General features: G+C 34.5%; 3 protein-coding genes across 3 annotated transcripts; 2 read left to right on the forward strand and 1 right to left on the reverse strand.

The window, feature by feature from the left end:
- Positions 1–5,398: 5,398 nt before the first annotated feature.
- Positions 5,399–5,719, forward strand: LOC110870372. Its single transcript, XM_022119558.1, has one exon. It carries the CDS (start codon positions 5,399–5,401, stop codon positions 5,717–5,719), a length of 321 nt encoding a protein of 106 aa, XP_021975250.1.
- Positions 5,720–21,991: 16,272 nt separating this feature from the next.
- Positions 21,992–23,110, forward strand: LOC110870374. The gene is made up of 5 exons (XM_035976086.1): positions 21,992–22,037; positions 22,141–22,237; positions 22,540–22,667; positions 22,765–22,849; positions 22,951–23,110. Exons 1-5 carry the CDS (start codon positions 21,992–21,994, stop codon positions 23,108–23,110), a joined length of 516 nt encoding a protein of 171 aa, XP_035831979.1.
- Positions 23,111–53,062: 29,952 nt separating this feature from the next.
- Positions 53,063–55,086, reverse strand: LOC110873475 (serine/threonine-protein kinase OXI1). The gene is made up of 2 exons (XM_022122415.2): positions 54,483–55,086; positions 53,063–54,008 (listed from the first exon to the last, which is right to left on the reverse strand). Exons 1-2 carry the CDS (start codon positions 54,827–54,829, stop codon positions 53,216–53,218), a joined length of 1,140 nt encoding a protein of 379 aa, XP_021978107.1. The 5' UTR covers positions 54,830–55,086; the 3' UTR covers positions 53,063–53,215.
- Between the last annotated feature and the right edge of the window lie 17,003 nt (positions 55,087–72,089).

The raw sequence follows: 72,089 nt of genomic DNA on the forward strand, positions 1-72,089 counted from the left end.
AATGGGATATTCCATTATCTGGACCGAATCTGGGTCCCTAAGCGGACCGATTTACGACAGATTCTGATGGACGAAGCCCATAAGTCCCGGTATTCTATTTATCCCGGTGCCGATAAAATGTACCAGGACCTTCGCTACAAGTACTGGTGGTCGGGCATGAAGAGGGATATCGCTCTCTATATTTCGAAATGCCTGACTTGCTCGAAAGTCAAGGCCGAGCATCAAAGACCCTCTGGCTTACTTGAACAACCCATGATCCCTATGTGGAAGTAGGAAAGTATAGCTATGGGCTTCATAACGAAACTTCTGCGCACGCCATCAGGTCACGACAGCATCTGGGTTGTCATTGACTGTTTGACCAAATCTGCTCATTTCCTACCAATACGAGAAGACTACAAGGTAGAAAAATTAGCCCGAATCTACACAAACGAAGTTATCTGTCGACACGGTACGCCTCGCGACATCATCTCTGACCGCGATGGTCGGTTTACCTCGCGTCTTTGGGAAACGTTTCAATCTGCTCTCGGTACTTCGCTTAATCTAAGTACCGCTTTTCATCCCCAAACCGACGGTCAGACAGAAAGAACGATTCGTACTTTGGAAGACATGCTTCGCTCGTGTGTCATAGATTTCGGTGGTAATTAGGACGCTTACCTACCTTTAGTCGAATTCTCTAACAATAACAGTTATCATTCCAGCATTCAAATGGCACCGTTTGAGGCATTATACGGAAGAAGATGTCGGTCGCCTATTGTGTGGCACGAGATCGGGCATTCGCAATTAACCGGTCCCGAGCTATTGCAAGAAACAACTGACAAAATCCTCCAAATTCGAGATAATCTGCTGAAAGCTCGGAGTCGTCAGAAAAGTTACGCCGATAGATGACGCAAGCCACTTGAATTTGACGTTGGCGACCACGTACTCCTTAAGGTGTCACCTTGGAAGGGTGTGGTCAGATTCGGCAAGAGAGGGAAACTCGTGCCTTGATATGTTGGACACTTTAAGATTCTGGAAAGGATCGGGAAAGTGGCCTACAGACTCGAACTACCGGAGGAACTTAGCAACGTTCACCCGACTTTCCATGTGTCTAACCTCAGAAAGTGCCTGCCTGAGCATGATTTGTTCGTACCTCTAGAAGACCTTCAAATAAACGAAACACTACACTTCGTGGAGAAGCCTGTCGAGATCATGGACCGACAAACCAAGCAGCTCAGACGCTCACGCATTCCCATTGTGAAAGTTCGCTCGGAAGGCAAACGAGGCGCAGAGTTCACTTGGGAACTCGAAAGCGACATGAAGGCGAAGTACCCGCAGTTGTTTGTTACGACTGAAGCCTAATTTCAGGACGAAATTCCCTTAACAGAGGGAGGCTGTAACACCCCGTGTTTCGAAAGTCAATGTCAAAGTCAAGATTGAAGTCAAAGGAAGAAAAGATTGCAAATTGCGATCTGTCACTCCCAGCTCAATTCCTGTTTTGACATCTTTGACTTGTAGATAGTCTATTTTATTTATCGCATTAGTTGTATTATGTGGAGTACTTGTTAATAATCGAGGTTTATTCGTTGTTTATCGCATGCTTTATCGCTTTATCGTTTATCGCAATCGCATTCGCAATCCGAATTATGTGTTCTGGATATTGTTTTACGAGTGTGTGTTACTTATGTGTTACTTGTGCATGTTTATTTATGTTTATGTTGTGGTGATTAATCGAAACTCAATCGAAACTCTATCGCGATCGTATCGCAAATGCTAAACGCAAGTTAATTAGGATGATTGTATGTTAGATATAGTAGGTGGGATTAATGAGAAACTCCATCGCATCACAACGCTCAACATGCGAATCGAAACATCAAAACTCGTCGCGCCGAACACTCAAATCGAGTGGCCAACCGACGGAGTTGCCACCCGATCGAGTTGCCACTCGATCGAGTTACCACCCGATCGGGCTGCCACCCTATCGACCAGCCACTTTCCCCACTTTCCATTTTGGGAAACCCTATAAATACCCTACATATGTCACATCACTTGATGTGACAGCTCTCACTCGACTCAACTCGCTCCAGCCCACTTTTCTTTCGATTTCTCGCGATTCTTGTAAGTTTTCAACCTAAATCTTGTACTTTCTTAATCTACATGCACTCCTACACCTTTTTATCTTTTGAATCTTAACTTTTAACCGTGAAATCACTAGGTTTAAGGTGTTCTAGGATGATGTCATCATGGGGTTCTTATGAGCTTCATGTTTTGGCCTCAACCCACCAAGAACAACTTAGATCTGAACGATTTACACATGAATAAACAAAGATCTTGCATAGATCTGAACATATTCAAGGTGAAAAGGATTGAGAGATGGTTTTCTAACTTTCTTTCAACTCTTTTACACTCAATGCACTCAAAATCGATAGAATCGGAGCTTGTTCTGATCTTCTACTCCTTCTTAGTGATGTGTTGGTTCAAGATCTGGATTCTATCCAAGAGATTACTGATTTCGGGTTAAACATGAAACACCGTCTCGAACAGTTAAACTGGTCGGACTAGGGTGATTCCTATCCGATCGGGTCACTAAGTCTTGACGAGGTTTCTGTTGTTTGGCACGTTATCAAACCGTCTCGAGAAAACCGCAAAACTATCAAAACAACCAAGTAACAAGACGATCAGGCCGCCGAGAGGGATTGCCGTCCGATCGGATTGCCACCCGATCGGACTGCCATCCGATCGGACAACCACCCGATCGGCTTGCACCTTGGTCCCACGCTTAACTTTTATTTTCAACTTTGGAGGTTTTGAACATCGAACGGATTGTCGTCCGATCAGATTGACATCCGATCGGATTACCATCCGACCATGTGATGTTTAGACTTCAACACTTAAACAATTTTCAACATGTTCAATGCATAGACAGTTCCAAACGGATTGCCACCCAATCGGACAGCAATCCGATCGAGTGACAAACTGCTGTGAACTTATCCTCACTAAGTGTCCAACCAATCGGATCGTTACCTGATCGAATGACCGTTTGATCGACCAACCTGAAAGGTAGAGATACTTCTCTGTTTTCAAAATGCTACAACGAAAACTTCAAAATGCAAACCATCATACACAAACACATCCATCCCAAACGAGGTAACAATCCAATCGAATGGTCACTCGATCGGATGACCATCCGAACGGATTGTCACCTGATCGACTGGCCATCCGATCAGATTACCATCCGATCCTTTGACACTTGCACCGATTTACGCACCGCTTATCGTTTATACTATCGTTTTGATCAGGCTAAACTCGCTCTAGCGCTACCTTCAATCCATTATCGCTGTGAGTATACTCGAACCCTTTTTGCTTTACGCACTTTTGGGTGTTACATACATTACTTATTCTAAATCACATCAAACACACTACGCAATACTTTAACGTTAATTGTTACTGCATGTTATATGTGACTCAATGAATGCTTGTTTGTTATGTTTACACATGGATTGCTGTCTACCTGCCTTAGGAACGATAGTACTATAGTTTGGCGTCAGTACCTGTTCACTCAGGGGTTATTAAGGACAATTAAACACATGGTTCACAGTGGTGAATATGTATTACGAACTGCCTTGCGCAGTCAACCCGCAGTCATTGGTATTAATAGGATCATGTCGATAACTTATGTGCTTCATTTCACGCATTGTACGTGCTGGTTATGCGTAAATGATTTTGAACTCTATTATATCTATTAAACTTGTATGCTCACCTTTACACTATGTGTATTGACTTTTACTTTAACGTGTGTGGCAGGTGCTTAAGATGCTAGGATGCCTTGTTTGCTGTGTGATGAAATCGAGGCTAGGAAAGAGTCTAGAAACAAAGACAATTTATTTTTATTTGAATTCTGAGTTGTCGGAATAGAACTATTTGTCTTGATTTTTTTCTGTAATAACTATGCTACTTGTTATGTCATGGTATGGGACGTGATGCATAAATAATTGGTAATCGTAGTTTTTATGGAAATTTCTGGACAATTTGTTTCACTCAGTGCCGCGCCCTGATGATTCCGCCATCGGTTGGGGTGTGACAAGTCCCCGTCGATAGAATCCAAGAATGTGAAGCCATACAAAACCCTACCCCCGTCTTCGAAGACAGGGTCTAGATCTTATATACAGATGGAGCTTCCAACGATGACGGCTCAGGGGTTGGTCTTCACCTAGTCAGCCCCGACAACCATGAACTTACTTACGCCATCCGGTTAGATTTTAAAAGCACCAACAACGAAGCAGAGTATGAAGCATTTCTCATAGGTCTACGCCTAGCAATTAAAATGGGGGCAAAAAATGTAGAAGCGCATGTTGACTCTCTGTTGGTTGCTGAACAAATTAATGGTCGCTACGACGCAAAAGGCGAAGCAATGGCCTTATATCTTGAGCATGCGAGAACATTAATCAATCTGTTTCAGACTTTCAAAATCATCCACATTAACAGAAGCGAAAACAAACACGCGGACACACTAAGCAAGTTAGTTGCTACAAGTTTCAAACACCTCGCAAAAGAGGTCCGCATTGAAGTTCTTTCAAACCCATCTGTTCCTCTAAGACATGTAAACATGATAGAAATTGGGAATCCATCTTGGATGTCCCCGATTATTATGTTCTTACAACATGGAACTCTTTCAGAAGGGAAAACGGAAGCAAGAAAAAATCAGCACAAAGCGCTCAATTATGAAATGGCAGACGGAGTCCTGTATCGCAAGTCTTATATGGGTCCTCTTCTAAGATGATTTGACAAGCATGACGCGCAATATCTGGTCCGAGAAATCCATGAAGGATTATGCGGAATCCATGCGGGTCCTCGTATGGTAGTGGCAAAAATCATGAGCGCAGGCTATTACTGGCCCAATATGCATCTAGACACCGTCGAGATTTCGCGCAAGTGTACCTCGTGCCAACGCCATGCTCCAAAGACCCTACGACCAAAGAACCCTTTGGTCCCGGTAACCGCAGCATGGCATTTTCAACAATGGAGAATTGATCTAGTAGGTCCTTTTCCCGATGTGCCTGGCGTACTAAAATTCATCATAGTTGATGTGGACTACTTCACTAAGTGGGTAGAAACCAAAGCTCTAGCATCAACCACCGCAATGGTGATCAGAAAGTTCATCCGGGAATACATTATATGTCGGTTCGGGTTACCGCTGCGCATTATAACAGACAACGGTACCAATTTTGCGTCCGACGATCTACAAAAATAGATGAAAGAAATGCACATCGAACATAGTTTCGCCTCTGTGGCGCACCCACAGGAAAACGGTCAAGTTGAAAGCGACAACAAACAGTTTGTAGATGGCATTAAAGCAAGATTGGGAACCACAAGAAGAGGCTCGGTCAATGAACTCCCAAGTATTCTATGAGCTCACCGCACCATGCCGAAGACTAGCATGGGAGAAACTCCGTTTAGCCTCGTCTATGGTACGGAAGCCGTGATCCCGGCAGAGTTTGGCCATCCGTCACCCCGCATGCTAGCCATGGAAAAACAAAACAATGAGCAAGAGCGCAGACTCGACTTGGATCTTCCCGAAGAGAGACGAGAAAATGCAGCCATTAACGAGGCCAAGTACAAGTCAAAATTGGAAAAATATTACAACGCTAGAATGTGCATATGCACTTTCTTATCGGGAGACTTTGTCCAAAGAGATAACGAGGCATCGAACGCAGAACGACCAGGAAAGCTCGCGCCTAAATGAGAGGCGCCTTGTGTGATCAACGAGGTCCTGGGAAAAGGAGCGTACACCTTGCGCCGACTTGACGGAACAGACGTTCCGCACACGTGGAATGCGCAGTAGCTGCGCAGGTGCTACATGAAATCCTAGCACCCTTCGTACCTGGACAGCACATTACGCTGACCAGCGTACAACACAAGAGTCGCTACTTACATACGCATCGTAATTATCTTATTTAAAAAAATAAAAAAAACTTTGTATCTGCTGGCCTCTGCGCCTTATCTGTATCAATGCAAAGTTTGTTACATTACACCTTTATGTTTTATTACAAATTCATGCAAATTCTTTTGGTAAACACAAAAATACTATGGTAATCTAGTACAAGTCTCATGAATGGTCCGCGGTCACAAGTAATGCGCAAGGTCCAGCCCTACGTTCACACATGAGCTTTATACCATCTTTATTTGTCTTACCGAAACAAAGTAATTGTACTCATACAAACAATGTAACTAAAACATACCATACAATTATAACGTTACTTGCGCGGCAGCGCATTAACAAAGTTACTTGTGCGGCAGCAAATGTGCTTGCGCAACAGCGCATTAGCTAAACAGTACAAAAACGGATTCAATATCCTAAACAAATTCAAAATAAATGGCAAACCTTTACAAAGTCGTATATTTATACGCTAAGTTGTCATCATCCGAGGTCTCTGCCACATCGCGAGGCGGACGTTATTATTCGTCCTTAACAACAGTCAAGGCAACACTGATAATAACCCTTGCCAAGGTCAGAACAACTGGTATCTCAGCTAACCTTTGGCACATTACAGCATACGGGAAACGGCTACATACCCTCGCACATAGCCATTGTGGCGCGCAGCCAGTCAACTTCAAAAGTTAGGATCTTTCATACCTAGCGACCGAACAACCTTTCTACTTCTCAAATAGTTAAAGCGCACATTTCATCTTTATAGTCCAGTGCTCCACCTACTTGCCATTGGCGCATAGGAGTAACACTAGACTGGGGGGGACTTGAAGGGGTATGGTCCCAAAAACCCTGCGCAAGCGCATAGGACCATACCCTAACTTCATTCCAAAAGCATCTTAAATAAAACCCTGTGCAGCCGCGCAACGGTTCTAAACAAGAGTTGGAAAAGAACAGTCTTCGATGTCCATGCGCCGGAGAAAGGAAGGTCAAATATTCAACTAACACCCTTGTGCGGGCTCGCGCAAGGGTACTGTTAGGCCTGAAGATAAACTCCTAAACATCTATGTGCGCCTTAAATCAAGACTTGAACAAAGGAATCTTTTTTGTTATAACAGAATGGACACGTGGCAAAGGCACAATGGTTTACAGCTGTAGATCTTCTTGAAAGCTTTAAATGCTCATCGTGCATAATCATTCGGTTACAACCGAATGCGACGTGGCACAATCCTAGACGCTCATCTAAGTCACAATGATGGCAACAACTAAAAGAGAGATCTACACAAAATCACTTTCCACATGGCATCTCCCCATCCGTTGATCAAACCCACGATCCGTGTGCAGGGATTAACGGAAGGAGAGGTAACTGCCAACGGAAAAGTATCTTCCGTCGCTATCTCTGTTGCACCATTTTCCCGCCAAAATTCGGTTATAAATAAGGTACACCAGGTATGATCTCACAAGTTACTTTCACTTACTCTCACACTTACTGCTTCATCTTTTTCCTTGAGATCACTGTACTTATTCTCACGCCAGAGGCTGGTCACGGAGAGAACCCCCATTCTCCCCGTGGCGAGTCTAACGGCTTTATGTTTTGCAGTGATCATTGGAGAAGTAGACCGACCAACCACCGAATCGACGAGGAGATTAACCCTTTTTATGCAGAGACAAAACCCCCTATCTAATTTATTCCGGTCAATTTAGATCGTTGTTTCTTCAAGTTTTTTGTTTGATTGTATTCAGTATGGATGTTAAACGGGCCGTGTTCGTGGGTTGGCGGGTCCAACTTGAACCGAACCAAAAAAATTTAGACGAACCTGGGCACTACCCAACCCGAAAATCATGGCATACATAACCCGAACACGACCCGTTTAACCCGAATTTTTTTAATTTTTTTTTCGTAAATTATTGTATTAAGATTAAAAGTTTTCTAAAAAACACAAATGTATATAATAATTTTCATTTTAATTATAAAATCTTATGTTAATTTATCTTTTTAAGCTATAATTATGGCACAAAACTTACTGAAAAAAAATAAGCTGACCTGTTTAGCTAAACGGGTTTCTTGGATTCAACCTGAAACTGACCCAAACATGTTTAGACTAAACCCAAACCCGTAAATTTCGTATTAGGTTTGTGTCGGGTTTTCGGGTCGTGCCAGAAATTCACACACCTAGTATTCAGTTTGTTAGGTGAGTCATCTCATTGTTGTTTCTTTGATCGATAATTTGTATTATTGTTTCTAATTGTTTGTATTAGAAGGTTTTGGGGTTAGTAAACTCAACTTGGATAGAGTTGCTCACAGTTTCTTTCGTAGGTTGAGTAACTTGTTTCTTGTGATCACAACCAGGATTTGGTTTCTTATGGTTAAACTTGATGCAAGATACTTGTGTTCACCACTTGAACTTTTGTTAAACTATGACATATGGGTTCGTATTTATTCATGGGACTGTTGTTTGGTTGTGCTAATTGACAAACAGGTTATAGTACATTATGCAACTGTTAATTCCAACATAGTTAGCGTAACGAGGTAAAAGACAAGTTGTAGGAATCTATAGAATGTGTGCCCTGGGTTAGTTAATCAATCAATTTAAGTTATGTCTATATAACCAATTGAATACTTATACAAAACTTCTTGTTAACAAGTTGCAGTCGTACTTAACTAGTATTTATGTTGTATTTAACCGGGTGTATTCATATGCATGTGATTTATATTCCTTCTAGTGTGATTGATTCTTCTGTTGATTTGGCAGATAGTTTATAATACGCCATATGATTGTGCCAATACATCCTAGTTAGTTTAGTTAAAGATCTAAAGGTTAGTGTGTAAGTACATGGATCGTGCTCCACGTTGCAGGGAGAATAAAGATAGATAAGTCTTGTCTATGTAGTTGATTAAACATTGTTATCACCGATTAAGTCTTGCATATAAGAAGCCAAGCTAGTGATTGTTTGTTCTCATCTTCATAACCTTTTCAACTACTTTTGTGTTTCTTGATTCTTCATTTCATTTCATTTCATTGCAGTTAAGTTTAGCTTAGTTTAAGTCGATCATCAACCAACTTCTTAAATTTTACTTTACTAAGAAAACAAGACGTGTACTACTAACCATAAGTTTCTCATAGATATGATCACCTGCTTACTCTAGCTCTCTAATCTCTATATATTATATTAAGATTTTTCATTACTTAACCATTCCTAACGTGGTCTGCGGAAATTCATTGGAATTGACATTTGAATTCAAATTATAACATGTTTGATTAGGATTTGAAACTAAAATGGGATCCCTGAAATCCTTTCAAGTAAAGGAATACAATGTGTCAACATTTTTTTCCAAATTGTAAAGGAATTAACCTTTCAAGTAAAGGAATACAACATGTCAACCTACCACCGTCATAGTGTCGCTACAGTCACCACTGCTACCATAGCCGACCTACTAGTGTTGTTATCACCACGACCCACCATTGGCAGCGCCACTACTCTGCACAAGGTCTAACAAATTCCAATTCCTTTAGCAAGATTTGTAATTCAAGTCTACATTTCAATTTTCCAAATAACAACAACAACAACAACAATAATGGGAATCAAATTTTCCTTAAGATCATTTTATATATACAACTAGTTGATGCCCGCCGCCCGCGTTGCGGGGCGATGACCGAATAATTCTTAACCAATTAAAAAAACAGTACTATATTTTATTTTGAACCAGGGGCAAAATCATAATTTTGAACCGATGGTAAAATCGTAATTTTGAACCAGGGGAAAACCATATTTTTATTTTGAACTGGGGGCGAAAACGTATTTTTGAAATGAGGATAAAATCGTATTTTTTAGCGGGGGCAAAAGCATATGTTTATTTTCGGGGGGGGGGGGGGGGGGGCAAAACGTAATTTTAAACTGGAGGCGAAAAACGTAATTTTAAAGTGGGTGTAAAATAACAAACTGGTGTAAAATCGTAATTTTTAGCTAGGGAAAAACATATTTTTATTTTGAACTGGGGCAAAACCGTAATTTTGGCTGAGTGTCAAATCGTATTTTTTTCAATCGAGGGCAAAATCGTAATTTTGAGCTGAAGAACGTAATTTTGAACGGACGGCAAAATAATAATTTTAAAGCGGGGATAAAATCATAAATTAATTGGCCCAATAGAGAAGTGCCAGGCAGGTGCCTGGCACTATTCCCCTTGTCGCCCCTTTCCTCCAATCAATTGGAGGCACTATTCCCGCTAACCTTTGTATTTGTTGTGTTTAGGTAATAGGTAATAGGTAATGGGGGCGAGGGGTAAAATCGTAATTTTTAACTAAGGCAAAATCGTATTTTTATCTGGGGGCAAAAACAAAATTATATTTTGAGCTGAGGGCGAAATCGTAATTTTAAACTGGAGATAATATCGTAATTTGGCAGGACTATAGCTGGGGGCAAAAACATTATTTTATGTTGAACTGGGAGTAAAATCCTAATTTTTAGTTGAGGGCAAAATCGAAATTTTATGTTGGGAATAAAATTATAATTTGAGAGAACAAATGAAGAAGTGGCAAACCGCTGCTTAACACTTTTCTCCATCTCCCTTTTTTAGTTATAGATAACTATCATATGCTAAATTAAAAAAAAAAACACAAACCATGGCCGCTATTTTTGGCCAATAACCAAACAATACTATTGCCCTCCACTTAAATGTATATGTAGTAAGTTGATGCCCTGCCCGCGTTGCGTGGCGATAGACGAATAATTCTCAATCAATTAAAAAAAACACTATTATAGTTTTGTTAGGAAAAAAAAAACTAAAACGATGACAAGACCGTAGTTCTGAGCTCAGGGCAAAACTGTAGTTTGTCAGGATTAATGAGCGAGTGTTAGGCAGCTCATTAACATAGAAAAAAAGTTAAATCCAGTCAACCAATTAGAAAAAACATTTTTATAGTTTTGCTAAAAAAACTAAAACGATAGCAATACTATAATTTGAACTGAGGGCAAAGTTGTATTTGTTAACTTGGGTAAAATCGTTTGCCAATAGTTAAAGTGATGGCAATACCATAAATTTAAACCAGAGACAAAATCGTAATATAATTTTGCACTAAGGACAAAATCGTAATTTTAAGTTGGGGACAAAACTATATTTTTAATTTGAACTGAGGGCAAAATCGTAATTTTAAATTGGGGGGGCAAAAGCATACTTTTTTTAACCGGGCAATAACATAATTTTAAACTGAGAGCGAAATCATAATTTTTGAAACGGGGCGAAAATGCAAAATCGTCAGTTTGGGAGAAAAGCAAAAATTTATTTTGAACTGGGGCCAAAAATATAATTGTAATCTAGGGATAAAATCATAATTTTGAACCGAGGGCAAAAACGTAATTTTGAGCGAGGGACAAAAACATATTTTTATTTTGAAGTAGGGGCAAAACCGAAAAGATATTTTAAATTAAGAACGAAACCGTAATTTTAAAACGAATATAAAACAATAAAATGGTTGGTCCAATGGGGAAGTGCCAGGCAGCTGCCTGGCACTATTCCCCCATTTGGTTTTTGTATTTTTGAACTGGGGCCAAAAATATAATTGTAATCTAGGGATAAAATCATAATTTTGAACTGAGGGCAAAATCGTAATTTTGAGCGAGTGACAAAAACATATTTTTATTTTGAAGTGGGGGCAAAACCGAAAAAAAAAATTTAATTAAGAACGAAACCGTAATTTTAAAACGTATATAAAACAATAAAATGGTTGGTCCAATAGGGTAGTACCAGGCAGCTGCCTGACACTATATTCCCCATTTAGTTTTTGTATGTATAGGAAAAGCTGCTTTTTGTATGTGTAGGAAAAGCTGCCTGTCACTATTCTTTCATTTGGTTTTTGTATGTATAGGAAATAACATTTCAAACTGAACTCTTAATAGGAAAGTTGCATATACGACAACCATGATAGCTTTTCATTTTTTTACAATAACGTCTGTAATCTGTTTTAATGAAAATCTGAATTTGTTTAAAAAAAATATTAATCTAACAAAACAATCAATCGAAAAAAAATTGAAGTATAAAAAACACCATAACCATTCTACTGGAAGTCAATGTATAGAAGATTTAACGAAAGAGATAAAGAGAGTAGCGGGAGATGTTACGTAAAAGCTTTATGTATAACAATTAACTAGAGGTGGTAATTTCTGACACGATAGGGTTGTCATATCTAACGCGTTTAATAAAAAGGTTGTGGCTGGCCTAACACTTTTATCGTGTTTAATTAAAAATGGCAATCCCTCAACCTGTTTAATTAAACATGTCAACCTACTACCATGTCTATAATCCATTTTACCCCATTTATTACAACACACCAATCCAGTGAACACATTACAATACCTATATATCAACATGTTTAACAAATTTTGATAATTGCGTTAATAAGGTCGTATCCATGTTATACGATTTTAAGTGTGTGCACCGTGCGGGTTAGGGTTGATGTTTTTGACACGGATAAAAGTACTGTTAAAATTTCAACACGCCCGCCCGAAATCAACCCAAATCAATTTACACCTTACAATTAACACAAAAGGTAGAAATAATACAATATTACGATCCTTAGAATTGGCTATTATTAATTTAGCAGTTCGGAACTGAAGAGCCATATGAATAAGATAAAACACATCAACAACAGTCCTTAACGTTGTAGCTGTTATGGCTAATTTCCGGTCAATACCAAGACACGTTTTCGTTTGATCAAAAACCGGAAGATAGAAGAAGAGTGGATCGATAGAGACAGCAAGAATACACGAGACAACAAAGTATTTGTTCCATGTGAGTAGAAATTTATCTTGTGGGTCTAAGATTTTGTTTTCTGAACCGTAAACTTTTTTCATACATGAATACACACGTACATACATATATACCACTGGCTAAACAATAAAATTTCAATTAGTTTATGCACACACACGTAGGGATGTAAACGAACCGAACGTTCAGCAAACAGTTCGTGAACCGTTCGGCGAGAAGTTCGTTTATGTTCGTTCGTTTAATAAAGGAACGAACATGAACAAGAAATTTCGTTCGATTAGTTAAATGAACGAACACGAACAGAAGTCTCGTTCGTTCGATTGTGTCCGTGAACGTTCGGTAAGGTGTTCGTGAACGTGTTCGTGAACATTCGTTGATTTGCATTCGTTTATATTCATATGTTTGTGTTTTAATTGAAAATCTGTGTACTTTCTTATATTTTATTTGTACTTTTTATATTATTAAACTTTTATTTATTTTATTACCTTAACAATTAAACTAGGAAACCCACTTTCATCTTGTTTATGCATCATTTTTTTTTTTTTTTTGGGTAAAGGGTTACCCCAGTGATTCTATTATAGACAACCGCCAAATAAGTACAAGTAGTGAGGATGAGTTCCCCACTAGTTCATATACAGAACAGGCCCCATATATGTAAGCAAATAAACAAAACAAACCAAACTACCACCTCGACCTAGCCTACTACAATCATGATAATGACTAACTAGTAGACAAACGAAAATAAATCATACAACGACGTCAACCGCCATCATCAAAAATGAAATGGCCACCAACCGGCAGCCCCCTAGCATGAAACAAAAACCACCTATCCACTGGATAACTTTGTGGAAGAGGTGCTTGCCCCTGTACAGGCAGACGTAAGATGTGTACCCGATGTCATAAACTCATTCATTTCATCATATACAACTTCTACCTCATCATCGTCAGACTCCTCATTTACCTCACGTCCCTCTTTATACTTCCCCTGGAGGGAACCCCATTCCCCCCAACACAACCAAGAGCACTAAACGAATTGTGTGTTTGAACCTTGGACGAACTAGTACCCCATGCATTCACATAGGAAGAACTTATTGCCTTTTTCTTTTTATCCACAGGTCTCTATTCAAACTTGGGCTTCTGATTGTTAACTTGAAAACCGCTCTTCTTTGCATTCTTCTTTGTCTTAACTTCCGTATAACCATCCTCATCTACTTTCGGACTGTTAGTAGGAGGCCTCACTGTCGATCGAATGCATTTTGGACACTCCTCAGAGTCATGCCCAAATACACAACAGTGGGCACATCTCGGGGGTTTCCATTCATATTCCACACGAATAGTCTCATTGACATACTTGTTCTCATCCAACTCAGGAATAGCCATGGTTAGGACCTCTTTAAAGTCATGTTCAGCGGATATATCAATGAGGGCCCTAGCATAGCTGCTTCGTCCCCAAGCCTCATTGCACATATCAATAGTATACGAATCCAACCGCAAAGGAGAACCAATTTTAGATGCCAACATGCTTAACCCATCGTCAGTATACGCCACTAGAGGAACCTCATGCAATTTCACCCAAACCGCAACCTTTTTAATATCTTCTTTTTTAAGAGTGATTGTAGGGGACCAAGTGTTGAGAAAAAGAGGTTTGTTCTGAATCAGCCAAGGACCCCCTTCAAGGACATTATTCATACCCTGTCTGTCTTCAAACTTGAAGAAGCAAAACCCATTCGAATTCATCATAATTTTCTGAAAACCATGTTTTTTCCAATTTGTTTTCACAAAATATTCAACAACCGGATAAGCAATTCTATCCCCCAGGAAGTAACCATAAAGAGTATTTGCTAACCTGCTGTTAACCTGACGAACAGAATCAATTGGTAAAACAACATCCACTCCTTCCAAGGAGACATCCGACTTTAGTGACCTAAAATTAATATTATTTACATCGGCGAATACGATCGACTCATGTTCAACAATAAGGGATTCAAGTTCAAGTGCTACTCTCTGGGCCATCTATCTTTATCCTTCGTCGCGTTCGCCAAATTTATTTGTTTTCGTTTGTGTTCGTGAACCGTTCGTGAACATGCTCATTTCCTTAATGAACGAACACGAACATAAAATCTCGTTCGGTAAGTGTTCATGAACACATTTATTTCCTTAATAAACGAACACGAACAAGGCCTTGTTCGTGTTCGTTCGGTTCGTTTACAACCCTACACACGTACATACATATATACCACTGGCTAATCAATATTTTCTATTAGTTTTATGTTCAATTGTTGGGTACTTGGGTTGGGTGTTTTTTCTGGCTATTTATTTTTGGGCTATGGAGTATGGACCGCACCACATAACTTAAATTTTCTATTAGTTAAATGGGTTTGTAAATGATGGGCCTGACAAAATGGATATTTCACAAATCTTATATCATTGTTTTCGATATGATGGCCCATTTATTCAACATCAATTTCTATATACGCCTAAGTATTCTTATATTAATAAATGAAAAACATTTCAACACCCGTTACTTTCTGATACTTTCTCAGCTTATTTTCCTATTTATCTCTTATATTAAATAATAATAATAATAATAATAATAATAATAGTAATTAAAAAAATAGATAAGAATAAATATTTGTTTTACTACAAATAATTTTAAACAAAAATTTAAATAAGGAGAAACGTTTGTTTTTTTATATAATCATAAAATTATATCCCGAGTATTATGAGTTCGGTGATTGAACTTATGGTACATTAAGACTCAAAGGTTCCCGTTTGATACATACTTAATAATTATCAAATTATAAGTGTTTTTAGACGCATCACTATAGTGGTTTGGACTCACCATTATAGTTGCATAATTCTTTCAAATGTCAAATCTAAACAAGTTAGTTTCATCTTTGTAATGTTAGACGTACTGTTATAATTGGTTTAAACACATTATTTATCACACATTGCATCAACATTTAGAAAGAACACCATTTTTAAATTATAACAAATCTATACTCCATTCAAACCGTGGGACTCGATTTCCACCTTTTTGTACCGTAAACTCTCTTGAATATAAATTTTGGATGAGTGTTTTATAAATGAAATAAGCATGAATGTGCATAAAACTAACTAAAATAAACAAATAAGCATGAATGTGCATAAAACTAACTAAAATCAGTGTATCTCAAAATTTGAATGTATCATAAAAACGGGATTAAACCCCATGTAATACATGTGTTTTAACCTAATAATAAATAAAAAAACAAAGTAAAATGTTATAATAAGTAAATAGTGCATTAAAGTTCATTTAAATAAAAATTGATTGTTGTATGCGTTAATATATGACATTATATTTTATTTAAAGATATATATTTTTTATTATCTACTATATAAAAGTAAATTTATGCAACTCGTGTAATACACGGGGTTCTACCCTAGTTTAATATGCAAGCAAAATGTTTTATAAATAATTTAGTTATGAAATTCTTCCTCCCCTGGTTAAATTCTGAAGTATCACATATTTACAAAATTAAACATTTCAAGTTTTACAAGCAACCTATACAGATGAAACTAAGATGGTTTTAAATTTATATTCGTGTAATTTTGTATGGTGTAATCTAATATTTCCCAAAAGTTATTTCTAATTAAATAATTTAAACTACATTTTTTTTTGTGAAAATGCTCTTGCTAATATGTTTTCATATTCAAAGTGACGAATTAAAAAATATGTTACCGGGGAGAAAATTACAACCTTGATACAACTTAATTGTAGTAAAATATAACACTTCAATAAGATACGTAGGCTTAACGTATTATCAGTGAGATACGTAGGGCTTAAAAGTTTTATAAGTCGGTTAAAATTATGGGTTAAAACCTACTTTAGTCATACTTTAGATATCTTAAAAAGTAGTTTAAAGTTTTTAGTCTTTAAAAGTGTAGGAGGAGCTTTACTCGCGAGGAGTAGTGACCTCTGAACCTCAGCCAATAATACTGTGTCATATCAACTCCTTTCTTATTTCTTCATTTTGCCTCAAACATAAGGGGTGCTCCTCTTGAAGAGAGTAGTCTATTTTTTTTTTCTAAAAATTATGTATTAATAATTAAAACATATTTAAACAAAATAAAATTACATTATCTTAAAAATAAAAATAACACTAAATCGAACTAAATAAAGTTACATTGAATTAAAAAAAGTAAGTTGTGAAGCTTGGGAGTAAAAAGGTTGAAAGTGTGGTGAATACCCGAGTGAGGGTTGAAATGGTGCACTCGGACCACTTGAACCGCCAAATCGTTTGCGAGACGCGTCCCCTATTTTTGGAACCTGATCCTCGACTAGTCGAACCTTTTTTCTTCGCATCATCTTTGTTTTGTTTATCCATGGTGTATGTGGTTTGTAGTTTGGTTATGAATGATTTCGAGTCGTGAGAAATTAAATTGTGAAAGGTCGTATTTAAATTGAGAAAATTATAATTTTTTTAAATCTCAAACGGCTCTGTAGCCGTTGAAAGGCTCCAACAGTCGAAAATTTCAACATTCCCACGCGATGACCACTCTCCGGGTTTGCCAATTTACCGCACGCCAAATGGCGATGGCGGCGGTGTTGCCGGGCAATAACAGGTTCACCGCTTGCCATCCCCGCAAGCGCTCCGTTCACCCTAACAGAAGCGTGTATGTTGCACGCTAGATGTGCACAAATCGGTTAATTTTCCTAACCGGTTTAGTTAATCAGTTTAGAGAGTTATTTTCAAATTGTTACTTTAACTGGTTCGGTTAATAAAAGGTTATTTTCATTTTTTCGGTTTTTTTTCCATACATTGGTTAAAAATTGGTTACTATCCTAAACAGTGGTGAAGCTTAAAAAAAAGTTCGGGGGGTCGGAAAGTAACGGACCTAAAAAAAATTTCTATTGTGTAGTTTCGAGGTGTATGTTCCGGTCGGACGTCGGTGATTCTATTCGGGTCAGGTCGGGTCAAACATTAATATCAAATAAAAACGTTCTCAAACATTAAAAAAGAAGTTATTATTTTATTCTTCCACATAGCATAATCTAATAACAAAACAAGTTAACAAATCACCCTAAATTTCAAACTCTAATTTCTATCTAAATCAAATCACAATAAGATTAAACAAATAAAATTAGACATAGTTACAGAAAGATTCAACAAGTTTAGAGCAAAAATTCGAACCAATTTCACCCCTAATTTCAACGTAACTCGCATAAATTTCAGCCCTAAATTAAACCTAAAGATAAAAAACACATAGTCGAACAAGAGTACAAGACCACAACAACGAGCAGTGTTTTGGCTTCTGTTCTCGAACAAGAAGCTGAAGTCGAACAGTTCTGGAACCTTCGTTCCCCCCCCCCCTCTGCAGTTCTGGCTTGTGGCTTCTGTTCTTCTAGTCGATGTCCCAAAGTAAACGAATTTAGGTTTTTTTTTATAGGGTGGGCTTTTAAGTTTGGCTATATAATGATTTGATTTGGGTTATATTAGTATTCTACCAAATATAATGATTTTAATGTTTGGACTAATTAAATATTTTATTTGGGCTTTATAAATAAAAAATTAAAACCGGGGGGTCGAAAACGTATATACCTACAAAATCCCATACGAAACGTACATATAAACACTACTGACCGAAACGTTCGGGGGGGCGGGCGCCCCTCCCCGCCCCTTAAATCCTTCGCCCCTGATCCTAAATGTCTAGAACCAGTTACTATCCTAAAAGTCTATAACCAATTACAAACCGCCCGTTTTTTAACTCCTAACCGATTATTAATGTACCGGTTATGGTTCCAGTTAATACCGGTTTTGGTTAACAAAACGGTTTTTTTACCCATCTATACTGCACACTTATAACGTAAGTGGGTATATATAAGACGATACAACACTCTAGACTCTAGAGTTAGAGGTGCACAAAAAAACGGACCCAGTAAAAAAACCCGGAACCTGTTTTTTAATCTCGGGTATTCTATATCTGAAACCGGAACCGACCCTACCCATAGGGTATGGATAGAGTATTCATTTTGATCTCAATACCTGGAACCGAAACCAGAACCGATCATACCCGATTAATACCTGAAATCGAACAAGAAATGGAACCGACTATACCCGATTATAATCGATACATGATTTTAATATGTTTCTTTTTTAAAACGTTATTAAAAAGTATGAAAATATAGAACTAAAATACTCGAAAATAGGGTATAAAAGACCCGAAAATAGGGTATTTTAATACCCGGTTTATTAAGAAACAGAACCGAACCCTACCCGGAACTGGGCATATAGGGTACGGTTTTTTTGTCAAACAATCAGAACCGAACCGGTTATAACAATAACCTATTCCAACCCTTAAAATGAGAAATCGAAACCGGTTATTAAAATTAACCGGTTTGTACACCTCTGTCTAGAGTATAACCTTAATGGGCTTAACATGAATGGGCCTAACCCTAAACTACAATATCTAATTATCTATTACGGGTTTGGATTACCATGTCTACCCATATAACACTTATTTAACAAAGTTACAAGCAAATTATATCAAACAAAATTGCAATAATTCTTTCTTTAGGTTGTATTTTACGAATGCTTGTAAAAATTACTGAACTTTAGAGTATTTTACAGATGCTTATAAAAATTACTGAACTTTCGTAAACATTTTTTAAAGCAAGAACCCTTAAAACGTGTTATTTTGGGTAAATGTAATAAAAAAACTTTATTTGTTAAATTATTATAATAAGTAGAAGAAATCATTCCTTGTTTCTTCTATTGAGTTTTTGAGTTTGTTTGTCTGAGCTACATATATGGTTATTGCATCTTAATATAACATATAATTCAATCAAAGTATTTGAATGTAACTTGATAGGCTATGAGCCTATGATTTATTGGAGGGAGAGTTGCTTATCTAAACTAATTATCCTATTCTCATTTATAATTATTACTAGCTTACAGACCCGTGTATTACACGGGTTAAATGACGAAAAAAATGTAAATTATAAACTTATATATAATCCTTACTAATGAAATGACTTATTAGATAAAATAGATACTACAATCTATCTTATTATATGACTTAAAAGAAGTAACACTAAAAAATAAAAAATAATGATCATAAAATTGCAAGTATTTTTAAAAATAATTATAAATTATGAGGTTATGGTAAATGAATTGTAATTAAATTCGACTATGTATATTAATGATATAATGAATACTTTGATATAAATACTAATTTTGGATATATGGATCATGAGACGAGATATAAATATCATCATAGTATAGAAAGTATTACATATTAAAATAAAATCATACTCCAATAAAGTATACGTTTAAAAAATAGGACTAAGGTTTTTTAAACAATAATTTTGAGCATCTACAACAACCTCTTTAATTAGTGGTCGACATTTAAATATTCAAATTAAAACTCGCATGAAAAGTCGGAGTTCTTCAAGTTCTCACAACTCAATGAGGTAATAAAGTATACATTTAAAAATAGAACTAAAGTTTCTTAAACTATAATTTTGAGTGTCTACAACAACCTCTTTAATTAGTAGTCGACATTTAAATATCAAACTAAAACTCGCATGAAAAGTCAGAGTTTACTAAGTTCTCACAACTCAAGAGGGTTTTCTCTTAATCCAAATATATATGTCCAAGCATTGTTTAAATATGGACTATATTCAAATTTGTGCATATAAAACATGTCGTTATCAAATTTTACAACTATATCATACATAAGTAACATAACGATATCCGATTGATGTAATATATATAAAAAAAAACCTATGTAAAATGCATTTAACCATATCCGGAATATGAAAAGTTATTTGATATATTTATATTAGTTATATATAATTATTAATTAAATTTGAAATTATATGTTCAATCTCTAACTATATTATATTATATTACATTATATTATATTACATTACATTACATTACACTACATTATACATTGGCAAATGATTTCAGCCCAGCTGGTTGATGCATTGGAAATGATAGGGTAGGACTCAGGTTCGACCATTGATCCCATCCGAGTTTTCTACCACAGTGCATTTACTCCAGAGGGTGCTCTTGTGGAGGGTGCAACTCCTGTTATGTGGCCGGAGGCTGGAAATTTTCTTGGGGACAGCGTAACGCCCCTCTCGACCAGGTGTGGGCCCGGTTAAGACAACATAGTCCTGGTAATGAATGGTGGCGGGCCTGCGTCTTACGGGTGTGAATTAGCCGTCTGTTGTGAAGTTCACCTGTCAAAAAAAAAAACATTACATTATACGTTATATTAGTTATAGATAATTATTAAATAAATTTGAATTTACATGTTTATCTCTAACTATATTAATTAATTATACTATATTATATTATAATATATTTCATGTATAAAAAATCTATACTTTCTATAAAAGGAAAAATCCAAGTGACATAAGAAAAACTGATGTGTCAGCAGGAGAGGGTGTCTAACAAGGCTTTTCTTATCTCATTATTACGTCATAAAGCCTAATATTAAAAGAGTTTAAAATTCAAAGTTGGCCCACATCAAACCACTGCCTTGTGTATTTTCAAATTTTAAAGGTCTGGCCCACATTCTAAAAGGCAAACCACTGCCCATCTACGAGAAAGTAGCAGCTGGTTCCTTTGGCAAATGTATACTTAGCAGCAGCAGATGTTGGTATCTTCCGTAATACTTGTAGATCAGCAGATGTTTAACGTTAATTACTGGGAAAATCAAATTTAAATATGCATGGGAATAAGTAATTAGCAATTAATGCATGTCACTCGGATTCAAACTCCTGTCAATCATCCATCTTATATAAGGCTTTTCTTCTCATTTCCCTCTTCATATTTCATCACGCTTTCATCTTCTCTGATTTTGAAATTTGAAATTTAATCACAACCCGAATTCCGAATTAGAAGCATGTCAATATCAGTTGATAGTAATAATCTGAGTTTTGTTAACGATTTGAATCCTGCTAAGGATATGTGGAACATGAAGGCGAGAATTATACGAAAATGGAATCAGGGTTACAAAATGGAGATCATCTTCATTGATGAGAAGGTAATTTATATCTCTGCTTTTCCGTTTTATTTTAGAAAATGTAGTGTTGTATGCTAAGAACATAATTTCTTTAAATGTTCTTCAGGGTGCTAAGATTCAAGGAGGTATTAAGAGTCATCCGATACCTGTTTTTGATGGACAACTGCAAGAAGATGCTGTTGTGATTCTTTCGAAGTTTGGTGTTGGTGAGAATAAAGATTTATATAAAGTAGTAGTGCAGCCTTATAAAATCAACTTTTATATATGCACAACTGTTACTCGTGTGAGAGAGTGGCAAGGTGTTGAGTATGGTTTCAATTTCAGAGCTTATGAACATATTCTTCAAGGAGAGGCGTTAAACGCTTTGAGTGTTGGTAATGTATATTTTTGTAATCATGTCTTGCTTGTATAATATTAGAGAGTTTTACTTATATTCTTGTATAATGTGATCATGTAGATGTTGTTGGATCTGTGATTTCTTGTGGAGATCTTGAAATCTTTGATCGACTTCCAAAGGAGACTAAGAAGATGAATTTCGATATTGAAGATTTGGAGTAAGTTGTTGTTTATATGTTCAGTCATGTAGTGATCATAAAATGTATTTAATGATGTTAATAAAAAAGATGAAGAATGTTTGTATTTAATGTGGGATCATGTAATGGTAATAAATGAGGTTTATATTGTTTGTATGTAATGCTGAATCATGGTAATAAATGAGGTCTACAGTTTATTCTTAATGAATATAGTACTGAAATTGAAACCATTTGCTACTTTAATAAATGTTATAGTTTTCTTGATTTATTTTCTGTTTTTATTCATTCAATGTTGTTTTGATATGAATATTCTTTTCATGTAGTGGTAAGGTTTTGCGGTGTACTGTGTGGAATGATTATGCTCTGCAGATTAAGGACTTCATTTCTAAAGTCCCACCTCATGAGCATGTGATGGCTGTTATACAACATGGAAAGTGTAAGGAATGGAAAGGTATTTTTGTTACTTTCTACAAATCATAACTATATTGTTTATTTCTGGCAATATAAAGACACGTATACATTAAATATCTATATACTTTTCCATGTAGGTGAATATACTGTTCAAAGTGACAAGTTTGCAACACGAATTTTTCTGAATCAAGAAATTGATGAAGTTGATGAGCTAAGGAGGAGGTAATTCTCAATGTAATTTCTATTATATATAGATGGAAAAGTCAAATACTTGGTTTCATGTCATTTGTATACTAATTCTAATCATTTGTGGTATTCAAAAGGCATATATTGAAGTTTGGACAAGGGAGTAGTTCCACTTCTCAGACGATACTATCGTCTCAGAGTATTTTTCCATTACATAAAGAATTGGTAACTGAAGGTGTGAAGAAACATGTTGATGAGATTAGCGAGATAGAAGAGGTTTCACTTCTTTGTATATAGTTTGGTTATTTGTTTGGTTTGTCACATGCGTGTTTTTACAGGAAGTGTGTTGTGTTTTTACAGGAAATGTCTTGTGTTGTGGTTGCGACAATTAAGATTGTGCAAGAAGAGTATTGTTGGTTGTATGCTGCCTGTCGTAAGTGTTTCAAGAAGGTGATGGGTAAAAGTAGGGGTGCAAACGAGCCGAGCGGCTCGTGAGCTACTCGAGATCGGCTCGAGAAAAAGCTCGAAACGAGCCGAGCCTTATCGAGCCCGAGCCGAGCTTGAGCCTAAAATAAAGCTCGTTTGTTTATCGAGCCCGAGCTCAAGCCTCGCATGTGAAGCTCGTTAGGCTCGTCGAGCCTTATCGAGCCTTAGTGTAAATGAGCCGAGTCGAGCCGAGCTTATTCAAACTTGTTTACAAGCCGACATCGAACCTAAAAATAAGCATATGTAGTAAACGAGCCCGAGCCCGAGCTTCAGTTATCGAGCTCGCGAGCCTAAAAAGTCTAATATTTATTTAATATATTACTTAATAGATAATAAACGAGCCGAGCTCGAGCTTGAGAAAATACAAACGAGCCGAGCTTGAGCCTTGAAAACAAAGCTCGAATCGAGCCGAGCTCTTATAAGTTAATCGAGCTCGAGCCTGGTCAAGCTCGGGCTCAGCTCGGCTCGTTTGCACCCCTAGGTAAAAGTGAATACTTGCAGAATGTTGAGAATGTTTCAGATGATATTGTAGGATCGTATTCGACCCTGTTTGAGTCGATCAGAAGAATTCCTATCCAAAACAAGAGGCGGAAACTAATGTTCTGGTGCGATTACGGCTGGATTCACTTTAAATTGTTGTTGTATTGATCTTGATAACGTTTACAGACTCTGACAGCACTTCGGCAGCACTTCGTGGCTCACCGGAAGAAAACACCTACCACACACACACCTAGTTTCGCTTGAATGACCTCCCATATATATTCCACAAGGTTTCGCTTATACGGACATGTACGTATAAGCGGAACTACATCACTGACATATGAGCAGAACTACAACCTTGACACATGAGCGAAACTAGGACAATGACACAAAAGCGAAACCTTTTCTAACATATTTTTCTAGGATTTCGTGCCATATCTAACCTATACAACATTAGACTCGATATAAGACGTAGTCGACAGACGTAGTGCACAAACAAACTCCCCCTCGGATGTTGACAGAGTCTTCAGTGTCGAGTCTTCGATTGTCAGCCTACAGTCTTTATCAGTCTTCAATCTTTCTCTGAAGAATTTGTCATTGCAAGAATCCGCAAACTCTATCTTCATCATCAACAAACTCCTCTCTCTCGGATGTTGACACGGTGTCTTCAGACTCCCCCTCTCAATCTGCTGGGATCGTAGTCTGGAATTCACAGCTTCGAGATTCATAACAAGATCGTTACTTGGCTCTATTTCAGTACAGAATCATCACCTGGTACTCATTAACCTGCACAATCTCTACCCACACATAAATTTCTTTAAAGATTAAGCCTTTCAAACTTTAGAAACTTTGTTATAATGATTTTGCATTCAGGATCTTTTCCTAGCTCTTATCATTTTCACATGCACTCTCCCAAATTTGTTCTTCATGTTTAGCACTTTGAATTACGAAAATCAGCTTCTCAACACCAGTTGTCGAAAATCTTTTTGAATTTTCTGAAAGAAAGTAACTAACACCACTTGTAAACAAAAAAAAACAGAAATAGAATATTTACAGACAATATTTTTTGTGAGTTCGTGCAAGAGAATCATATCAGTTTTGAGACATATCACCAACACCGTTAAGCTAGATTTCATATTAAGCTCTAAACAATTTACTTAGATTGTCAGTATGTTTGTCCACTTAAATTTTCACACAAGTTTTCAACTGTTTTGAGATACGCAATTAGTGTCTTAGATACTTAAACTTATCCGTGTGTCCCACTACTTGAATATACTCCCGTATCCAGATCCCAATATTCAGTCTTACAGGTGAGTATACCACAGATTATATCTGTAAAGGGGTTATGTGCGAGGGTCGTGAGAGCTCAGGTCGATACTTCCGTATACGCAGAGAGATGACGGCTTCGACTTTTGGTGTGTCCCCTTTAGAGGATCTTTTGATTACAACAGCAGCGACTATCAATTTTATTGTTTTATCAGCTTGCTGAGGGCGATGCTATATTTCAAGCATTTGCGGAAAGCATTATCCGGGGACTAGGTCAGTACTTCCATACAGCAGAAGTCCCGGGATAATACCCCAGATATCACTGAGCATAAAGACCTCATATCTCAGAATACGGGACCTTTCAAACAAGATTTCAGGGGTTACCTATATATCCAAGCAGTTTTGTTAACCCACAGAATAAACAAGTTTGATTTTAGGTTTATATCTCGTTACAGTTTACTAAATGTGCGAAAACCTACTGACACATCCACAGTAAGATTGTTTATCACATTTTGACTTTACATTTCTTTAGCATGTCGTGATAGTCTACTGATGTACTATCATTTCCTCTTTTATGCAACAAAAACTCATTTTTCAGTTTTATCATGTTTTTGACTTTTTCAAATTTCCTGATGTTTTTGGATTTTCTAAAATTTCTTACTCCCCCTAAAATTCAAATACATCTAACGAAAAATTGAAAATAAACTATACAGAACATGACAACCGATATTGAATCGCTTCAATTCTCCATCCGCTTGGCATAAACAGTCAGAACTCCCCCTCACAACAAACTATTTTCCCATAATGATTTCAAAACACTCAAGTTTGTTTTAATCAGAATGGTTTTTCCGGAAAATAAGTTTTGTTGATTTTACCACTTGTAAGTTTGTCAATTAACAAATTCGGGGATGTGGTTCATCATATTGTTTTTCAACCACTTGTAGGAAAAATTCAAGTACAAATTAATGTCCTTGATTTACCATATGCAGATATGCACAAACAACTCTTCAAACCTGTTTTTCAACCAATTGCCATCTGTTGGTTGAATTCTCAAGATGCCGATTCCTACTCCTCGCTTACAAACCTGGGAGTTCCGGCAAATCATGCAAAACTTCTTAAACACATTATACAAACATGATAAAGAATGATGCCGATTCCTGATCCACAATTACCAACTTGGGATCTCCGGCAAGTCAGATTTTTACTCTTTGAAAAATATATCCACCCAAGCCTGACCTTCCTTGGGTGTAACTGTTTCTTCATCTTTACTTTTAACAGACTTGTAAACCCCTCTTTTGGCAGCATAAAATTCTTTAACACCTTTAGCCTTACCATTGACCATGTTGCCAAAAATGTGTTTCACATTTCCATTAAAAGTTTTTTCAACATCAATTAATCAAATTTCTTCTTGTCAGAATAAAATTGATTTGAAATTTCAACTTTTCCAACTTTCTTCATAAAATTTTCAGCACGCAACGGTGGAAAATTTTCATCGTTCATAGTTGGAACTGATCTTTCAACCTTTTTCTCAACACGTGGCTCCTCTGATTTTGTGGAATCAGATTCATCACCAGAAATGTTACCTGAACCTTTCAAAACCCATTTTTGATTTGTTACATTTTCTTTTCTTTTCAAAACACTCTTTGAACATTCTCCTTTTTCAAAAGTTGACTTTTCAAAACCAGTAAACTTTCGGGTTGACAGTTCAGTTTTCTCGACGACTTTCTCTTTTAGTTTACTAAAGACTTCCTGTTTTGGTTTGAATGTCTTCGGACAATACTTCGCAACATGACCAACAGTTTTACACTGAAAACAGATTCTCTTTTCAATCTTCTTTGAAACATCATTCTTCTTCAACTCTTCTTCCTTCTTGGCAAGGAATTCCTGATTTGTCTGCTTTCTGAATGATTGTTCTTTCTCAACTTCTGTCGTTTTTCCTGAAACAAACACAACTTTTGGTTTATAAAATTTTTCATTTTTATAGTTTTTCGGTTGATTAAATCCTAAACCTTTCTTTTTGAAATTACGATTATGGTTTGGTTTCTTTTGGAAACTATAACCACAATTGTAACCCATTTTCTTGTTAATTCTTTGTTGTTCTCTTGAAGTGTATTGTTTAGGTTTTCCGATAAGATTTAAATCTTTTATTTCAGAAATATTAATTTCTGTAATTTTGAAAACCTTTTGAATCATTTCAAATCTGACACTTCTTATTGGAAAAGCATCATCAGAATATAATTTGTCAGAATCTTTCAAAGTATATGCCACTTTAAATGATTCATCATTCAAATTAGATTTTGATAGTAAAAATTGTATATCATAAACCCGTTTGTCCTTTTTTATTGTTGTCTTTGACGCATCGGACTCAGACTTTGACTCGGATTTGGACTCCATGTTTGACTCCTTACTGTCATCTCTATCTAACACCTGATCAACCACACTTTTTATCAACTTTGATTCATGATCAGTGTCGGATGACGTGTATGTGACATCAATATTTTCTGGCAAGTTATCCGATGGCCCAGACTCCCATTCTAAGTTTATTGTTTTTTTCGACTCTCTCGGAATTTGGATTTCGAGGTGAATATCCATTTTCGACCGGGGGCGGACATCTATTGTAGACCACTCTTGATTTCTTACCAGAAATCTTCACATTATCTTCATCTTTTGTCACGGATTTCTTTTCTTCGGACGTCTTCACTCCTTCAAATGTCTTCAAATTCTCTACGACTGGATAAATCCTGTCAATAAGAAAAGTAGAACATGAGTAACTTTCTAATTACTTGTTGACTCTTTCAGTTTCAATTCTTTGTGTTTCCAGCTTTAATTCCAGCTCAGCACATTTCTTTATGTGAAAATTGACATTATCGAGCTGTCCTATGTAAGCTTTCTTCAGTGTATTCATTGCCACAGCTTGTTCACCATTTGAATCAGTATACTTGTTGATTTCTCTGTTCATTGTATCATAGGATTCTTTCAATCTGTTAATATTATGCAGCAACTCATTATTCTGCTTGATTAAAGAATCACAGTTCATGCACTTTTCAGGAACTTTGACTGGTTCTGCATCAATTTTGACTTCAAATTCAGGAACCTCTTTGACTATTCTGTTTGATTGTAAGAATTCAGCTCTTCTCTTTTTCTCAGCTTCAGCTTCAGCTTTTAATCTATCTTCCTCTTCTTCCTCTTCTTCAAGCTTTCTCCGTCTTGCTTCAGCAGCTTCCATGACTTTCCTGCATTTTTCAGCACATTTCAAATCATAAGCATTTGCAATGAAAGCATTAACATTTGAAGTGTTTTTGGACATCTCTTTGGCCATGAGTTCTTGATCTGGGCAAAAATTGTCCCAACTAAAACCTTCAGCCAATTTTTCATCATCTTGTTTTGCCAAACACACTTTGCTGTTTATTGGAAGATACTTATCCCAGGTAAAATTATCATATTTTCCTAGACATGCTCTTTTTGACCCGTCAATCACATCTCTCCCGTGTGCAGTTTGTGCCTGATGCTGTGCTAGTGATATGACTTGATGATAAATCGCCTTTTTGTGATAATCGTTGTTTCCAAAAGGATTCTGGGCTCCAGTAGCTTCACGATTTTTGCACTCCCTCTTGAAATGCCCCTTTTCCCTGCAACGAAAACACGTAACTTTAGATTTATCAAATCCTAAAGTTGAAACATTTGCATCACGAAAATCATCTCATCCTTTAATTTGTTTAAACTTTTTAGCTCGTCTCATCACGCTAGCCATGCACCATTTAATGTCCATTAATTCCATCTCCTCAGCATCAATTTGATCGTAATCTTCTTTTGTGAGCATTGGATTGCCGATCTTTCCGGCCACAAAACTACTATAAGACTCAAGAACCATTCCCAACAAAGACATTTGATTTTTGGCAACTTCTTCAGAATAATCTTGATCACTTTCAAGATTTAATACAATATTGCATTGAAGTTTTCTTCCATTCTTTGTTGCAGAAATGTTTGGATCGAATGATGAAAATTTTGTGCTGCTTGATCCTTGGGATGATTTATTTTCAGAAGAATCTTTCACACTGTAAGCAGTTTCAATCTTTGGAGAAAGATTTGTTGTTCCAGTAACACCACTCTTGTAGTACAAGCCGATGTCCTGTTCTCCATCATAATTCTTCATCCTGGCGATCTTTCTCTGCTCCATCTCTTAAGGTTCCAGGTGTTTGATGAAATCTCCCAGTGTCATATTTTTGTAATCTTTTCTGTTGGATCTCAGCATCATCAGAAACGTTCCCCATGTTTCATGTGGTAGCGCATCTGCAAGTTTTTCAATCAATTCATCAGTATCCTTTTTAATACCAAGTTTTGTCATATTTCTCACCAAATTACAATATCTATCAATTATTTGCTTGGTGTTCTCAGATTTCAAACCACGAAACAGATCAAATTCTTTCTTCATGAGAGACATTTAGTTTTTAAGCATATCATCACTTCCAACAAATTTTGCTTCCAATTCTGTCCAAATTGAATGAGCAGTTCCATAATGTTGAAGCAGTATCAAAATGTCTTCTTTTATCGCTTGCTAAAGCAGACTCACCATCAACTTCTCATCTCGATATTTCTTTTTATCTTCAGTAGTCATTTCTCTAATTGGTAACTCCTTGTTATTCCTTGTGGGTCTAACATATGGTTCTTCAGTGTGTTCCCACGCGTCTAAGTGATAAGCCTCAACCCAGTTTCCAAACCGTTCAGACCACGCATTATAATCATCAATATCCATGAGTTTAGGCGGTTTCTGAGACGTTCCGGTTTCATTTTCAAGTAACGCATTCTGAGTGATTGTGATCGGGCTAGCAAAGGCGTTATAGAATTCGTTGTACATTGTTCAATTGTCCAAAATATCACAAATCTCCAAGCTTAGGCAATAATGACCCTTGGAGTGAAACCCTAAAATGTTCAGAAAAGCGAAACCTTAATTGGTCACAAAAGCGAAACCTCCAAAGTGTCTTATGAACGAAACTCCTAAGATGTCACTAGGAGCGAAACTAAAATGTCACTGGAGCGAAACCTTGACTTGTGAAACCCTAAGAGCGAAACTCCTGAACAATTTGGAGCGAAACCAGGTATTTATGTACTCAAGAGCGAAACTACTTGATCTTGGAGCGAAACCAACTGAGTTTTATGTTCATAAAAGCGAAACTATCATGTTCCTTGGAGCGAAACAAGCTGATGACGTCACTATTTGCACGAGATCGTAAAAGCAAAACCCTTAAAATCCTAAGTTCTAGGTCGATTTTAGCTTTGAAATTGTCAAGGGTTTATTAATGCATGATTCCGAGTGCCGTGTGTGAATTTGAGTTGGTTTTACCGTGAAAAATTTTTTAATTATGAAGAAAGTGTAGAAAATCAGAATAAATGCAGCTGAAATGGAAAGAACTCTCCCTCCTGAGCTCTGATACCACTTGTAGGATCGTATCCGGCCCTGTTTGAGTCGATCAGAAGAATTCCTATCCAAAACAAGAGGCGGAAACTAATGTTCTGGTGCGATTACAGCTGGATTCACTTTAAATTGTTGTTGTATTGATCTTGATAACGTTTACAGACTCTGACAGCACTTCGGCAGCACTTCGTGGCTCACCGGAAGAAAACACCTACCACACACACACCTAGTTTCGCTTGAATGACCTCCTATATATAGTCCATAAGGTTTCGCTTATACGGACATGTACGTATAAGCGGAACTACATCACTGACATATGAGCGGAACTATAACCTTGACACATGAGCGAAACTAGGACAATGACACAAAAGCGAAACCTTTTCTAACATATTTTTCTAGGATTTCGTGCCATATCTAACCTATACAACACTAGACTCGATATAAGACGTAGTCGACAGACGTAGTGCACCAACAGATATTCTTCGATTGCTTACGACTTCTTTGGTTTGTATCAGATGTCATACTGAATGTACATCGATCACCACAAAGTAAGCAATGATGATCATTTAGAGTTATATTTATATAAGTAACATTCTAAGACTCTTGTTTGAATATAGTTTTGCAGTTTACTTAGTTAGTTGTGTATATTTCAGGTTCAAGGTGCAAGTGCGGGTGCAGGATGAGAGTGGTAGTGTTTCTTTTGTTATGTTTGATAGAGATGTTCAGAAGCTTCATGGTCGGCCCTGGGGGTGGGCGGGGAGGACCACCGGCCAGGGCCCGATATTTCGAGGGGCGTGTTTTTTATGAAAAAAACCATATATGTATATGTAAAATATTTTTTAATAGGGTACACACATACAAACACCAACATAGGCCCCCTGACAAAAATATTCTTTTAGTTTAGATTAGTTATTAACCCATTTGGCATTAGGTTTAGACATTTAATGAGCCCAATACCCAATTTCGTTTATGCCTAAGGGCACATTTTTTCAAGGTCGAACAGGGTACACAAATTCTCAGAACCGGCCCTGAGAAGCTTCTTGGATTAGCGGCGAGTGACATAAGAGAGAGGCAGGTTAAGGCCAATGATACTGGATTCCCTCATGAGATATTTCGATTGGTTGATAAGAAGGCTGCTTTTAAGATTGATGTTTCAGAGTTCAATCTTAGAAATGACTATCGTGTTTATACTGTGCAAAAAACAACTGAGGATCCAGTAATAATTGCTGAGTTGGTTGGTGGAGATGGTAATGGTGATGAAAATACTGATGAGGTAGCATATAAAATTACTCTTTCAATCTATTTATTTTTCTTTTGAGTTTTAAACACTGGGTACTTTTTTATATGATGTCATATATTATGATCCTTTAGGTTACTCAAGAGGTAGCTGACGTTAAAGACGTTAACCTTTCAGACTCTTCTCAGGTGTCTGCCGAACGAACTTCAAGGGTGAGTATTTATTTTTAAAGTATGTTTAGTACGTTTAAAAAGAGTTCATTATTTTATTAAATGAGATCAGTAGTTGTTTTGTGATCTGTTGGAAGGATGATGTCTCTCTTACGGCCGACTCTTCAGTCGTTGAAGTTGAAAAGGATTATGGATCAGGTCCCAATGGAAAGCGGATGGCTCAAGATGCTGATGTTGCCAACGTTGGTGAGCTATCCACTAATGTGAGAAGAACCCGGAAGAAGCTGACTAAGGTTAACAATTAGATGCTTATGAAAAAACAATTCTTATGAGAGATAAGTAGAAACCACTTATTTTTGAAGAATCCTTGTGGTTTTTATTTATGTCTGTTAACTGTTGTTTTAACAAACTGTGGTTAAAAGTTTTGTTTGTAATGGCTACAATGATGAATATGTTATGTAATGTCTATTGGTTGAATATCAAGTAAGGTTAACCTTTATTATACATGTTTGGTGATATTGATGGACTGGATAAGGGTTGTATATTATTGTTAGAATGATGAATGAAAATTTAATCAATTGGTTAGTCGAAAAACTGTTGGGGTCTGAGATACATTAACTTCTGTTAGAGGCTAAGCACTGTTATAGCGTGCTAAGATCTGTTAACCCCTAAGCAGTGTTAAAGATCTGTTAAAGGTTAAGCATTGTTATAGCGTGCTTCAACAGACTATATGAGCTGTTGATCATCATCTGTTAAACATCTTATATTATAGATCTTTTGTTCAATTGTGTAATATCTGTTGGTGCATAGCAGAACTTAGGTTCATCATACATTTTGCTTCATCAGCAGAGGTTATAGCGTGCTATAACGTGCTAACATTTGTTAACCCTTAAGCACTGTTAAAGATCTGTTAAAGATCTGTTAAATGTTAAGCACTGTTATAGCGTGCTTCAACAGACCTTATGAGTTGTTGATCATCATCTGTTAAAGATCTTATATTATAGATCTTTTGTTGAATTGTCTAATATCTGTTGGTGCACAACAGAACTTAGGTTCATCATACATTTTGCTTCATCAGCACAGGTTCTCTTTAGCAGACCTTTGCTTCAGCAGTCTTTGTGTTAACAGACCTTTCAGTTCATCAGCAGAGTTTGTTTCGCTCATGTGCTGAGGTTGTTTCGTTTAAGTAACAAACTTTTCTTTTAATAGTGGTTGTCTTCTACAGATGTTTTGGTTTGCAAAGCTTAGCGAAACAGATGTTGAGTTTGTCCCTTTGGTAGGAGCAGTTTTTAACACACTGTTATTTGTAATTCCAATTTGTAAACTATTTTATTAATTTTGAGTGTTATATTTCTTTTTGTTGAGTGACCGGGAAATGTAATGGAAAATAGTAATGTTTAGATGCAAAATATAGTAATTTTTACTTGAAAAATATAAAAAGGTAAAACAACAGTTTTGAAAGTATATACTAAGACTACATAACTTCATTCCTAAGTTAGTTTCTAAACAAGAAATTTGTCCATCAAACATGTCAACTAAAACATAAATTATACAAGGCTGAAAAGGTGTTCAAAGATCATGTCAACAAACTTCAAAGTGTATTTTATCTCATCTTACACTTTTTTCTTCGACTATCTCAAACCTCAGCTTTTTCCCCACAGATATTCCCGTTTCATCCAAGATACGCTGCCAGTCTGTATGCATCACTAGATGGTTGTTGTCGTCAGGTGTTCTAGGATCTCTCCTAACAACCAGCTGTACCAAAAACTTCACATGACCAAATGACAGCATGTTGGTGCATACATTTGTTGACTTCGTCCTGTATCGAGTCTTGCATTGTTCGTGGCACGAAGATCGAGAAATCATGACATAAAGTTAATTTCGCATGAGAGGACTAATTCCGCATGAAGTGATACTTGGTAATTCCGCATGGAATTAACAAGTAATTCCTTGTGAAGCATGTTTCATACGGAATTAGTGTGGCTATAAATAGTTGTAATCTCGTGTCATTTGGTACGGAATTAGGAAGGTTGTTTCCGACGGCGGAGCGCTGTCGAAGTGTCTTCAGATCTGTAATCGCCTCAGAATCAATATAAAGACATTTTATAAGTGATATCTTGCTGAATTCAACTCATCATGTCTGTTTCCGCCTTTCATTTTGAGTAGAACGCCTCGGATCGACTCATTTCGGGTCTGACAACGATCCTACACAGCACAGCTCTACGGTAATCATTTAGCTGGTGTTCTCGAACAAAGTTCCTCGGTATTGCCTGTAAAGGAAAATTTTTTCTTTAGTTATTCATTCAAAACAGCATATACTTTCAATAATAACAGATAGATCCAAGATTATAAGTAAAATCAACTATATTAAAAGTGGATATGTAAATACCAAGCTGTGTGTCTATAAAACATGGTATTCAAACTGTTTTTTATAATGTGGACGCCTTTTGCGGTGTTGGTGATTGGTACGGCTGCAGTGATGTTTTGTCTCTCCGTGAAGTGCAGTCCCGTCTTTGTTAAAAACCTTCACAGTAAAGTTAAAGTCGTCTTCAGGAGTACTTCCCATCCATTGAAACAGCAATTGGCAGCTTTCCTCAATATCATTTTCGAAGCAAAAAGTTGTCCATCCTGGTCCTATAAAACCAGCAGCTAATCCCTTTTTGTTTTCAGGAGAGAATACATAATGGACATCAACTTTACTACTCTGCTTTGGTCCATGTACTTTGGCAACCAAGTTATCAATTTTTAATCTCCTTTACGACAACAGCTTCAGCAAATCGTGTGGTAAATGCTATAATTTTCATAAATTTTAGAAATGTCATATTAGATTTTATATAGGATACAAAATATAAATTAGAAGTTTTGGCAACAGTCCAAAAGATACACTGGCAATATATAAAAATAAGTAGGAATTTTTAACCTGCTTGCAGTATGTTTCTTCTTCAGCTTGTATCAAGCATCCATGAACATAATCTCTGTTTGATCCATCTTTTCTAATCTCCAATCCCTCATTGTCCAAAACATTTATCTCAAATTTTGCTTGCTTCAATTTTTTTAAACACAGCTTGTCTATGTTGTTATTTCTATAAGTTTCAACGAACCGGGTCCATTCTGGCCCGTTTATCCTCTTACTTTTATGACCGATGCTCTGTACTGCAATCTTATACTTAAAACCCGTATAATCAACCAACTTTATCACTTCACACTTTCTTGGTAATTGGAATTGCTGTTGAATAAACCTATTGACCATTAGTGTATATCTATTTTATAAGTCTGCGCTAATTATTTTTTTACTCTCTGTCAATATGGGCTATGCATGGTTTTCTAAGAAACGACCCGTGTTTGCACACGGGTCTTACCGCTAGTAATATATAATATTACTATTAAAAGTGAGGAGGCACCAGAGAGTGACACGTGTACAAAAAGATTTTCATTTATTAGTACAGAAAAATTATCAAACAAATATAAATAATCAAATTTTCGAGAAATAGACAAACGCAAACAATAAATGTTACATTTTGTTGTGAAACTAGCCTAAAAGCAAAACAATATAGAAGAGATGTAGAGAGAAAAGAGATTGATATTTCATTGATAGGTATGTCAAATACAAGAGATACAATGTAGTATATATAGAAGAAGAAAACTTGGAGAAGAAGCCAGTCTATTTTAAGAGTTGATAACCATATTACTATAATATATTTATAACACTCCCCCTTGGTTATCAACTTAATACGCTTTGAGATGCTGCCTCGTTAAAAACCTTGCTAGGAAAACCCAGTGGGACAAAACCTCAGCTAAGGGAAAAAGAGTGCAGCGCGTATTTTCTTCTCATGATACTTCTGGATCATGTATGTTGCCTCATTAAAAACCTTACTAAGAAAACCCAAATGGGACAAAACTTAGTGAGGGAAAAAGAGTGTAACCTGAATAAGTCTCCCCCTCATTTTAACATGTATCCTTTAAGTGACGTGTGTCCATTCTCCTTGAAAGTTGATCAAAGCTTTTGTAGCCAATTATTTGTCGCTCCATCCTTTAATGTGCAATCATTTATGTTGAGCAATGTTGTACAATCTTCTAACGAGGCTTTAAGTGTCTCCAAAAATATCATATGTCCATGACTGTGTTTTGTTACATTCCTGCATCTATAAGACTAACCAAGCTTGTTTTGATAGGTTAGTAAAATATAATCAAATATCGTTTATACCTGAAATATTTCTTTGAACTCATTTCAATATCTCTTCGTTTGGCAAAGGCTATATCATGACAATTAGCTCAAGTGAAAGATATTATAACCATACATAGCTAGCAAAACATATTAATGCACATATGAATTTCACGATGGTACTTCTAGAATGAGAATCTCTACTTTGGTTGGAGATGATAATAAGCATTTCTTATAACAAGTGACTTAAGAACCTTTAACATCCTTTAAGGTTCAACTATGCCCATATTAAAATATCCCAACATCATCTTCTAGATGTACTTGATGGATTGATAAAATATAATTACATATATACTCGAACTGCGCAGTTCGAGTAATAATTAGACTGTGCCAAGGTCATTCAAAAATTCTCCATCTAAAAGCTCGACAGTTTCTCTCGATGATGCCTACACATCATCACTGTAAACTGCGATTATAGTGAGCTTTTAAAAGCATAATATTGATAAAACATGGCTAATTTAATCAAACTTATATCTCTCTTTATGCGAATATCTCGAGTTGTACAAAACTCAACCCGACTATTTTAGTCCATACATATTTTGTCAACTTCATATAGTATGTCCTTAAGGTTTTTATATCAATGCTTCTAGCATTATCATTCCATGAGGGAATTCTTCCCATCTTATCCAAATATGCATGTGCATTCACTCTTCATGAGTTGTGTTACATAAACTTACCCATATAACACATATAGATCTGTATCATATGCACAAATGTCATAAACACTTGCTTTTATCTCCAAAATCCATATTGTACCATGTGTGTATACTATTTATTGAGATATCACAATCATCGGGTACACGTTTTCTATGTATGTTTCTTGGTGCACAAGTATTACATCGTTAAGATGTTTCAATTAACTTTTTAAGACACTCAATTGCTTTAGAAACTCATCAGGAGTTCTAATTATATGCAACATGTAAAAAATCATAACCTATTCAAATCCGAATATGTATACAATGATCACATTGTTCTCGAAAACTTACTTTACATGCCTTATATAATTTAATCCTTCAGGACTTTCATGTAAACTTTCAGTATCACGTGATACATAACATTCATAAGACGCATATCAATTCTCTCTTTATATTACCAGACTAATAAGATATTGGAAAGTCATTGTATCCACCACAAGAGAATGAGTCTCCTCATTAATCAATTATTTGCAAAAATCTTGTGCCACCATTTTTTCTTAAAATAACTTCATGTTATTTTCAATTCATAACTTGCATAAAAGACCCCTTTGTATCCAACACATCTTATAACTTCAGTCGCATGGACTAGTGATCCAAAAACTTTCCATTTCAACAGAGAATTCAACTCTGCCTTATTTGCATCTTTTCGTTTTGGGCGATCATTTCTATGTTTACGTTCACAGGCAGATCTCAATCTTGATCCTCATCGTTTAATCATTTTAAGCGCTACATTATATACAAAAGTATAACGACGTCGATTTTTATTTCGATTCCATACATATATTAGACATGATACAACTTATCGAGATCTCTTTATTTCCAGGTACCTGAGGTTCTTCTTGAACCACCACGTCTACTGTCTCTTCAGGAGACCTTTTTAATATCACCTCGATTTGACCATCTTAATTAGTTGCTCCAACTTTCGAGGAATTGTATTACTGGAATCGACTAGTCTACCACGCTTCAGGCGTGCAATAGACTCATTAGAAAATATGTGGTTGTCCATCTGGGACACAAAAATAAATGGAGCATAAGCAGTTGATTATGTGACTTACTTAGTCACTCTATTTACGTCAGTGAACTCATCTGGTAATTTATTCTTTAATATTGGTAAATGAATTATACTTTAAACTTCTAGTTCATAGTTTATAGTCTGAGGATCAAGATGACATGATAATTCATTTCACTTTTCACTTTCCAACTGCTTGTTATCTCCCCCTAATGTTGGGAATATTCATTCACTAAAGTGAAAAACCAATGAGCCATAAACAAATTTCTCACTAATGGCTTTAAGTATTCAATCATAGACGATTATTTATACCCAACATATTCTCAAACTTTTTATAAGTCCCAACTTTGTGCGGTGTGGTGGATGAGTTTCAATATATGTCGCACAACCAAAATCTTTGATGAGACATATTTGGTTACTGACCAAAAACCAAATATATGGGGAGAACTATAACTTATTGGCTTGATGTGAATTAATGATACTATATATAAAATTACATGTACCTAACTGAACTTTTGCTCCTCTCATGATCATTGGCTTTGTAATCAATAGTAGACGTTTAGTGATCATCTCAACAAAGCAATTGTTGTATAAACATAAGCTATATGTAATTCAATATTTTATTCTAATAATCATTAATAACTTAGAATTTGAATTCATCGTTATTACCAAAATAAATATACCAATCTGGATTAATATGCTTGCTAGCACATTAGCTAAGCCACAATCACACAAACTTCGGGTTGTGGATTTCATAACCATTTAGACGATGCATCGATTTAAAACACTAAATGGTATCACGTTGGGATATGCATATCCTTTAATCAATTCCAGAATATTTAGGGATTCTCACCCTACTTTGGTTGGTAAATAATGAATTTCCCTTGAGAGAAAATATTGCATGCAAATTACCAACTTGAAGAATCTTCTAGTTCTTCAATACAATTCACATCGTCGTTGACTCGGTATGGTCGAACCGGTCATGCCAATCAAATATCATGATCCATAAACTTCTAGTTTATGATCGTAATGTAGTACTTACACTTATGCACAAGACATAAGACATATATCCATCATTTCGACAAATTATTATCATATAATCACTATCTTTATTTGCCACTTATGGTGGCCAGTCTCATTATTAACATAATCATCGTTGCAATTCTGATGGTCGGTCTCACTTTAATATAATATGACCATCATTATAATTTTCTCAATAATGTCAACGATCACAATGGTCAATACATATCCCTTTCATGGATCATAGTAAAACCAAACAAGCTTCCCAATTATCTCCATGATTACGATCTTTACACTGATCAATATGTAATCACATTCACTTTAGGGAATAAGATAGAATATGAAAATTTTCATGGAATTTCATTCTTTACTCAGTCACACGGGTATGAAATCATTTCAAATTATTCATATTTTCTTAGAGATATTGCTACTCCAGGAACATATATCAAGTGTGACAAATAAAAATCTTTTATCTCTTTTTTTTCATTATAAAAAATCTTGAATGTAAAGTGAGATATATATTTACATGACCGGGCTTTGTAAGATCTATCGATCTAAATCTTATGACCTTCTATAAAATGATAATGAGATTCCGTGAATATAACATTGCGAGTATTACATTTAAATATATTGATTCTATATCATGAGAGTAATAACAAAACATAACTTTATGTTTTTAATGTTTCATGGAATATTACATATAATGAATATATTAGCATATAAATACATCATATACCATAAAGTTAAATTATATAATACATGAATTTATAATATGTCACTACATAAATCAAGATGTATTAAAACTTTATGAAATATGCCTTTTTCATTCATGTATCAATCTACTGTCGCATAACCATTCACAAATATAGTATATCATACATATTAATATGTGTCCCATAATTTAAAATATAAACAAATATCTCTATCAAGTTCTTATTCTCTTAATAACATATAATCATCAATTACTAGTTAAGTTAATTTATGAAATTGTCTTTCATCACACAAACATTTAACATGTTTAACTCATATATAACTTACAGTTGAAGATAACAATATCATGGTAAATAATAAAACATGATGGGGATCAAACATACAAATTCAAATTTAATGATTATCTATAACTAATATGGATTACACCATATAATAACATTTTCCACGATAAAGTTGTTATGTATTTCATGATCATTAAGTAATTTTTTGAGATTTTGTTGACTTATCCTTAAATGAAAACACACTATTATGATGTCATATATGGAGTGAATAACTTTAAACCGTTTATCAAGATTTAAAATCCTTTTGACAATAGTAGCAATAACAATAGTTAAACAATTATACAAATAATATAACTATATTTCAGAAAAATAGTTCATTGTTCTAACATATGATATCCTAAACATTTATAGTAATTGTTCCGTCACAAAAGTATTATAATAAATTGATTATCATGCTTATGATTATAAACGTTGCTTCACAAATAATTGGTGACCCAAAATTACAGTTATATTGTATGTACAAAAAAGAAAAAATAGTGTCAGATACACTCATATATTAGATGATGGAGAAAATATTCACACCACATGTATCAAAGAAAACCAATTTGAAGTGCATGGAAATAAGAGCCTTTCTAAAATCCAATCATACTTTTAGAACAGTTACCAACCTACTAGCAACCCAATAGGAATAATAAAGAAAGATTTGCTAGGAATTAAGTATGAAGAAAGCATATTTTGGTGACCAATATAGTAGGTTGTTGCAGTTTACGTAGAATATACTTGATATCCTATAAATCTTGAAATCACAATTACTACATCGATATCCTATAAATCTTGAGTTTACCACAGACAAAACACATCAAAGCTATTTCATAAAATTAGATAACAGCAAATAATAAAACAAAAATAAATTATCATCAATGATCAAACCATAGCCATCGATGTGCAAATCAAATGTATAAAGGTCCCGTTTCCGGTGGATTTCCATGGTAACGAACACAACAGTCGTTATTTTTAATATCTTTTTAGCATCCATATTTATATGACAAATATTTGACCCATATTTCTTAAGTTCCCAGAATGTTTTCTCTTCAAGAAATCCTTTAATAAAATCAAGCTGTTTAAATAATGAGTTGGGTCGACTATTTTCACGATGGCTAATATGGTTATAAGTCAATAACATAAAGAGACAAATCAGATAACCACGTGTTTTGAAAAGAGACTAGTATTTAATACCTGATTTTGCAATAACAATGCCAATTGGAAACGTGTGAAGCCAAGTTGTGTTGAGTATGTTTTCGGTTGCGGGGTGTGACAGCTGCTTCGTGTGGTTGACGTTTGATGTTACAATATTGGGAATTGTGGGTGCAAAATAATAGGTAATACAGTGGTGGTTTTACCGTAATGACATTGGTGACAACGACGTAGATTTATGTTTTCTGGAAGGAGCACTCTCGTGCTGATAACGTGTTGTGAAACTAGCCTAAAAGCAAAACAATATAGAAGAGATGTAGAGAGAAAAGAGATTGATATTTCATTGATATGTATGTCAAATACAAGAGATACAATGTAGTATATATAGAAGAAGAAAACTTGGAGAAGAAGCCAGTCTATTTTAAGAGTTGATAACCATATTATTATAATATATTTATAACACATTTAACTTTGTAATTAACTTTTTTAAACATACAATTTTATGGTAACTAAAAATCCAAATTCAATTATTTCAAAAACATAAACGGTCTTGGTGATCGTTTACAAACAGCCTACCTTTCAAGTAGGATGTTATTTGAGTTGCGTTTGAGGGTTGGCGAGTCTAGTCGTAACGAACCCAAAAATCTTGATATACCAATGAAACCAAGCAAAGCAAGATTTTTTGTAGGTTAAAACAAACACTATTCGTTTAACCCGTAAATTAGTATTTTATTTTTTAGTTTTCACATATTAATGTTGTAAATTGCAATTTGCAAATAAAGTGTTTGTATATATATATAAATACTAGGTTAGTTCCCCGTGTGCTACACGGTTGAAAAATTTAAACTATTTAATAAATATTTCTTGTAAATGCAAATATACCAAATTGACATAAATAAGTTAGTATAAAGACGATGTATGTTAGTATTATAAAATTCATCAGAGAAACATGTAATCAAACTGTCGCTGAAAATAATACAAAAATAAATATATTATATAATACGTATTATTGTATTTACGTATTATATTACATTTAAATTTAAAGATAAATAAAAAGTTAGAATGGATGTAAATTACAAAGACACTCAATGTTTAAAAAAAAAAGTAACATCAATAATGACAATCCGGATTTCATAGATACAGATACCATGGGTTATATTTAACACAGTTCAGATTTAATGAATCCACATATTACAAAAGTTGTGATTATCGGGTTTGGTACCATATCTTATTTGATATTATTTAGTTACTTGCATCACTACACATGTATGAATGTTGTAATTAAGTGACCTATGTTTGACAAACAAATAGAGATCGACTTCATAATTTAGTGTGTATAACATATTATGTTTAATTTAATAGCTGAAAATATGTCATAAGATGTTTGACACCCATGTGTGAATGGTGTTGTAAAACAATTGGAGTTTGGTCATCCTTACGTTATATGTTAAAATTATATAAAGATTATTATTTGAAAAAAAGATAAGGTCATATATTTGATTTGCTTTTATATGTTTTTAAACGAATAAATGATAATAATATTAAATTGATATGTGAAGGGAGATAAAATTTCAGGATTAATATTCTTATTATTATTATTATTGTGAATTTATGATTAACTATGAAACTAAAGGGATTATATTTTAGGCGGGAAAATAAAATTCTAGATAGCTTCAATGAATGTCATGTGTCTCAAATTGGTTTACTTTATTATATGTATAGATAACTAGGTTATAACCCCGTGTATTACACGAGGTTAAATAAATAAATTTTATATATTAAATAATAAAACAATATATCTTTAAAAGCCTCATTTATTGTACGGGTTAAATAAATATAATTTTATATATTAAATAATAAAAAGTTATATCTATAAGAACCATATTGTACGGGTTGAATAAATGTAATTTTCTATACCAAATAAAAAAGTTATATCTTTAAAACCACGTATATTGCACGAGTTGAATAAATGTAATATTATTTACCAAATAATAAAATAATACATATTTAAAAAAACCTCATTTGTTACACGGGTGAATAAATGTAATTTTATATACCAAGTATGAATTGAATAAATCTAATTTTATATATCAAATAATAAAAAGTTATATTTTAAAAAACCTCTTCTATTACATGAGTCGAGTAAATGTAATTTTATATAGTGATATTTTAAAAAACCTCTTATATTACATGGGTCGAGTAAATGTAATTTTGTATAGTGAAAATAAAAATATTTAATATATTAATACAAAGTTTGGTTTTCGTGATAAAAATAGATTATTCTGTTGTTGCAAAATTTGTTAACGAAATCTCAATAAATTTAACCATTTATTTAAAACTCCGTAAATGTATCCCTAAAGTGGTTTCTTTTATTATATAGTATATATAGATTAAGTTTTTTCTATTAATATCTCATACTTTAATATATTGCTAGATATAATTAAGGTTTAAATTGTTTTAGTTCTAATTAAGTTAGAATGAATCAAAAGTGGGTAAGCCCATTTTCACGTATTAAGATCAGTATGCAGACCCATTTGATAGTTCAATATTTTTAATAAGAAATTAAACTAAAAATATTTAGTTAGAGGGTTATCTATAATATAAAATATTAAATTAAATAATATTTAGTAGAAGGGTTATCTATAATTAAGTAGAAAAGATTAAACTAAAATAATAGTTATCTATAAGAGATGACCTAATATGATGACAAGTGTCCCTAAAGTTGTTTCTTTTATTATATAAAATATAGATTAACTAATGCTATTCCTAGTTATTATTTGAATTTCGAGATAAAACATTTATGACATAATATAATAAATTAATTAGTATAAACAGGGCAACCCGTGAACGAGTCAAATTGACATAAACACAATCTCTTTAGTTAAACATGTTGATAATATTGATCTAAAACCAAACCCGTAAATTTCATGTTACGCTCGTGACATGTTATTCTTCTAAGTTATCTTTCCATTTTATTCTTTCATTTTCCTTTAAGTACATGTCCCCTTAATAACCTGTTACGTGATTTGTAAATTTTAATTTTAATATGTATTAAAATGTACCGAATGTTTATACATTTGCTTATATATCTAGAATAATAAAAATAGAAATGGTTTAGAATAGAGAGTGAAATTTGTATTAAAGCTGTGATGTTTTTAAAAGGCATCAATAAATGGAAGATGAAAATGCCAACAAATAATGCATTGTACTTTCTAGTGTTAATTGCTAGTAAATATTATTGAGATTTTATAGTGTATTCATGGCTATTAGTGGTAGCCTACAGCCTTTGTTTCTTGACCACTTGTGGTGGGCTAAACCGTTAATTCATTTCAATAGGTTAAATGAAAAAATAAATGATGGATATTAAGTTAAAGAGTGTGGTGGTAATGGTTGAGACATGATTCACTACCTAGGAACATGAATGTATAAAAATTGTAGATTTAAAAAAAAAAATGTAGAGAGAAAGAGGGTTTGAAGGTGTGTGGGTTTATAAAAAATGGGAGATGGGGTTATATTTGTAGGGAAGATGGAATCTTAATTGAATTAAATTTTTTTTTACATTTGACCGTTTGCAACGGTTGTTCTTTGAAAATAACTCTCCAAAACGCCGCTATGAGTATAACGCTGCCTTCAAGATTTACCCCCAAAGCGCCGCCTGTAATGATGTGACGGGCGCTATGAGGCGCTATTACCCAAAAAATTCCCCACATGACGCCCCACTACGTACAACCTTATTACGCTTTTGTTTTGGAATGGAAGGACATCTATATTAGACTTGTTTTTTTAGTGGCGATTTTATCCTTTTATTCATTAAACATAAAAATAAATAAAATGCATCTGTTTTTTCGACCTACCCCTCTTTCTTTTGATCCTAACCACCATTCCCTTTTTACCAATCACGACCACCACTAGTAACAAGGGTTCCCAAGAAGAGGATCATGTCATCACAATTTACAACGAATAGCTCGAAGAAAAGAATGACAACTTAAATGATCACCTCTCCATCATTGCCATTGTCGTAGTTAATGTGTTCTTAAATCATATCTTTAGAGAGAGCCTCAGCGACTATTCCATTACGGTTTTGTATTAGTCGCTTGGGGATGGGGATTTTGAGGTAACAAAGAACACGAAGAGCTCCATTAAGGTTGTTCCCCGATTCCGGTCATAGTTGTAATACATATCAATGTTGATTGTTCCCGATTTCCGGTTAAAGTTGTTCCAATACACCCTCACCTTTTGCCTCCACAAATTAACATTTTTTTAGACAAAATTGCAGAAAACAACCTTTATGTTTGCCTTAAACTGCACTTTATACCTTTCACTATGAAATTGGCAAAAACCAACCTTTATGTTCGTGTTTTATTATACCCTATAACCTTTAGCACTAACCACATCAAAAAATTCAGTTAAATAGACTCACATGCCTTGCACATGAGGGCATTTAAGTCTTTTACTTTTAAATTAAAACAATTTTTTATTTATTAATAAAAACCCACTTCTTCTTCACTTCATCTTCTCCTTCTTCCTCTTCTCACTCTTCAATGAGTCCAGACACAAAGAGATGTCAAAAGGAGGAAAACAAAATTCGACTTCCAGACAGAGATTTAATAAATACCAAACTTCGAGTTGGGGTTGTTGAGTCACGAACTCATGATTATTAACATACAATCGATCGGTTACGTCTGGTAGATGGTGGCTATTGGTTTTGCCACGGCGGCTGTTTAACAAACAGTTGGGACTCGAGCTTTCTTCCAGATCAATCTAAACTACCGCCTCACCGCCTCCGACCACCTATCCTACCCCACCGTCTCCTCCGGCGCCACCCACTTCAAGAAACACTCCACCGTCTCCTCCGGGCAGATCTCCGCCGCCGCCAAGAGGGGTTCCACCCGTACTCCGGTGGCACCATCTTCGCCGGAAAATAATTCTCCGGCGATTTCAACTAGGGTTGTTGTTGGGATTGCTATTGGTGGGGTTTTGATTCTTGGTGTTTTGAGTATATTGTTTTTTTGCTGTAAAAAGAAAAGAAAAAGAAGTCAAACTCCGGTGGGTTATTATGTTCCACCACTACCTAAAGGTTTGTACTTTTCAGTTTTCGCAACTCCATGTTATTTGCATAAATCTTCAATCTTAATTGATCTTTTTGTTGTTTAGATTAATCTTCATTCAAGATCTTGAAATCTTGATCATATATTCATATTAGATTAGATTGTAATTTGTAATGTTTTGAAATGGGGATTGATTTATAGATGACTCTTATGGTGTCCATCACAACAATGGCACCAGATTAAACCTTAAATAAGTTAATATGTGACAGTTGCGAAGAATAATTAAAAAAGTTGCAGTTGTTGATTGATTAAAATCTGGACTCCATTGAAGAGTGAGAAGATGAAGATGAAGTAAAGAAGAACTGAGTTTTTATTAATAAATAAAAGAAAATGTTTTAATTTAAAAGTAAAAGACTTAAATGCCCTCATGTGCAAGTCATGTGAGTCAATTTAACTGAATTTTTTGATGTGGTTAGTGCTAAAGGTTATAGAGTGTAATAAAACATGAACATAAAAATTGGTTTTTGTCGATTTCATAGTGAAATTCATAAAGTGCAGTTTGAGGTAAACATAAAAGTTGTTTTCTGCAATTTTGTCTTTTTTTATGTTCTTTTCTTTTTTTCTTTTGCATTTAATATTTACACTTTGTCAAAAAAAAAAAAAAATCCTTTTGTAAATGTTAGAATCAAGTTCGATAATTGAGACATGGTATTTTTTTAAAAGTTGTTACCAAACGTGAAATTTAGCTTATTGCTACTACCATACATGTGATTCACTCTATTTATAAAGCATGTATGTTCTTGATAATTTTTGCATATTTGTAATAGAATTTTCGGTATGCAAATTTTGTAATTCATATTCATATGATATTCAGGAAATTTTCTACACAATAATAATCTTATGGTACATTTTGCTTTTCTCACCAAATAAAGTTAGGGTTTGTTAGGAAACTTGCATGGACCCAAGAGAGATTAGTTGGGATGATATTCTTCTAGTGGTGAAAAAAGTGGACCAAAACTTAGGCGATTTATGAGGCAGTTAACAATAACTCTTGGAACTTTATTCTTGAAGACCCATCACACATGAGTGGTCTAGGACTAAAGATTGTATTAAATTTGCATTACCCACATCATGAACAATAATGCTACGTAGATAATTTGAAATCGGACTTTTGGGCATAAATATAATATATAATACTAGGTTATAACCCCGTGTATTATACGGGTTGAATTAATGAATTTTATATACCAAATAATAAAACATTATCTTTTTAAAAGCCTCCTTTATTGCACGGGTTGAAGAAATGTAATTTTATATATTAAATAATAAAATAAGTTATATCTATAAGAACCATATGTATTGTACGGGTTGTATAAATGTAATATTATATACCAAATAATAAAAAAAAATTATATCTTTAAAACCATTGTATTACACGGGTTGAATAAATGTAACATTGTTTACCAAATAATAAAAAAAGTTATATTTTTAAAAACCCCCGTGTATTACATGGGTTGAATAAATATGATTTTATATACCAAATAATAAAAAATGTATATTTAAAAAAACTAACTGATTTTTTTATATTTAAAGTAGGATAAGATAAATATTAATCTGAATTAACGGATTTTTTTATATTTAAAGTAGGATAAGGTTGAATATTAATTTTTTTATTTAGTTAATATAAGATTGAAAAATCATATGATTGAATAGGTGGGAGGTTGTATTATGATAAATCGGTTAACCATACTGAATGATAAAGATAATAGTGATTGTTGAACAAATTAATTAATCGAACTTAACAGAAACATTTATTAGATTTGATTAAATATTATTGATAACAAAAAAATTGTATTAGATTAGATTTTAGATTTGATTAAATATTATTAATAATAAGAATTTGTATTAATTTAGATTAAATATTATTATTTTTAGTATTATTAATAATTTTAATCAATTAAATGAGAGAATGACAAGTGTCCCAAAACAGGTTTCTTTTATTATATAGTATAGATTATCGTTGTTCATAAATTTATAATCATATCCACCGTTTTTTATTAATATTATACTAATCTATACATATAATAAAGTAAACCAATAGTGGACACGTGTCATTCATTGGAACTATCTATTTTGTTGTTTTCCCGCCTCTTTTCCCTCCTTAATTATCTCCTACTTAATTATAAATACATATTTTTATATAATTAAATATATCCATTATCTCCTCCTTAATTATCTCCTACTTAATTATAAATACTTATTTTTATAATTAAAAATATTCATTATAGATATTAATAAATGATAAGACTTTATATTTTTATATAATTAAATATATCCATTATCTCCTCCTTAATTATCTCCTACTTAATTATAAATACTTATTTTTATAATTAAAAATATTCATTATAGATATTAATAAATGATAAGACTAAAATTCAAAGATATATAAAAATAATCTATTCACTTCACATAAAATTATCTTTAAATTATATAAAGAGTTAATTACATACTTTGTGCAAACCACAGGGACTAACTATGTAATTAATTCTTATATAAATAAAATATTAATACATGTGAGTAAACCAATAGTGGACACGTGTCATTCATTGGAACTATCTATTTTGTTGTTTTCTCGCCTCTTTTCCCTTCTTAATTATCTCCTACTTAATTATAAATACATATTTTTATATAATTAAATATATCCATTATCTCCTCCTTAATTAAATATTTATTATATAGATATTAATAAATGATAAGACTAAAATTCAAAGATATATAAAAATAATCTATTCACTTCAAATAAAATTATCTTTAAATTATATAAAGAGTTAATTACATACTTTGTGCAAACCACAGGGACTAACTATGTAATTAACTCTTATATAAATAAAATATTAATACATGTGATTTTCAGTATTCTCCATCGACTTTTTTTAACGAGTTAATTATATAGTTAGTCCCTGTGGTTTGCACAAAATAACAGACTTAGGTACTAATAGTTTAAAATCACCTTCTAGGGTATTAACTTTTCATTTTGTAACATTTGGACTAACTATGTAATTTTTTTTAACCCTCTCAACCTCACTTATTTACATGACATATATTATTCCTACATACTTTTGTATGTTCTTTTAGCTAAGAAACATCTGAATATCTATCTATATAATTAATACAATTGGATCGTTTTGTCAATCAATATATTGATTAATATAACGGGTTATTTATTAATAATAATTTCAATGATTATTGCTCTATAATTATTTTATTTCTTTTTTTTTTTGCATGTCTCTTATATATTTAATATTTTTTTTCTTAAATCTGTCTTTTATTTTTTTTGCTTATTAATAACTATTTAATATTACATTGATTCAACCACGTATAACACACAAGTTTCTAACCTATTAATAAAAAAATAAATAAAGTAAAATGTTATAACTTATGTAATACACAAGCATCTAATTTAACTTAATAATAAATAAAAAACAAAGTAAAATGTTACATCAAAGTTCATTTTTTTTTTCTAAAAACATATATTGATAATTGTGTGTGTTAGTTGATTACATTATTCGTATTTAAGTCATGTAATACACGTGGTTATTCAATCTTGCAATGTACGGGTTTTTAAAGATGTAACTTTTTTATTACTTAGTATATAAAATTATATTTATTCAGTCCGTGTAATACACGGGGTTCTAACCTAGTCTATACTATATAATAAAAGAAACCAATTTTGGGACACTTGTCATCATATTAGGCCATCTCTTATAGATAATTATTATTTAGTTTAATTAATCTCTTCTAATTAATTATAGATAACCCTCCTATTAAATATTATTTAGTTTAATCTCTTATAGATAATTGTTATTTAGTTTAATTTTAATTTAATCTCTTCTAGAAAAAAATTCATAATTATTTATTAACAAAACATATTTTTTTAATAAATTATCTAACCATAAATTTTAAAATTCGTTTGATGAAAAGGGAACATAGTCAAATATCTTATTTATTTATTATGGGATTTTAATTATTGTCTATTAGTTTATTTTAACACATTTATACATGGTTAGGTTCAATATTTGTTTTGTCATGTTATTATTTTTATTAAACTAAATATATAACTTGATTGTTCGTACTCAGGTCCTTAATTTCTTTGTCATATTATTATAACTAAATATATAATTTGATTGTTATTACTAACCACCTATAGTGTTCGTTTATTTTTGAAAAATTAGAGATTAAATCCAAAATTTTGATAAATCACAGGGATCATCGATATACTTTACTCAACATATTATTTTCATAATTTATTACTATCTAACTTTAAATATATATATATATATAAAACAAAATGTTACAATATGTCGCTAAAATCAACCTAAACATCTAATAATTATGTAAATATTTTTTGGATTCAAATTATTTTCGGTAATGTGCGAATTATAATTGTAACTTTTTATTTCTCATTAAATATAATGTAATACATAAATACAATAATAAGTATTATATAATATAAAATATTTATTTTTGTATCATTTTCAAAGATTACATGTTTCTTTGATGGATTTTAAAATAGTAACATACATCATCGTTATATTAACTCATTTATGTCAATTTGGTATATAAACGTCTCCATCTTTGATTTGCATTTACAAGAAATATTTATTATATAGTTTAGATTGTTCAACCCGTGTAACACACGAGGAACTAATCTAGTAAAATATAACTTAAACTACAACTATTATTATTTTTAGTATCCTCTTGTGTCTATAATCTTCAATTTTTACAAAAACAAAAAACAAAAACAAAAAACAAAAAGAAACTTGTTAAAGCTTTTTTGTTTGGGTACAATACGTTTCTAAATGATACTTTTCATCGTCTCGGACTCTCGAGTAAAGCATCTACTAGAACTCTCACATTCAATATTAAGGTTATGTTTGGATGAGTTTGTTTCACCTCGTTATGACTTATTGACTTTTTAGAAAAAAAAAAGTTTTTATAAAATGATGTTTGAGTAATAAGATGAAAATAAGCTTTTTAGTCATTGAAAAGGAGAAATGAAAAAGTCACTTGATTGTGACTTTTCCAAAAAAGAGATAAGGAGGTTAAAAAATCAATAAGAAGAAATGAAAAAGCTCCTCCAAACATGCTCTAAATATATACCTTGTAGTTTTTTTAAGTATGACTTCAATAAATACTTATGAGTGAAACAAATAGCATTTGATTGGATTGATAATTAATTTTCGTGAGGAAGATAACAATTGGCATTTGATTTTACTAAAAAAATCATGTTGCTCCTTCGTTATAAGTTCTTGTGTAATGGAGCGGCATATCACGGGAGATTCCAGCATAGCGCCACGGAACACCGCTACGAGCGGCGCTATGGGGGTGAAAAAGGGTGGAGCTGCGATGACAATAGCGGCGTGGCCATTCTTTCCAAATCACACACACATATATATATACATACATATGTACGTATAATTGAAGGGGTTATATAACCTTCTTACCACTACACCCTGTTGTGATATAAAACCTATAAAACCACTCTCTTACGCGTTTCGCCACTTGTTGCATAACGTCTCACAAGGGTCTTTATGACTACACATGGCCTAAAGACATAACTGGGTTAGACGCCGGTTAAGAAAAGCTCAATTAAAAAAAGTTAGAACCATTCTCAGGATTTCCGTAAGTATTGATTAATATCGTCCAATACGACATGAAAGTTAGAACTATTATCAGGAATTTCTTAAGTAGTGATTAACATCGTCTAATACGACAAACTTTAAATTATTAAAATCTAATTCCCTATATTTATATTGATTATTGTCATGAAAATCTTATGTAATTTGAGTAACTTAAATATTTAATAAAATCATGTGACAAACTTGCAATTCTTGTGTTATGTCGTTTTCCTTGTCTTTGTCTTCTTAATTGCTTACTACTTTAAACGGTTATGTAATAACACTTGTTGTCCTCTATCACATGTTTCGGTGATGAAAATAATTCTCCCATCATTATTTTAACAAAATGAATCTGATTTCTCCTTCTAAAGTAGTTAGTTAAAGACTTAAAGTGATTCCCTTTATAAAAAATGCTACAAAAAGCACATACGGAAGAACATTGCACATTTCATGCATCCCTTGAAACAAATTAATTGAGGCAATAGAAAAGTTTGCATAAAGAAATTTGTTTTAAATGTATTATACTAGTAAGATTACCCATACTACGTTACGGGGTTTCGGTCAATATCATTTTGGTTCAGTATAACAATCGAAAAAATATGCTAACATATTATATCTGAACATGTTTTACGTCAACAAACCATAAAAATAAATTTAAATAGGACAGTGGTACGGGCTAATTTAAATTAACTGTATATGGAAACGTAAACGCTATCTTAAATATAACTTTTATGAAAATTTACACTGAAACATAAACGAAGTTGAAATTATCACGACACGTGCATAAAAATAAACACATAAAAAATATTGTTTTCTTAAGAAAGAATGTTGCACCGTGTTGTGGCGGTGTGGAAACATTAAGTGACTCGAATTTATAATGTTTAATGAAAACGTATTATATTTGACGCGAGTCATTTCGGAACAAAATTTACGTCAAAGCGTAGACCAATTGAAAACGTGCATAAAAATAAGCATGAAACGTATTATATTTTACCTAACTCATTTCCAGAAAAATAAAGTAAAATTTACGTCAAAACGTAGAACAACTGAAAACGTATACAATAATAAACATAAAAACATATTATATTTGACCCGACTATTTTGTATGATTTTGTATTTATTTTATTTATAAAATTTTATTAAACCTTCAAATCTATATAATACTGTATAATTTAATAGTTCAAACGATATATTCACATCTAAATTATCGTAGTGTGTTTTCTGTCGCATCACATAAATAGCTCTGTTGCGTCTAGCATGATATAACACACACTATAAAAAATGGTACTTTCTTAATTTACTCTTTAACTTCGATTTTGACTATAAAAAACACACGCTATAAAAAATGGTACTTTCTTAATTTATTCTTTAACTTCGATTTTGACTATAAAAAATTGGTACTTTCTTAATTTACTCTTTAACTTCGATTTTGACTTACAATATATGCATTTATGAACAAAATAAATATAACTTATTTCAAATTCAATCCTCTTCAAAATTTCTTAAACTCATCGACCTCTTGCACGTCACCATCTCCTTTAAACACCCCTTCAACAAAAGCCTCAATATCAATCCTATTTACATCCATACCCACCTCCTCATCGGACGGTCCAGGAACAAACGGTGGTCTACAGATCTCCAAAACCCTCTCCCAGTCAACACCCCAGAAGAAATCGTGACCCTTGATCTCCTCAACCGATATTCTCCGTTTCGGATCCTTCACCAACAGTTTTCTAATCAAATCTCTTAACGCCGTCGGTTCTCCCACGAGTTCCGGCATCTTTGACAGAATATTCCGAAACGTCTCTTTTCTGTTTGCTCCTTTAAACGGAGTTTTCCCGTATAACATTTCATGCAAAACGACGCCGTAACACCACCAGTCTAGAGAAAAATCATGACCGGTCCCGGTTAACATTTCCGGTGCTATATACTCTTCTGTTCCGACGAACGAGTTTGACTTTGAAACTGAGTTAACTCGGTCTGAGTTAACTGACTCGGGATGTACGGAGTCCTCCGACGGAATCGTTGGACCACAACATAGAAATGAAAATTGATGTGTGTTTTTTAACTTTTTTGGTTCGGATTTCACTAACTGAACCGTTTGTGTCGATTTAGTTTGCGATTGCGATTGGGATTTTAGTGATAGTTTTGTTGATAGATCGAAATCGATTAGCATAATGTGACCGTTTTCCTGTATCATCACGTTTTCAGGCTTCAGATCTCGGTAGATAATGCCTAAATTGTGTAGATACTCCAATGCAATCACTAACTCCGCCGCGTAAAACCTGTTTCCATGAATGATGAATCCGATTTAAAGCCTTCGAGTTTAAACATCCGAATGTTTTAAAATTGATTATGTTTTCAGAACCGGATCGGACGTCGAACTGGTCTTCTTACCGGTTCAGTGGTCCGACCGGTCAGACCTAACGTAAGAACCGGAAGGTATCGTAAATATTATAAAAATTAATAGGGTTAAATCTGAAAAAATATATAAAAAACCGGTCCAACCCTTTCAAAAACCAGTCCGACCGCCGGGCCACCGGTTTAACTCCGGTTCAATGTATTTCAGGTCCAATACCATGACCAGGACTGGCTGAAGTTCTTAGACTTTAAACATCTGAATGTTTTAAAAATGATTATGTAATAGGTAGCTAAATCATTTACGATTAGCTACACTTATTTTAAATTAATAAAATTACTTTTTCATGCAAAAGAACCAAAAATAATAATAATAATATATAATCATCAATTTTCCCTACCTGATTACGTTATCTGAGAACATTTTCTCCGTTTGTTTCTTCTGGAGATGATTGAGATCACGTCCAGGACAGTAATCAATGGCGTAACCGACGATTTTATCGGTGGATACAACGCCACGGAGTTTCGGAAGCAATGGATGTTGAGATAATCGCAACACCTCCTGCTCAAACAAAATTTGCTTTGGTTTATCCGCAATGGAGTCTCGTAAAATCGTCTTCAAAGCGAGCAATTCGCCACCGGATGAGTTGTTTCGGACGAGGAACACGACGCCTCTGCCACCACGTCCTAGCACCGACAGGACTTTTAATTCCTGGAGGTTTATGGCCGGAATTTGATCGTCGGCCATGGCGGTTAGAGGTGTAGTTGTTTACTTTGTGTGTGATTTGTGGTATGGTAGTGTGGTTGAATTAGGGTTTTAAAGTTGTGTGATTGAATTGGATTTGTTGGTAGTTAGGGTGCGTGACGAAGGGGTAAGGAGGTGTTTTTCTTGGTGAGGAAGCATAAGAAATAAGAACAGAACACACAGTTGGTGTGTGTGAGAAAGGAAAGTTGGAAGGGAATTTTGGGCAGGACATGAGTCGTTGAGTGGCTAATATAAAAGTGTGAATAAAAGGTTTATGTGTTTCTGGAAGGAGACCATAAAAGTAACTTTTAGTCTATACATATTCTCCTATATATTAAACTAGGTTATGGTCCCGTGTGTTACACGGGTTGATTAATGAAAACGATATAATTTATTATTTGTAAATACATATTATTTTTAATCTACTCTTGATAGTTTTAATTGAACATACATGATAAATTCATAAGTTGCCATTAATAACATTGAATTTTATGGGACAAACTTCTAATAACAATGAATTTCATGAGATAAACATCCTAAAATTAAAAATAAAAAAATAAAGTCATCAAAATTCACACCAACAAAACTTGGGAAAAGTTAACTAAAGAAAGGAACATTAGATTTTAATAATCTCAACTATTCGCCGTTGGCCGCTATCAGTTCCAATTTCAAAAATAACCATTGGTCGTCCCAACTATTAACATATTAGCTTCCAATAGAACCTGACTAACAGAACCGTAACGTTGTTAGTATTCGATCGCCGGAAAAGCGTTTTTAGCCAGAAAAAGGTTCTTAAAGGTCTGATATAAGGTTACAAAAAGGTTTGAGACGAAAATGTTGAGTTTTTGGCCAAAAACTTAAGTTTTCCGGACAAAAAGCAGTTTTCTAGCGATGAAAGAATTTACGGCGACCTCAATAATTGGGGCTTTTAGTAGAAAAAGGTTCCTAAAATAAGTAATAAGGTTACAAAGAGGTTTGAGACAAAAAATCGAGTTTTCCGGCCAAAAACGCTTTTTCGGCGACCGGAGACTAACGACGTTAGGGTTCTGTTAGTTAGGGTCCATTGGAGGCCAATATGTTAATAGTTGGGACTGTCAGTGGTTACTTTTTAAGTTGAGACTATTGGCGGCCAACGACGAATAGTTGTTATTATTGAAATCCAATATTCCCTAAAGAAACATGCAACTATTTTGATTTTTTTACTCACTTTTACTATTTTGTATTTTGTGTGTGTTACTTATTGAAAAGAAAAGTCTTGGTATCAATACATGCATCTCAACCCAATGAAAAATGTTCCCATTTTATTTCTTTTATTATATAACCTTGTGTAGTGTACGGATTGAATAAATGTAATTTTATATACCAAATTATAAAAAAGTTATATCTTTAAAAACCCTATGTATTATATAAGTTGAATAAATGTAATTTTGTATATCATTAAAATTCTCCTCTGTATTGCACATGTTGAATAAATCTAATTTTATATACCAAATAATAAAAATGTTATATCTTTAAAAACAACGTGTATTACAGGGATTGAATAAATGTAATTTTGTATAACAAATAATAATAAAAACTGTATCTTTAAAAAGCCTCGTGTATTACACGGGTTGAATAAATGTAATTTTATATATTAAATAACAAAAAATTATTCTTTAATTGAATCTTATGAAAAATATCCAATTCATTTTGCGTTCTTAATAGAATAAATTGATTAAAATAATAAAAATTACAAAAAGTATATTAGACTGTTTTATTATTATAGTTTGTTTTATGCGATTAATAGAATAAATTGATTAAAATAATAAAAACTACAAAAAGTATATTAAACCGTTCTTTATTTGAATCTTATGAAAAATACCCAATTCATTTTGCGTTCTTAATAGAATAAATTGATTAAAATAATAAAAATTACAAAAAATATATTAAACTGTTTTATTATTATAGTTTATTTTATGCGAATAATAGAATAAATTGATTAAAATAATAAAAACTACAAAAAGTATATTAAACCGTTTTATTATTATAAGTTTGTTTTATGCAACCAATCTATTTATTTAGGGTAAATGATAAAAAGATAAAATTTAGGGATTAAAATAATATATTTTTTATTTAACTCTTATTAATAAATGTTATCTATATCTATTTATTTAAGCGGGAAAAAATTATTGAGATCACCTTATAGAGTGCCATGTGTCCCCCATATGATTTACTTTATTATATGTATAGATTTTGAACTGAGTGAATAGTAACAATATAATTAAAATAGAATTCAATAAATATATTAATAAAAATAGCATTGAATTAATAATAACATCACTAAGGGATGAGCAAACCGGTACCCGTATCAAATTTACTAAACTAAGTGTATTTTCGGTATTGGTTAGGTACGGTATTCACCGGTTTTCACCCTAATAAAACTAGAATTGAATGAATTGTTGTAATAAAAATAGAATTGAATGAATAGTAACATCACTAAGGGACGAGTAAATGGTATCGAGTACCGGTACCAGTATCAAATTTACCAAACCCGGTGTATTCTTGATACCAGTTCGGCACGGAATTCACCGGTTTTTACCCTCAAATACCGGTGGTGTATCAGTACCGACCGGTACCGAACCGTACCGTACCAGATATATTCGGTACCGGTACCCACTTTTGGGGATTTCGGTAATGGTATTTTCGGTACCGGTTGGTACCGAGCTCATCAAATCCTGTAGCAACGTAGCAATGCAAGTAATTGCATCGTTTAGATTACTTTTCATACACACAGTACGTAAACTGTATTTCGTTTGAATGGGGTTTTATATACACAACAACTTATTTTGCTTTATTTTTTGTATTTTTCTGTAATGAATGAATTGTAGCACGTAAAATTTATTTAGATATTTAGATTATTGATGAGCAAATCGTATCAAATCCTGTAATCAAACCGGTATCGTATCGGTACCAAATTTACTATACCAAATCATTTTCGGTACCAATTTGGTACCCCCCCTTTTGGCGTTTCAGAATCGTTACTTTCGGTTCGACAATGGTCTAGCACCATACCTGTATTTATTAATTTTTACCTTCAAATACCATACCGTATTGTACCGAGCATTTTCGGTGCTGGTACCTAATTTTGATGATTTTCTGGATCGGTACTTTCGGTGTCGTTACCGGTACCGAGCTCATCCATATTTTAACGTGTTAGCACTGTAATAACTGAACTGAAAACAACCGAATTTCCAACGTGTAGGACGTGTGGGTCCTATTTCAAATAACATACCGTATTGTACTGAGCATTTTCGGTGCTGGTACTTAATTTCGATGATTTTCCGGATCGTTACTTTCGGTGTCGTTACCGGTACCGAGCTCATCCATATTTTAACGTGTTAGCACCGTAATAAGTGAACTGAAAACAACCGAATTTCCAACGTGTAGGACGTGTGGGTCCTATTATTTTGATATTCGGTATCTGCTTGTCGTTACTGACACGCATTTTGCAGTCATTGGGTCCCCGCTGCAACGCGCGAACGGAAAATCAACTAGTTTTTTTTAAATACAAGTGTATAAAGTTATCAAACTCTCTAAATCAAAGAGTCCCATATTATCCTATTTTACTAGGGGTGCATTTGCCATACACTTGGCCAAATGCCCCGCTTGTCTAAAAATGATCTTAATGTGTCGCTGGTTCTACTAAACTTAAGGATTGCATGACCCTTTTTTAGGCGTCTAGTTATCACGAGTTATCGAAAACCAACGATAACAGCTTGACGGTCTTGCCTTGTGATGACCTTGCATTATGTCTTCAACATCATACGTCTTTTGGATATGCCCAACTCTCTTATAATGTCATATCTTATGGTATTCAAACGTTAAGAACGACTTTCATACACACTCATCTACTAATGTTGCTTAACTGCTATATGTAATAATAATATACTAGTTTTCGGACTAAAACAAACCATGACAACCTCACATTGGTCCCAACGGAATGGAATATCGCCTTAGTTGTTTATAGAGGGGCACAAATCGGATTTTATCCTATCCAGATAAGTCAAACGATGGCAAAAATGGATTTCGAAAACCTCGATCAGATTTTATCGAGTTCGAAGGTTAATAAAACTCGATCCTATAGCATCCCGATCAGATTATCCGAACCTGGTTCTTTGAAAAATCCAGTAAAAAAATCCGGATTTTGAATTTAAAAGAAAAATCATAAATTAACAAATATATAAAATAAATTGAAAAAGTCATATTTTATTCATTTTTGAAAGTTACTATAAGTTATAAAGCACTAATTCTTTTAAAAACACGAAAAAGTAATAAAAATAAAATAAAATCACATTCACAAAAAAAATATTTGTAAATTCTTACAAGCGCAATATACAAAACTTTATAAAAAATACTAAATAAATAGTAAATATATAGGATATACCTAATATATTAGATTCATTAGTGAACAACCCCTTTAATAGTGAATACTAGTGAATTAATCCTAGTCCTTGATTATCAATACACAAGTGTAAATCAATGGCCAAGATTTGATAATGAAAATACACTAGTATCTTTTACGATTTGACGATGTAAATCAATGGTAAGGATTTGTTTACTTAGTTCACAAATACAGTAGCGTTCACTCTGTAATTTCACCCTTTAATCTATCTACTATAATAAAAGAAACCAACTTTTGAACACGTGTCATTCATTGAAGGCATCCTCATATATATACTTATCTTATATTAAATAATAAATTAATATTAAATCTTATCATACTTTAATAAAATATTATCCTCAAATCTAAATTGTTAATTTAATATATTTTTTAAAACAAATACCTCTCTTTCCTACTTATCTTATATTAAAATATAAATAATAAATTAATATTAAATGTTATCCTAATTTATTAAAAATATAATTTTTTTATTATTTGGTATACAAAATTATATTTATTCAACTCGTGTAAAACGCGAGGTTTTTAAAAAATTTAACTTTTGTTATTTACTATAGAAAGTTACATTTATATAACCTGTGTAATACACGAAGTTTTTAAAGATATAACTCTTTTTTTTATCATTTGCTATGTACAATTAGATTTATTCAACTCTGTGTAATACACATGGTTTTTAAAGATGTAACTTTTTTTATTATTTGATATATAAAATTACATTTATTTAACCCGTACAATACACGAGTTTCTGTAAATGAACCGAACGAACACGAACATATAATCGAACACATTTTTTTGTTCGTGTTCGTTCATTAAGAAATCGGGCATGTTTGTGTTCGTTTATAGCCCAAATGAAAGTTCACGAACATAAACGGACACAAACGAACATAAACAAAAAAAATTAAGTCAACATATTTGAATAAACATAAAACATAAATTAACATGATTGAGCAAACAAGTCTAATTTATTACAGTTCATCCGAAAACACATCTAAATTAGGGTTCATAGATATACTAATTAGTTATATTTATATAAGTAGTTAGAAAACCTAATATTTATATAAATATAAATATTTATGTATTTACTAAAAATTAAACGAACATACACAAACATAAATTAAGCGAACGTTCACGAACATAAATGAACGAACACAAGGTGTGTTCAAGTTCGTTCGTTTATTAAATAAACGAACATAAACGAACTTCCCGCCGAACAAGTTCATGAACAGTTCATGAACGTTCGGTTCGTTTACAGGCCTAAGTTTCATAAAGATATAACTTTTTATTATTTAATATATAAAATTACATTTATTCAACCCGTATAATATACGGGTTTCTAACCTAGTAGAAATATTAAACACGATGTCATTTCTCGACCTCCAAATTCTCCACATAGTCGAAAAGAAGACTACCTCAATGACTCTTTTCAATTTGGAACTTTCACATTGTTGTTGAATTATTCCCATCAAGTCTTGGCAAGATTGTGCATTCAAAGGGAATGGTATCTTCACCCATGAAAATATATGCCACCAAATAGCTTTAGACATAATGCAGGTTGCCATCAAGTGTTGTACTGATTCTCTTTCAAACCCGCAAAGGCTGCATGTTGTACCCCTAATATGAACCCCTCGATCCGCCAAAGCCGCCTTCGTAGCTATAGAAAAATATATATAATAATAAGAAACCAAAAATTTTTAAATCCGAAGTCAAGTGAGTTGAAAATTTTTAAATTCAAATTGATCCAACGAATCCTACCAAATTGTATAGGGTCTGTTTGGTATGGCGTAATGGAATAGACGGGTGAATGGAATATACGAGGTAATGGAATGGACGATGTAATGGAATGGATCATTACCATTTCATGTCTTGTTTGGTTACCATGTGAGAATTAAATGAATCATTACTTTGTGTTGTTTGGTAGGAAAGAATAGACGAAGGAATAAAATCGATGATGAGTGACGGTAGTCGGTGGTGGTGGGTGGTGATAGGTGGCAATGGTAGCGATGGTCAGAGGTGTTGGCGGTGGGTGACGGCCGTGGGTGGTGGCGTGGGCAGAGGTAGGTGGTGGCGACGACAATGGTGGTGGGTGACGGGGACGGTAGTGGTCAGTGGTGAAGGTGGGTGGCGGCTGACGGTGGGGGCGGGGTGGGTGGCGGCTGACGATGGGGGCGGGGTGGGTGGCAGCTGTGGCGTGGTGGTGTCGGGGGTGGTGGGTGGTGGCAAGTGACGACGGGGGCGGATGTGTGGATGGTGGGTGACGGTTAGTAGTGGCGGAGGTGGGTGACGAATGGGGTGGAGGTGGGTGGTGGCGGGAGACAGCTGGGGCGGAGGTGGGAGGTGGTGGTGGTGGCGGCGACGACGGTAGTCACGGCGGCAGCTATGGCAGTAGTGGTGTCGCCCGTGAGTGAGTTATTAAAACCAATAATAATAATAATAATAATAATAATAATAATAATAATAATAATAATAATAATAATACTAATGGTAAAAACTAATAATAAAAATATTAATAATATATATATATATATATATATATATATATATATATATATATATATATATATATATATAGGGGATCGCTAAAATGAAAACCACCTCTACTTGTAAGAACCATGAGAACCACTTTCTAGCCTTTAGATCAACAAGATGGATGAATAAGATTAAAATTAACAAAAATTAATACTAAATGGTTTTTGTCTTATTATGTCTTTAGTATTATAATCCAAAATGGTAATTTGGTAAAATAACTATATTTTGTCTTTTTGTCTTTATTGTTTTTTATTAGTTTTTTTTGTATTATTATATTACTTTTTATTTTTTAAACATAACTTTTTTATTAAAAACATTTTAAAATTCAGATTTTTTAAAGTTTTTTTTTATACTTTTTACAATTCAAGTTTCACGTTAAACTTTTTAAGTTTTACGTTTTTTTGACGCGCCGTTTTTACGCCGGGTTTTTTCAAGCATCGTTATTTTTTACGCGCCAATTTTTTAACGCCGTTGTTTTACGCGCCGTTTTTTCAACGCCCCGTTTTTACGCGCCAACTTTTTAACGCCGTTTTTTACGCGCCAATTTTTTAACACCATTTTTACGCGCCGTTTTTTAAAGCAGATTTTTACGCGCCAATTTTTTAACGCCGTTTTTTACGTGCCGTTTATTAACGCCGTTTTTTCAACGCGCCGTTTTTACGTTAACGTAATTTACGTTTTTAACGCCGTTTTTTACACGTTTTTTTACGTAACAGTTTTTACGTTTTATGTAAACTTTTTGCGTTTTTTACGTTTTAGGTAAAACTTTTTACGTTTTACGTAAAACTTTTTTACGTTTTACATAAAACTTTTTTACGTTTTACGACCGCCAAAAAACTTTTTACGTGTTGCGTAAACCTTTTAACGTTTTACGTAAAATTTTTTACATTTTACGTTTAACGTTTTTACGTTTAAAATTAAAAAGATTACATTTTACGTTTAAAAGTTTACGTTAAACTTTTTACGTTTTACATTTTACGTACAACTTTTTATGTTTTACGCTTCACGTTTTTACGTTTTAGGTTAAAAAAGTTTGCGGTTTACGTTAAAAAGTTTACGGTTTATTTTTTTTTTTTACAAAATTTTTTTTACACAAAAACGAACGCACCCAGAAATCGCAAACTCGGGAGGTGTCTCAGATATATTGTTATCGTCATCGACGCCTCAAAAAAAAATATAAAAACCCAGCAAACAAAAAAAAACGAGTGGAGTCTTAAAAAAAAAGATGTTTTGGCTTAGATTATCCGATAAAACAAGAGGCTGAAAAAAGTGGGGTTGCAGGTTCAAAAAACCTACCCTCCGCCGTCCTTGCCGCGCCATCGTCAGCAAAATCTACGTTTTTTTTTTGGCATCATCGCCGCCCATCCATCGAATCAAAACCCACAGATTCATAGAACACAAATCAAAACCCCCCAAACATATCAAAAAACCATCAGATTCGTAAAACTTAAAAATTTCAACCAGATCATTCAAACCAGAAGGAACATGAACATGTTTCAAACCAGATCATTCAAACCAGAAGGAACAGGAACATGTTTCAACCAGAAAAGAACAGTAGCATCATTCAAACCAAATCAAAAAAATATCAAGAACATACCAAAAATCAAAACAAACATCAAAGAACACATGCCAAAAATATGAAAATCCCCAACATACCAAATCAAAACAAATATCAAGATCAAATTCCCCACACATGCTAAACCCAGAAAAATCAAGAACACATGGCAAAAAAATACCAGAGAAATCAACAACACAGGAGGAGACCGGGACCTCCGCCGCTCACGGCGGCGCTGCCGCCGGCCCACCACTCAGCCATCGAACCGCCACCACCGCTCACGGTGGCGCTGCACCACCGTCATCGAGCACCCACCACCTCCGATTCAAACATCAAACAACCAGGGTAAAAGGCTGCAAAGTGGGTTGGGTATTAACTTGTTTGGCTATTACTCAACAGATCTGTCGGGATGGAGTGTTGTGGCGGTTGCGGCGGCGGAGGAGCACTTGTGGTGGCGGAGACGGTGATTTCATTAATGAAGATGGTGGTTGTTTCTGTGTCACCCCACACCACCGACTTCCACCGCCTTCGCCACACCACCGCTTCCACACCACCGACTTCCACCGCCTTCGCCACCACCGTTAACCCCACCGACTTCCACCGCACTTGTTCTTGATTTGGGTGGGTATGAGAGAAGAGAGAGGTTCTACAACTTCAAGAGAGAGAGAGAGAGAGACAATGAAATGAGAAAATGGTTTTTTGAATTCATTAAATAGATGAGAGAGAGAGATGATTTGACATATAATAAATGAGGAGAGATAAAAGGAAATGACATTTGTAGTAAAAGACCAAAATACCCTTTTTAGTGGTTGAATCTGATTGGCTGAGAATGGTTCTTGGGGTTCTTACAACTGAAGGTGGTTCTTATTCTAGCGGCTCCCTATATATATATATATATATATATATATATATATATAGGGGGCTGCTAGAATGAGAACCAACCCGAGTTGTAAGAACCGCGAGAACTACACCCCACGGAGCGCCGTTCGCCGCGATTTGTTTTTTACAAGTAGATGTGTGCATTATAAACACGGTCGTAAAAAATCACGGCGAACGGCGCTCCGTGGGGTGTACTTTTTTACACCTCAAGTTTGGTGTTTTTTAATTTTTTTTCTTTTTTCTTTTTTTTTTCACCAAACTTGAGGTGTAAAAAAGTACACCCCACGGAGCGCCGTTCGCCGTGATTTTTTACGGCCGTGTTTATAATGCACACATCTACTTGTAAAAAAAAAATCGCGGCGAACGGCGCTCCGTGGGGTGTAGTTCTCGCGGTTCTTACAACTCGTGGTGGTTCTCATTCTAGCGGCTCCCTTCCCTATATATATATATATATATATATATATATATATATATAGGATTAAGTTCATTTGTGAACCTTTTTATATTTGTGAACAAAACGAACTCATCATGGCCATTGATCTTCTTTTAAAGTTATAAGGGTATGATGGTCATTAGACATATAAAGACTATTTTTTATTTAAATTTATTACACATAATCACATTCAGTTAATAGATAAATCTCTAACCACCCTACTTTCTTGATCAAAAACCAAATTCGATTTTTTGATTAATCGTTCCAAAAAAAAATTCCTTGTTGGTCCATAATCAATACAATATACTAATTTGTCTTAATTATATGAACAAATATATTTGTCTGTTACTTTATGTTAAAAGGCAACATTAGCACATTATAGACATACAAATTAACGGTATATGTATTTTATATGCAAACACTGTGTACACAAGTGTAAATGCACATACATGATATCGATTTTTTAATGACAACAACTGAAATTAACATCATCCAATTAAAATATTATCATATAACTCATTCAAAACGACGTCCACCAACATAATCAAAATAAACCATAACTACTAGTTTCACCAAAACAAGTAAAATAAACCATAACCAGTATTGAAACACCAGACCAAACACTACACAAAATAAACCACTAGCAACTTCACATCTATTTCTTTTTATTGATACCGGCAAACTGATTAGCTTCATTCGTAATTCGTTCGTGAGGTATGTTCGAATGCGATATTATCAGTTTCACAACAAACTTCTACCTAAGTTGTGCTATTTTGTTTTTCTCTTTTGAGATTTCAGTTGGAAACCCAGCGTCCCAACGCCCTTCAACGATCCCTATCCATGTTTCCATGTGACGCATCACATATACACCGCAGTCTTCATAGTTTCCTATAGTCGCCCAACTAATCTTTAAACGAACAGGCTGGACATCTTCAATCTCATAGCAACGGGGATGACCAACATGCTTTTACAACATTTTCTACACACAAATAATATGACGTATTATTTGTAAAAGTACACTTATGTACATGACATCTATATAAGGACTTTTATGAATCATATCACGATAAGCACTTACCACTTTCATTGGAGTTGACTTCAAGAAAAAAATCGTTACCGTAAAAAACTTTTATCGGACTCTCACAAGGATGCATATTATCTATAACCGTGGAGTCCACTTTTTTTAAATTAAATCAAACTAAATAAAAGTGCGAGCATATTATCTACTCCCATCCATTTCCATATGTCGTATGGCGAACACACCACAGTCAACACCGTTGTTAGTGGTCGCCCAATCACTATCCAACATCTATGAATTTGCCCCTTCAAACTCCACTCTTTCGAATTGCTGAACTTCCCTAAAAATACAATAACAAAAACAAAACACTAAGCATTAGATTTCAGACAGTTTTCACTGATAACCCAGTTCTAAAACAGATGTGTATCCGACATACGATTGTCTTTATACATATATGTATAATGACATCTTTTCCACTATAAAACAACACACAAAACTAGTAGCACATGACCAATCTCTTACAACACAAGGTGTTTATACACATATGAACAACAAAACATAATACATATGTGTATAATCGAATAAACCTAAAAAAACAGAGTATACATATGTGTATAATCGAGCAAACCCATAATACTGAGTATACATATGTGTATAATCGAATAAACCCAAAAAAAATAGAGTATACATATGTGTATAATCGAATAAACCCAAAAAACAAAGTATACTGTATAATCGAATAAACCCAAAAACAGAGTATACATGTGTGTATAAGCCCTAGCATAAACTCATCGTCTTCGTATAATCTGTATAATCTGAACAAATCAACTGCTAAACGAACAATTTATTTCTATATATTATTCTTGATTAATCGAGTGAACCCTAACATATACACATCCCCTTCACAAAATCAGAACAAATTAACCACAAACCCACAAATTAAATGAAAATCCAGCAACTAAAATGAACTTTATTGACCCAAAAAAACATATTTTGATGAACAATTAACTAAAACCCTAGCTTTTACAAGAACAAATGGGTAAGAACACTATAATCTACACATGCAGATAGAAAACAAGAGGAAAAACATACCAACACTAAGCTTAATACCTTCAATTAGTCGCTGGAATTTTGAATCGCCGTTTGATATGTATCTTAAAGATGTAATCACTGTGAAATACGGTATAGGGAAGACGTAATCGTCATCACTTGAAGGGGGCTGTGAAAGAAATTGGTGTAGAGAGAGAACAAGATTAGGTTTTTATTTTGATTTGTGATTTGATATCCTAGTAACTGATATTTGCAATGGAAATTACTAATTAGCCCTCATATCATTTAATTAAAAACCAAGTAACATAAAAGAATTACAAAAATGCCATTAATACAAAATCTCATCATCTTGCATAATTAATGGACAAGATTTGTTCATTTTTGTTCACAAATACACCATTGTTCACTCATGAACCTTACCCTATATATATATATATATATATATATATATATATATATCTTTCCATTCCTTGAAGGAATGAAAAAAAAACACCACCTTACCAAAGAATTAAAATTATTATATTTGGAAGGTTTACATTCCTTGTGGCTTGTGGAATGCTCCATTCCATTACCACTTGACAACCAAATATGTTTCTTTTCATTCAATAGAATAATCCATTCCATTCTGCCTTCTATTCCTTCTATTCCTTCCTACCAAACGCTACCATATAGTTTAAAAATCCGATTCTCCCGTCAAAATTGTTTCGGATTCGATTTTTTCTTCATATGGGTCCATATTAGAAGGTGCATTTCCGTTAAGTCTTCTTTTGGAATTTTGGTGTTTTTGCTTGTCTTTTCAAACTTAATCTGTTCTTTTTGAATTTTGGTGTTTTGGTTAAACTTTTTAAAACTAATCTATCATTTATCCTTTATAAAGTTTTTTTTTTATAATTCTAGAGGAGCATCCAATATTAAAATTTTGTTGTTTTTTTTATAATACTAAAGGAGCATCCAATATTATAATTTTCTTTTAAAATGTGTTAAATAAGATCGTGTATACTGACGATTTTTGTATAAGACTGGTGGGTGTTAGCGTGACCCGCTTGGTGTTTTGGCCCTTTAACGTCGGCTACTCCATCCCGGGTTGACGTTTTGGTCAGCGTTGTCCGTTTGGCATGGCAATATTGTTTGGCGTGGGCGCTGGCCTAGGGTGACGTGGCTGACAATGGTTGGCTATTCTTTGATGACCGTTTGGCTAGTCCTTGGCCAACGGCTATTTAAAAAAAAAATCTTTTACCATCGAAAATTTGAAAAACCACTATCAAACTCCAAAAAATATATATAATAGTTTCTTCAAGTTCAAGCGAATCGTATGAGAAATTTGTTTTGTCATCCTTATCGGACGATGGGGCGGAATTATTATTATCAGCAGTATCGATGGTGGTGAAAGCTATTGTTGACGATGCAAATGAAGGGACATTCCCAACCCAAACGGAGGAAGTATATTGTTCGTGAACGCGAAATCGCAAACGATTTGCTGGTAAGCGATTATTTCTCACCCGAATCAACGTATGATGAAAGAATGTTTAGGCGTCGTTTTCGTATGAGTAAAAATTTATTTTTAAGAATTTCAAAAGATTTAGAGAATTATTCTTTTTTTTCGACAAAACCCCGATGCGCGTGGTAATTTTGGATTTATCACGTGACAAAAGGTTACGGCCTCCCTAAGACAATTGGCTTACGGCAATAGTTCCGACATAATGGACGACATCTAAAAATGTCGACACGAGTGGCTAGGAAAAGTCTTCACAATTTTTGTGCGTATATCATTAAACTATATATGAAAAGATATTTGAGAAAACTGACGTTTAGTGATATGCAACAAATTTTGGAACATCACGCTGAATATCATGGTCTCCCCGGGTTGATCGGTAGTTTAGATTGTATGAAATGGCAGTGAGAACTTTGCCCAACTGCATGGCAAGGCTCTCACACAAGTGAATATCATGGAATGCCGGTTATGATGCTTGAAGCGGTTGCATCACAAGATCTTTGGATATGGCTTGCATTCTTTGGTATGTCGGTTCACATAACGATATAAACATTATACACCACTCGCCCATTTTCAATGATCGAATAAATGGTATTGGACCGAAAGGAACATTTTTTTTTGTAAATGGGGTTGAATATAAGTATGGGCTCATCATTCTAAACAACAGGATTTTAGAGGATGAAGGGCGTATAATCGTTGAATATTATGGCGAGGAGCCCGAATCAAATAACGAAGACGTTAGTGACGAAAAGAGAACGCAAAACCAATACCTAATCGAGTCAAGACAAATAAATTCAACCTTTCAAGCTGATTTGGTAGAACATGTTTCAACACTTCCTAGATTCGACTCTAATGAAGATGAAAATGATTGATTTTTTTTGGTAATGTAATATATTTTTTATTGTAGTTAGTTAATTTAAGTAAAATGTGTTTTTCAAATTACTTTACTAAATTCTATGATTAATATAAAAAAAAATAAAAAAGGGTAAATTACACTTTCGTCCTTTATGTTTGTATTAGATTGCAATTGATAGCCTTTAACTTCAATAATTATAGTCACAATCCTTTATTTATAAAGCTTATTACGCTCTACGTCCTTTGGCCCTAACTTGGTTAAAATTTTCAGTTAAATGTGACATGTGTGTGACTCATGACGGTAGAATAGTAATTTTACCCTTCTTTCTCTTCTCACTCACAAAACCATAAGACCGTGGGGTATGGTGGGGCTTGGGTTGGGGCATGAGTTGACACGTGGCTTGGGGGGGGGGCAGACATGGGGTGACCCACATTCAACATGGTATGGTGGGGCGGGGGTTTGGGGCGTGAGTTTGATGGGCTTCGCTGGGCTGACCCGCTGGGCTATTTGTTTTAAAACAACAAATTTCATTTTTTAATATTTTTAAATAAAGAAAATTACATAAAAAATTTCCTAACGTTTATATTTGTTTTTTTATCTCTTCTCTCATCTCCAAGACTAGTTGTAACTCGTCACCCTGTAGGTGATCAATCGGCTGGGATAGAATTTTCAAATCATCCCGTCTTTGTTTCAGGGCATCTCTAGCGGCATCTCTAGCTTCTTTGCTCTTTCGTTGTTTAGCCCTTTGTTGTTGGAAGACGTTGAATGTATCTAACTTGCTTGCAATGTCATCCAACTGATCGTTGTATATTCCCCTACGCGAGAAGAGTGTATGGAAAATAGACGAGGCATTGGACGATTGGGTGGTGGGCTAGGATTATTTTCTTGGAATGCATACGGGTTGTTCGGGTCATCAGCACGGTTATGAGGATGCATTTTTTCGTTTTGTAGAAAGAGAATTGAAGATGATTATAAAAGATGTGGTTGAATGTGGTAAAAAATGAAAGAAAAATGTGAGTTTTATAGTGAAAAAATATTTTTTTTTAACATAGCCGTTGGCCAACGGCTAGCCCAACGGCTAGTTTGGTTTGGCCATTCACAGCCTGCCATGTCAGCTTGTCAAGACCGCCCCACGCCAGGCGTGAAACCCAAGCCCCAAGGGCCACGCCCCAACCCAAGCCCACCCGAGATGATGGCTTAGGCGTTTTCCCCCAACCCACGCCCCAACCCAAGCACCATACCCCATGTTCTAACCATTAGAAGCCCCAATCTACAAGATTTGAACATTAAGTCAAAACTGTTGATGACCTTTTCAATCTTCATCATCACCAATTCAAATTAGGTTTCACTTTTACCGAATTCCGTCACAACTTTCACCAATCAAGCTCCATTAATAGCGGATATTCCAAATCCACAGTCTCCACCTCAATAATCCAATACAACTCAACACCATACACTTCAAAAAGATCACCAAATTTCACCACCACAACCCCTAGACGATTGCTCCATCTTCTTCATATAATCCGAACCAGTAGGTAAATTTGAATTCTATGTTATCGTTGTTTATCGGAATCAGAATTAGATTGTGCAGATTCAAATGTTTATCCTGATTGTTTGTACGATCGTGATGATGAATATGAATATTTTCAAATGGATTTCGTTACCGATTTGTTTGATATCGAGGAAATGGGTGTAAAGGCTACTGAAGAGGTATGGTCCCAATTCCCTGCCTACATGGCAGGGACCACACCACTTTTGTGCACACAAGGCACCCATGTCACCAGAACCTTCTAGAAGCTTCCAGAAGACATCTAGGCGGTTCACAGCTGGCATCAAAGATGCTTTGCCCAACATAAAGGACAACACGTGTCACCATTGACAGAAGGCCACATAGACCTGCGACAATCCAGGGAGCAGGGCTGACGCGACCAGTACGAGGTACCCAGCACAAGCGAATACAAGGACGCCACGTGTACCACTACACCCTTCGCGACAGAGCAGACCAAGAGGATATTCCCCTTGGTCGGACAGCTGGCGCACACCCACAGCTGGCACAGCTGCTTCCTCCTTCTTCACCCTCCGGCTATAAATAAGACCCTTCATCATTCAGGTTGATCATCTTGGCTCTCTTTACTCACTCTATACACACACTGTTTTATTCATCTCAGAGCAGTACTTATTCTCACGCCAGAGCCTGGTTAAGAGGGAAAACCCCCTTCCCCCCTCTTAACGAGACTAACGGTGTTTACTGTTTTGCAGATCTCAGGCCACCGATACGAGCAAGAGAAGAGGTTGAACCCCATAAGTGAAACGACCCTCTTGGTTATCCTCGTGTTAACCATTGTTTCAACATTGGCGCCATCCGCTTTTTTGCAAGACCACTCTCACCTCTTTTTCTCTTCTAGAAAACACTCGTGAAAATGGCAGACCAGAATCATTCACACCCAGCTGACGGAGAAATCTCTTCCTTTGAACTCGTTTCGGACACGGCACACGTCCAACGAGGTCAAAGGAACGAGACCATCCAAGAAGGTCAGCTGAACAACGAGTTTCCATCCATTTTTGGAAGTGCGTCCAGGGCTGCTAGCCAAACCACAACTGGACCCATCTTCCAAACACCAGCAAGAATCATCACTCAAACCACAAACGGGGCTGCTCTCCAACCTCCAACGGGGATATTACACCAAACACCGCCGCCGATGCAGACTGTAAGCCATAGACCAGGCCCTTCTGCGCCATCGGAACAAGCACAACTCAACTATTCTGCACTTTTAGGGCTACCCGAGGGAAAAACTCTGGCTTCCTGGTATGCCGAACAAATGGCGTCCATAAACCTCGTTTATACGCAGCTCAGCGCACAACAAGCCTTGCTCCAAGCACAGGCTAACCAATCAGCATTCGTAACTCCACAACCAAGGTCTCTGAGTACACACACGGCTCAGCAGACAAACGCGTGGAACTTACGACCAGAAAGAGAACCAGTGCAACAGGTCAGAAGACCCAGCATACAAGACAC

This window comes from Helianthus annuus, chromosome 8 (genome assembly GCF_002127325.2).
Source record: "Helianthus annuus cultivar XRQ/B chromosome 8, HanXRQr2.0-SUNRISE, whole genome shotgun sequence".
In the NCBI taxonomy this organism is placed as follows: domain Eukaryota; kingdom Viridiplantae; phylum Streptophyta; class Magnoliopsida; order Asterales; family Asteraceae; genus Helianthus; species Helianthus annuus.

Bases quoted from the DNA above. Each gene is read 5' to 3' on its own strand.
- LOC110873475 (XM_022122415.2), bottom strand. From the start codon at position 54,829: ATGGCCGACGATCAAATTCCGGCCATAAACCTCCAGGAATTAAAAGTC. The intron at 54,009-54,482 runs GTAGGGAAAATT...TCATGGAAACAG, and splicing joins TTCTCAGATAACGTAATCAG to GTTTTACGCGGCGGAGTTAG.
- LOC110870372 (XM_022119558.1), top strand. From the start codon at position 5,399: ATGCCGAAGACTAGCATGGGAGAAACTCCGTTTAGCCTCGTCTATGGT.
- LOC110870374 (XM_035976086.1), top strand. From the start codon at position 21,992: ATGGTTTCAATTTCAGAGCTTATGAACATATTCTTCAAGGAGAGGC. The intron at 22,038-22,140 runs GTTAAACGCTTT...GTGATCATGTAG, and splicing joins CATATTCTTCAAGGAGAGGC to ATGTTGTTGGATCTGTGATT. The intron at 22,238-22,539 runs GTAAGTTGTTGT...CTTTTCATGTAG, and splicing joins TTCGATATTGAAGATTTGGA to TGGTAAGGTTTTGCGGTGTA.